The sequence below is a fragment of the Sesamum indicum genome, linkage group LG10 (assembly GCF_026168435.1).
Source record: "Sesamum indicum cultivar Baizhima isolate 11 linkage group LG10, ASM2616843v1, whole genome shotgun sequence".
Classification (NCBI taxonomy): Eukaryota; Viridiplantae; Streptophyta; class Magnoliopsida; order Lamiales; family Pedaliaceae; genus Sesamum; species Sesamum indicum.
Window position 1 is genome coordinate 15,587,275 of NC_142666.1, and position 63,161 is coordinate 15,650,435.

The 63,161-nt window shown below is 31.7% G+C and overlaps 7 protein-coding genes, 2 long non-coding RNA genes and 1 pseudogene across 10 annotated transcripts; 1 reads left to right on the top strand and 9 right to left on the bottom strand.

Moving 5' to 3' along the window:
• Positions 1 to 4,870: 4,870 nt before the first annotated feature.
• On the bottom strand, positions 4,871 to 5,613 carry LOC105171989 (non-specific lipid-transfer protein 2-like). The gene is made up of 2 exons (XM_011093293.3): positions 5,170 to 5,613; positions 4,871 to 5,055 (listed from the first exon to the last, which is right to left on the bottom strand). Exons 1-2 carry the CDS (start codon positions 5,514 to 5,516, stop codon positions 5,046 to 5,048), a joined length of 357 nt encoding a protein of 118 aa, XP_011091595.1. The 5' UTR covers positions 5,517 to 5,613; the 3' UTR covers positions 4,871 to 5,045.
• A 4,765-nt stretch (positions 5,614 to 10,378) lies between these two features.
• LOC105171988 (non-specific lipid-transfer protein 2-like) lies at positions 10,379 to 11,127 on the bottom strand. The gene is made up of 2 exons (XM_011093292.3): positions 10,682 to 11,127; positions 10,379 to 10,567 (listed from the first exon to the last, which is right to left on the bottom strand). Exons 1-2 carry the CDS (start codon positions 11,026 to 11,028, stop codon positions 10,558 to 10,560), a joined length of 357 nt encoding a protein of 118 aa, XP_011091594.1. The 5' UTR covers positions 11,029 to 11,127; the 3' UTR covers positions 10,379 to 10,557.
• A 5,279-nt stretch (positions 11,128 to 16,406) lies between these two features.
• Positions 16,407 to 17,156, bottom strand: LOC105171987 (non-specific lipid-transfer protein 2). The gene is made up of 2 exons (XM_011093290.3): positions 16,721 to 17,156; positions 16,407 to 16,596 (listed from the first exon to the last, which is right to left on the bottom strand). Exons 1-2 carry the CDS (start codon positions 17,065 to 17,067, stop codon positions 16,587 to 16,589), a joined length of 357 nt encoding a protein of 118 aa, XP_011091592.1. The 5' UTR covers positions 17,068 to 17,156; the 3' UTR covers positions 16,407 to 16,586.
• A 5,130-nt stretch (positions 17,157 to 22,286) lies between these two features.
• On the bottom strand, positions 22,287 to 22,768 carry LOC105172107 (non-specific lipid-transfer protein 1 pseudogene; annotated as a pseudogene).
• Positions 22,769 to 26,206: 3,438 nt separating this feature from the next.
• Positions 26,207 to 26,956, bottom strand: LOC105171986 (non-specific lipid-transfer protein 2). The gene is made up of 2 exons (XM_011093289.3): positions 26,509 to 26,956; positions 26,207 to 26,389 (listed from the first exon to the last, which is right to left on the bottom strand). Exons 1-2 carry the CDS (start codon positions 26,853 to 26,855, stop codon positions 26,380 to 26,382), a joined length of 357 nt encoding a protein of 118 aa, XP_011091591.1. The 5' UTR covers positions 26,856 to 26,956; the 3' UTR covers positions 26,207 to 26,379.
• Positions 26,957 to 28,056: 1,100 nt separating this feature from the next.
• Positions 28,057 to 29,713, top strand: LOC110012740 (uncharacterized). 2 transcript variants are annotated; one of them, XR_002287950.2, is made up of 3 exons: positions 28,057 to 28,174; positions 29,102 to 29,221; positions 29,296 to 29,713. It is a non-coding gene; the product is annotated as an uncharacterized LOC110012740 (long non-coding RNA). The 2 variants fall into 2 exon arrangements; XR_002287951.2 differs by having other exon boundaries at positions 29,102 to 29,215.
• Positions 29,714 to 32,179: 2,466 nt separating this feature from the next.
• On the bottom strand, positions 32,180 to 33,812 carry LOC148786727 (uncharacterized). Its single transcript, XR_016068029.1, has 3 exons — positions 33,743 to 33,812; positions 33,164 to 33,230; positions 32,180 to 32,391 (listed from the first exon to the last, which is right to left on the bottom strand). It is a non-coding gene; the product is annotated as an uncharacterized LOC148786727 (long non-coding RNA).
• A 2,146-nt stretch (positions 33,813 to 35,958) lies between these two features.
• On the bottom strand, positions 35,959 to 37,185 carry LOC105172106 (polygalacturonase-1 non-catalytic subunit beta-like). The gene has a single exon (XM_011093443.2). It carries the CDS (start codon positions 37,144 to 37,146, stop codon positions 36,136 to 36,138), a length of 1,011 nt encoding a protein of 336 aa, XP_011091745.1. The 5' UTR covers positions 37,147 to 37,185; the 3' UTR covers positions 35,959 to 36,135.
• A 7,234-nt stretch (positions 37,186 to 44,419) lies between these two features.
• LOC105171985 (non-specific lipid-transfer protein 2) lies at positions 44,420 to 45,168 on the bottom strand. The gene is made up of 2 exons (XM_011093288.3): positions 44,729 to 45,168; positions 44,420 to 44,603 (listed from the first exon to the last, which is right to left on the bottom strand). Exons 1-2 carry the CDS (start codon positions 45,073 to 45,075, stop codon positions 44,594 to 44,596), a joined length of 357 nt encoding a protein of 118 aa, XP_011091590.1. The 5' UTR covers positions 45,076 to 45,168; the 3' UTR covers positions 44,420 to 44,593.
• Positions 45,169 to 53,017: 7,849 nt separating this feature from the next.
• Positions 53,018 to 56,924, bottom strand: LOC105171983 (WAT1-related protein At4g30420). The gene is made up of 7 exons (XM_011093287.3): positions 56,611 to 56,924; positions 56,428 to 56,496; positions 55,618 to 55,734; positions 55,086 to 55,317; positions 54,603 to 54,761; positions 54,191 to 54,339; positions 53,018 to 53,299 (listed from the first exon to the last, which is right to left on the bottom strand). Exons 1-7 carry the CDS (start codon positions 56,790 to 56,792, stop codon positions 53,125 to 53,127), a joined length of 1,083 nt encoding a protein of 360 aa, XP_011091589.1. The 5' UTR covers positions 56,793 to 56,924; the 3' UTR covers positions 53,018 to 53,124.
• Positions 56,925 to 63,161: the final 6,237 nt, after the last annotated feature.

Genomic DNA, 63,161 nt, shown 5'->3' on the forward strand with positions numbered 1-63,161 from the left:
TAAAAAAGATGGATTGAGCTTACTTTTATTAAAAGAACTAGCTTAACTGCTTGATACATTTGTTATTTCTAACAATGCACGGATATTCTAAAAAATTACAGGTCGAATATGGACACGACTCAGATACGCATTGGACACATGTCGGACATGGCATCTGCATGTATAAAAATATTAAATTAAAAAAGAAAAAAAAACCACTGCGTTACATACGCCGTGAACATGCCTGTTGACGTGTCTGACACATTTTAGACACATTTTATTTTTTTAAATAATTTAAAAAAGTTTTGGGTTGTCTTAAAAAAAAAAGAGTTTTGGCCTTAATAAGAAAGAAAAATAATTAATTCACTTCTCTCAAACTAAAAATTTTGGGATAAAATTATTAAAAACTCGAGAGATGATCGTGATGATTTAATTAATTTAAATTATTAAAAAAATTTTGCGTACTTTTTAAAATAAAATAGTTATGTATATATATTTCTGAAGCCACAGCTGGTTAAAAATTTAGATGTAAGACATACTTATTTTATGTTTTATTTTTATATTTTTCATATTGCATATTTTGGTTTATGAGAAATTGAGAACATATATAACAAAAAATATATTATCCATAGTCGTATCAGTATCGTCTCCAATCCTAATTTTTTTTATATGGCTGTGTCAATGCCGTGTTACGTCCTAGTTTTTTTATATTTCCGTGTATTCATGTCCGTGTCATGTCGTGTTCGTATCGCCATGTCCTTGTCCATGCAGCATGACTATTAAATTGTCCTTATAGAATTTATTCTTTTATGACTATGATTTTTATTACAAAAATTACTTAAGTAAGGGTATGAGTATCTTTTCATAATGAGGAACAAACACTTAGAAGATTCAGGTGAATATATCACTTATTAGTTACAAAAAATATTAAAGTTCATAATTTTACTTATATTTCTATCATTGAAATATTAGTATACACAATTATATTTCAGAAAATGATAGTAATTATTTTAAAACCATTTAATTCTGTTATTGTAATTCTCTTCTAAATTTACTTGATACTATTAAACAAGAAATTTGATCCCCAAAGCTAAAATTTTTTATTTTGGATTTACTAATTATTATATTTCATGATCTTGTAGTGAAATATAACATACAAAAATAATTCAATATTAAATTAAAATTAATCAGTCAAAGTCCCTTATTTTTGGAATTTTAATGAGAAATTCTAATTTTTAATAGAATTGAACATGTTTTAATTATATAATTTTTCTTGGTGATTTTCTATGTGTTTAGCTTTATTTATTTTTGTTATGGGCAAAATCGTGTTTTGGTACCATTAAAAAAGGTCAGTTTTGTTTTTGGTACCACAAATTTTGTAAGTTCGGATTTTGATACCATTAAACTAAAAAATAAGCATTTTTAGTACCAACTTAACGGCAGAGCCCCATGTGCCGCCTTAACGGCTGTCAACCCTAGAATTTTGGCGGGAAAAGTCACATGAGTCTGAGAAGAGGGGGAAAAATTGGTCTTCCAATATTCCATAGTATTTTGGTACCATTAAATATAAAAATAAGCATTTTTGGTCCTATAAAGTCATGTGTAGCGCAAAATAATTAATACAACACATTCCAAAATAAAAAATAGAATCCATAAACATGAAGCAAAATATATTACACGATTTGAGCTAATTGAAACCTGGTTTGAATAAAATTTGACAAAACCTACTTGACAAAATATATGCATTGCAGTGCACAATTTTTTGCTAATTGAAACCCGCCAAAAGACTTCAACCTATACAATTTTTTTATAAAGTTTTATTACATGATATATATATATAATACATGTTAATTTTCAGATGTTTTGGAAATTTGGATAAATTTATAAAGTTCCTTGAATTATGCTATACGGTAGTGCCCTTCTCTGCAGAACCGTACTCTTTTTAAAATTATATGATAATTTTAAATAGTTCTATAATGATTTATTATTTTCTATATTAACTAATATGAGTCTTGAGTAACATATAAATTTTATAAGATTTTTCTATGGATGGCGAATTTTAAAACTCCATCCAAGTAAATTGTGAATCTGTAGTGGAGTTATTCTTCAACTCGATTTTGCAAATTCTTATACCTATTTGTTCAACTAAATTTTATCTTATATATTTTTATATATGTTATCAATACCTTTATCACTTTATTTAAAATTTTCAAAGTCATATACTAAATATATAGGTTGAAGTCTTTTGCAGGTTTCAATTAGCAAAAAATTGTGAATTACAATGCATATATATAGTTAAGTGGGTTTTGTCAAATTTTTGTCAAATTAGGTTTCAATTAGCTCAAATCGTGTATTTGTAACCACTATATTTTACGTCATATTTATGGATTCTATTTTTTATTTGAAATGTGTTGTATTACTTATTTTGCATCGCACATGACTATGGGACCAAAAAGGCTTATTTTTAGGTTTAATGCTACCAAAATACTATGGAATGTTGGAAGACCAATTTTTCCCCCTTTTTCTCAAACTCACTTGACTTTTCCCGCAAAAACTAAGGGGTTGACGGCAGTTAAGGTCCATGTGCACGGCACATGGGCTCTACTGTTAATTTGGTACCAAAAATGCTTATTTTTTTATTTAATGGTACCAATATCCGAACTTGCAAAATTTATATAACCAAAAACAAAACTGATATTTCTTAATGGTAACAAAAACAAAATTTTGCCCTTTTTGTTGTATTATTCTGCGTGATATAATGTTTTCTTTTACAATCGTGTTGTCTTTTAATTTTACATTATTGATGTCATATTTTAGAGTAATTTTTCTATGTCTCTAGTTTTAATTTTAGAGTAATTATTTGTTAATTATTATTAATAAATTTTTTTAATCTAATTAGAAATTTATAGTGGCAGTATTTGTATTGCAAGATCCTATAATTATGCTAATTTTGTCAACTTATTATTTGCATTCTACATTAACTTCCAAATTTTGAAATATCATTGCATAAAATGTTATTTTTCTTTTTTTGCCTTTATTTGCAATTTTTAACTTCATATTTTTTAGTGTGATTTCTAGATCTTATTCATATAAATCTAATTGGTTTTACATAGATTTAGAAAGTGTTGGCTAAACTTATTTGAAACATTTCTTATTCAATAATATTATTATATTTTTATAAACTTAGAAAGTGTTGGCTAAACTTATTTGAAACATCTTATATGCTCCTAATTTTTATAAGCTATTTTAGGAGTTGAAATATGTTAAATCCTATTTTCAGAAATAAACTCTTAAAGTATCTTGATAAATAAATGACCATAACATATAAGATGTGATAAGAGTGTTCTCTATATATATAAAAAAAAAAATCTTCATATATATTGTAATAATATCTAAAAACAAAGTCATTGGGGAAGAGAATTCTAATTAAAGAAGGATAAAGGTGAAATACTAATAAAATCGTAAATGTGATTTTGGCTATTAAATGTTAAGATTAAATACTTTAAAAACTCTTATGAAAAAGATGGATTGAGCGTACCTTTTTAAAATAGCTTATGAGTGAGATAAAATAAATTCTATGACTACAAAAAGAATTGCAATTGAAATCTGGAGTTGGTTTAGGAACGATTTTTTTTTTTAGAATAAAAAATTACTAGTTTGGACACTATTTGATCAGACTTTGGGACGACCATGGAATGGGAGTCCTTCCGTTGTAATAGATAGTGTTCATAATTATTTGGATCGGATGGACCATGGCCATTCCTAATTAGTAATGATTTTTGTACCACTTATTCATATACCGTTCCAAAATACCTCTGACTATCTAAAAATATAAATTACTTTTTTGAAACACTTTTTTTCTATCTAATTAATAGCGAGTTTTCTACCATTCATTCGTACACCGTTCCTAATATTTTACCCCCTGTAAATTGCTTCATTTTAAAAAAACACAAGCGGGTAATTACTATTTTTTTTTTCATAAAATAATAATTTGCTTATTTGCAATAACATAGGGAATAAATTACATGAAATCCTTTTTACTGGTAGTAGTTAAAACTGTGCAGGAATTGAGGCTGCTAAGAAGAAAAACAAGTTAACAAAATGTCAAAGAAAGATTCATATCTTAATTCATACCATATAACATCCACAAAATATTTAATGTTTTATATATTCTCATTTTGTTGGTTGAGATAAATAATTATATGATTAATCTATTAACTTTTTTAATTGTAAAACGGTGAACCTACTATTAATTTGCTACTTAAGTATTGCTATTAAATTAATTTTTTAGAAATAGCGAAATTATTCGGAATTTAGAATCACAAAATAAATTGATTGGTCGATAACACAAAGTACTTTTGGCATTCATTTGTGGATGAGAAATATACTCTTAATTATATTGCTCCTTTTCTTGTTGCAGCCATACGATTTAATTTGGGGCTGTATCTCATATTGTTTTATTTGAAAAAAAAATTGAAATCCATCCAAATTAATTAAAATATAATCCAGAATTAGAACGAAAGAATTTAAAATCCTTTAAATTTAGAATTATCAAAATATATACAAAGAGTTCATTATTAAGGATTTGAATTAGAGCAAATGATCATATCCAAATTCGGCTCTGAACATCCAAATTAAAAGCATTTGAAATGAACTCAAAATCTCCTAAACTATAACAATTACTATTTTGTTCTTCTATGGAATGGTTCTTTAATTTGACAAAAAACAGATTAGAGTAATTATATAACTTTATAGATATCTTACTAAACTAACAATGCATCCATTCTATCAATATTTCAATATAAATAATGAAATTTAGTTGTAAATTTAATCGTAATTATGAAGCAATTTTAGAAAAAAATAACACAAAAGCAAATTAAATACGAGCATATAAAATGTAGTGTTTGCTTCATTCATTGACTCAATTGATTGGGCAATAGTATATCATGGGAGAATAAAACACTATATTCACTTTGGGTGGGCCTACTCAAAGGACCCAACCTTTATTTTATATATATACCTAACGACTTGTACATATAGACGGCATTTTTTTCGAACATAACTCGTCAATTCACCCTGCAAAACAAAAAATTATGAATACATCAGCCTTCTTACATACAATAATTGAAATAAATTAATAATTGTTACAGAAAATATAAAAGAAAAAATAGAAATAAGAGATGTACATACTTTGAGCAATCAGTGGAAGGACTAATCTTGTAGGGAATGTTGACGCCACATTGTCCAGGGAGTCCAGCGGCCTTGTTCAGGTCGACATCTTTGTATGAGCCAGCGAGAGACTTCAAGCAGCTGCACACGCTTTGACGATCTTGTGCAGTCTGGGCTGCGCCATACAGACCCTTAACTCCACCGCAACAACTGCCTAGAGGGCCTTTGTTGGTTACATATGGCAGGCATGGATTCAGGTATGAAACCACCGTGCCGCAGCCTATTGCTGCCTCACCGCGAGGGGCAACTGCCATGGCCAGGACGGCGGCAATGAGGAGAATGCACATTGGCCTGATAATTCCAGCCATTGTAGTTAAAAGATCTCAAATGACAGGAGAACAAAGAGCTTAGTGTTGTTTTCTAGCAATAGGTAACTAGGCAAGTTTTGGTGTGGAGAAAACCTGTAAGGTGGTGGTGGTTATATAGAGAAAATTGAGCAAAGTATTGATAGATCCAACAGTGGCGTACGTGTACATGTAGTTGGTAGTTGTGGCGGAATATTAATTGTGCAATCATAGTGCAGATGATGGGCAATTAGGAGTTGCTATCAAATAGGACAAACACAATCAAGAAAGTCCAACAGGCCGCAGTAATTCATGCCACGTACTATATCAGCATTAATTCACAGCATATGGTTCATATGATTGTGGGGTCTATATATATTTTCAAATTCTCCAGATGACTTAGCAGTTTTTGTTCGATGGCTCTGCTAAATTAAGGAGCCTTAGAAAACAGGATAAACTCATGGGCTCTAAACCTGTAATATTTTGAGCATTGTACAATTAGGACATTCGGCGCAAGAATTGCTTTCAAACTCATCACGTGCAATATGAATTTCGATTATAAATAACTTGTCGAGGAGGGATATTCAATAGATACACTTGAATTTTTTTACTAAGACTTATATGTTACTTATTATTTTTTAATATATGTAGAATGTGGTATTACAAAAAATCATTTTTTAATTTATGAATTAATTATTTGATTTATGTTTTCTACTTGTGACAGTGAATATGGGAGTTGGGTAAACACAGTCTACGTACATAAAAGAGAAAATAGAGATTCAAAATTTGGAAGGATAATATTTACTAGGGAGGATCTCCCTCGTACCATATCGGGGGATGAAGAGGTGGTAAGAATACTAATTAGAAACAAGCCTGTCTGGTTGAAGAAATACTTACCCCAAGGTTGAAGGAACAATGAAACAACTGAATGAAACTGCTTTATTATATTTCTACCAGCTGTATTTATAATAAATCAGTACTTTCGTTGTTTAATGTACTAGAAAAAAGAAACGATTTGCTTTTGATTAATAAAAATGTTGTTTTGTTTTGTTGTTTCTATTTATTTTATGTTGTCCTTTTGTTTGTTTTATAATTTATTTGCTTTCAAGTTTCATATTCCTATATAAGAAGTTTTTTTTAAAAAAAAAAACAAAATTCTATTGTTGTTTTGTTTCTGAAGTAGGTGTGCATGAATCTTGCACGTGCACATAACGTGTGTATCCACAAATAATATGATACTTGCACTATCTGCACATTAGATTGTATGCTCAATTTTTAAAATTTGAAATTATAAGCATTTATTAAGATTTGTTAAGAATTAATATTTTTTTAAGGATAAATAAATAAAATACAATAATTGAAATAAAAAATATATTAGAGATGGAAGTAATAAAACTTAGATAAGAAAAATGGTACGAGAGATAAGGGACGACGGAATTTAATAAATAAGAGATTAAAAATGGAAAGGTGGAAAAAGAAACTGATTCGAAATATACTAATGTGTATAGTATGTAGAAATGTGCTTATAAAATATAAATCTGAAAAATAAGTTCTTTATTTTTTAAATTTAATTTACTTTCTTTCTATTTTAATTAATATTAAATAATATTTTCAAAAATGACACTAAAACTGGTTATTTTGACACAAGTATTGAAGATAAGTATCTAAGCACTTTTCTGAGCTTAGCCCATTTAAACATAAATTGGTGCATTAAACAAGAGAGAATATGGAAACTGCGTGGTTATGTCTACGTACACGAAAGAGACAATGGAGATTCAGAGTTTGGAAAAATAATGTTTGTGTAGGAGGATTTCCTTCGCATTATACTAGGGGATGAAGAGGTGGTGCGAATATTAATTCAAGACAAGTTTGTTTTGTTGAAAAAGTACTTGTCCCAAGGTCACAGGAACAACGAATCTGCTGCATGAAACTGTTTTATATATATTTCAACAGGGTTTAATGGAATTTATCCTTATGTGAAATTGAAAATAAGTAAATTGCCCCACTATGAAAAATAAATAATAATTTACCCCCTCCTGTATTTTAAAAAATGAAGTAATTTACTTCTTGCATAATATATGTCAATTATATGAAGGATAAAAGAGAAATACTAATAAAATCATAAAGTGATTTTTCTAGTAAATGTTAAGATTAAATAGCTTAAAAGATCTTATAAAAAAGATGGATTGAGCTTACTTTTATTAAAAGAACTAGCTTAACTACTTAGATACATTTGTTATTTCTAACAATGCACGGATATTCTAAAATGTTATAGTGCCGAATACGGACACAGATCAGATATGCCTCGAACACATGTCGGACATGGCATCTGCATGTATAAAAATATTAAATTAAAAAGAAAAAAAGAACACTGCGTTAGACACGCCATGAAAATGCCTATTGACGTGTCTGACACGTTTTAGACACATTTTATTTTTTTAAATAATTTTAAAAAAATTTGGGTTATCTTAAAAAAAAAAGAGTTTTGGCCTTAATAATAAAGAAAAATAATTATTTCACTCCTCTCAAACTAAAAATTTTGATAAAATTATTAAAAACTCGAGAGATGATCGTGATGATTTAATTAATTTGAATTATTAAAAATTTTTCATTGCGTACTTTTTGATATAAAATAGTTATGTACATATATTTAGGAAGCCACAGCTGGTTAAAAATTTAGATGTAAGACATGCTTATCTTATGTTTTATTTTTGTATTTTTCATATTGCATATTTTAGTTTATGAGAAATTGAGAACATATATAACAAAAAATATATTATCCATAGTCGTGTCAATATTGTCTCCTATCCTAATTTTTTTTATATAGCTGTGTCAGTGCCGTATTATGTTCTAATTTTTTTATATTTACATGCATTCATGTCCATGTTATGTCGTGTCCATATCGCCGTGTCCGTGTTCATGTAGCATGACTATTAAATTGTCCTTATAGAATTTATTCTTCTATAACTATGATTTTTATTACAAAAATTACCTAAGTAAGGGTTTGAGTATCTTTTCATAACGAGGAACAAACACTTAGAAGATTCAGGTGAATATATCACTTATTAGTTACAAAAAGTATTAAAGTTCATAGTTTTATTTATATTTCTATGATTGAAACATTAGTATATACAATTATATTTCAGAAACTGATAATAATTATTTTAAAACAATTTAATTCTTTTGTTGTAATTCTCTTCTAAATTTAATTGATACTATTAAACAAAAAATTTAATCCCAAAAACAATTTTTTTTTTATTTTGGATTTACTCATAATATTATATTTCATGATCTTGAAGCGAAATAAATTAGTATGAAAGTGAAATATAACATATAAAAATAATTCAGTATTAAAATAAAATTAATCTGTCGAAGTCCCTTATTTTTGGAATTTTTATGAGAAATTCTAATTTTTAATAAAATTAAACATGTTTCATTTTTATATTTTTTCTTGGTGATTTTCTATATGTTTAGTTTTATTTATTTTTGTTAATTATATTATTTCTGAGTGATATATTTTTTCTTTTACAACCATGTTGTCTTTTAATTCTACATTATTGATGTGATATGAAATGATTTTAAAGTATTATTTGTTAATTATTATTAATAAAATTTTAATCTAATTAGACATTTATAGTGGCAGTATTTGTATTGCAAGATCCTATAATTATGCTAATTTTGTCAAATTATTATTTGCATTTCTACATTAACTTCCAAATGTTGATATATTATTGCATAAAATGTAATTCTTTTGCCTTTATTTGCAATTTTTAACTTTATATTTTTAGTGTGATTTCTTGATCTTATTCATATAAATCGAATTGGTTTTACCTATTTTGTGTTCAATAATATATTATATTTTTATAAACTTAGAAAGTGTCGGGCTAAACTTATTTAAAACATCTTATATGCTTCTGAATCTTATAAGATGTTTTTGAAATTGAAAAGTGTTAACTTCTATTTTCATAAATAAGCTCTTAAAGTAGTATCTTGATAAATAAATGACCATAGCGTATAAGATGTGATGGGAGTGTTCTATATAAAAACAAAAAAAAAGAAAAACTCTTCATATATATTGTAATAATATCTAAAAGAAAGTCATTGGGGGAGAAAATTGTAATTATACGAAGGATAAAAGTAAAAACTAATAAAATCGTAAATGTGATTTTGGCTATTAAATGTTAAGATTAAATAGCTTAAAAACTCTTATGAAAAAGAGGGATTGAGCTTACCTTTTTAAAAGAACTTATGAGTGAGATAAGATAAACTCTGACTATAAAAAAAATATGCAATCGAAATCTGGAGTTTGTTTAGGAATGATTTTTTTTTAAATTACTAGTTAGACACTATTGGATCAGACTTTAGGACAATCATGGAATGTGAGCCCTTTTGATAACTACGCAAATTGTCACGATTTTATAGTAGTTTAATTCTTCTTTTTGAGCCAAAATACTCCTAATCTTATGAATTTATTGCTTATTCAGCTAAAAGTGATAATATGAGATGAAGATGGCAAAAATTAAGGCAAAAAAGGATATTGAGGACATCAAAAAGAGAAAATGAGATTTCAAGACAATTTTGCAGAATTAACTAAACGTGCCCACGCTTAGTGATTTGGTCAAAATTGAACATCCAAAGTAAAAGCATTTGAAATGAACTCAAAATCTCTTAAACATAAACAATTACTATTTTGTTCTTCTATGGAGTGGTTCTTTAATTTTACAAAAAACAGATAGAGTAATTATATAACTTTATTGATATCTTACTAAACTAACAAGTGTCGATTTTATCAATACATCAATATAAATAATGAAATATATTTGTAAATTTATTTGTAATTATAGAGCTATTTTAGAAAAAAATAACATGAATGCAAATGAAATACAAGCATATAAAACTAGTGTTTGCTTCATTGATTGATTCAACTGATTTGACAATTGTATATCATGAGAGAATAAAACACTACATTCACTCTGGGTGGGCCTACCAAAGGACTCAACCTTTATTTTATATAGAAGCCTAACGACTTATACATGGAGATCGCATTTTTTTCGAACATAACTCGTCAGTTCACCCTGCAAAACAAAAAATTATGAATACATCAGCCTTCTTACATACAATAATTGAAATAAAATAATAATTGTTACAGAAAATATAAAAGAAAAAATAGAAATAAGAGATGCACATACTTTGAGCAATCAGTGGAAGGGCTAATTTTGTAGGGAATGTTGACGCCACATTGTCCAGGGAGTCCAGCGGCCTTGTTCAGGTCGACATCTTTGTATGAGCCAGCGAGAGACTTCAAGCAGCTGCACACGCTTTGACGATCTTGTGCAGTCTGGGCTGCGCCATACAGACCCTTAACTCCACCGCAACAACTGCCTAGAGGGCCTTTGTTGGTTACATATGGCAGGCATGGATTCAGGTATGAAACCACCGTGCCGCAGCCTATTGCTGCCTCACCGCGAGGGGCAACTGCCATGGCCAGGACGGCGGCAATGAGGAGAATGCACATTGGCCTGATAATTCCAGCCATTGTAGTTAAAAGATCTCAAATGACAGGAGAACAAAGAGCTTAGTGTTGTTTTCTAGCAATAGGTAACTAGGCAAGTTTTGGTGTGGAGAAAACCTGTAAGGTGGTGGTGGTTATATAGAGAAAATTGAGCAAAGTATTGATAGATCCAACAGTGGCGTACGTGTACATGTAGTTGGTAGTTGTGGCGGAATATTAATTGTGCAATCATAGTGCAGATGATGGGCAATTAGGAGTTGCTATCAAATAGGACAAACACAATCAAGAAAGTCCAACAGGCCGCAGTAATTCATGCCACGTACTATATCAGCATTAATTCACAGCATATGGTTCATATGATTGTGGGGTCTATATATATTTTCAAATTCTCCAGATGACTTAGCAGTTTTTGTTCGATGGCTCTGCTAAATTAAGGAGCCTTAGAAAACAGGATAAACTCATGGGCTCTAAACCTGTAATATTTTGAGCATTGTACAATTAGGACATTCGGCGCAAGAATTGCTTTCAAACTCATCACGTGCAATATGAATTTCGATTATAAATAACTTGTCGACGAGGGATATTCAATAAATACATTTGAATTTTTTTTACTAAGACTTATATGTTACTTATCATTTTTTAATATATGTAGGATGTGGTATTACAAAAAATCATTTTTAATTTATGAATTGATTATTTGATTTTTGTTTTATTACTTGTGATACTGAATATGGAAGTTGCGTAGACTATGTCTACGTACATAAAAGATAAAATAGAGGTCCGAAATTTAGGAGGATAATGTTTACCAGGGAGGATCTCCCTCGTACTATATTGTGGGATGAAGAGGTGGTAAGAATACTAATTAGAAACAAGCCTGTCTAGATGAAGAAATACTTATCCCAAGGTCGAAGGAATAACGAAACAGCTGAATGAAACTGCTTTATTATGTTTCTACCAGCTATATTTGTAATAAATAATAAAAAAAACTAACTTTCGTTGTTTAATGTACTAGAAAAAAGAATCGATTTGCTTTTGATTCATAAAAATGTTGTTTTGTTTTGTTGTTTCTATTTTTTTTTTTTTTGTCCTTTTGTTTGTTTTATGAATTTATTTGCTTTTAAGTTTCATATTTCTGATATAAGTTATAAAAAAAAAAATGAAAGTCTATTGTTGTTTTGTTTCTCAAGTAGGTGTGCATGAATCTTGCACGTGCACATAACGTGTGTATCCTCAAATATTATGATACTTGCACTATCTGCACATTAGATTGTATGCTCAATTTTAAGGATAAATAAATAAAATACAATAATTGAAATAAAAAAATATATTAGAAATGGAAATAATAAAACTTAGATAAGAAAAATGGTATGAGAGATAAGGGACGACGAAATTTAATAAATAAGAGATTAAAAATGAAAAGGTGGAAAAAGAAACTGATTCGATATATACTAATGTGTATAGTATGTAGAAATGTGCTTATAAAAAATTAATCTAAAAAACAAGTTCTTTATTTTTAAAATTTAATTTACTTTCTTTCTATTTTAATTAATATTAAAAAATATTTTTGAAAATGATATTAAAACCGGTTATTTTGACACAAGTATTGAAGATAAGTATCTAAGCATTTTTCTGAGCCTAGCCCATTTAAACATAAATTGGTGCCTGAAACAAGAGAGAATATGGAAACTGCATGGTTATGTCTACGTAGACAAAAGAGACAATAGAGATTCAGAGTTTGAAAAAATAATGTTTGTGTAGGAGGATTTCCTTCGCATTATACTAGGGGATGAAGAGTTGGTGCGAATATTAATTCATAACAAGTTTGTTTTGTTGAAAAAGTACTTGCCCTAAGGTCGCAGGAACAACAAATCAGCCGCGTGAAACTATTTTATATATATTTCAACAAGGTTTAGTGCAATTTACCCTTATATGATATTGAAATAAGTAATTACCCCACTATAAAAAATAAATAATAATTTACCCCCTTCTGTGTTTTAAAAAATGAAGCAATTTATCTCTTGCATAATATATGTCAATTATATGAAGGATATAAGAGAAATAATAACAAAATCATAAAAGTGATTTTTCTAGTAAATGTTAAGATTAAATAGCTTAAAAGATCTTATAAAAAAGATGGATTGGGCTTACTTTTATTAAAAGAACTAGCTTAACTGCTTGATACATTTGTTATTTCTAACAATGCACGGATATTCTAAAAAGTTACAGTGTCGAACATGGACACGGCTCAGATACGCCTTGGACACATGTCGGACATGGCATTTGCACGTATAAAAATATTAAATTAAAAAGAAAAAAAAAACACCGCGTTAGACACGCCACGAACATGCCTATTGACGTGTCTGACACATTTTAGACACATTTTATTTTTTTAAATAATTTAAAAGAATTTGGGTTGTCTTAAAAAAAAAAAAAAAAGAGTTTTGGCCTTAATAAGAAAGAAAATTAATTAATTCACTTCTCTCAAACTAAAAATTTTGGGATAAAATTATTAAAAACTCGAGAGATGATCGTGATGATTTAATTAATTGAAATTATTAAAAAAAATTTGCGTACTTTTTAAAATAAAATAGTTATGTATATATATTTCTGAAGCCAAAGCTGGTTAAAAATTTAGATGTAAGACATGCTTATTTTATGTTTTATTTTTATATTTTTCATATTGCATATTTTGTTTATGAGAAATTGAGAACATATATAACAAAAACTATATTATCCATAGTCGTGTCAGTGTCGTTTCCTATCCTAATTTTGTTTATATAGCTGTGTCAGTGCCGTATTGTGTCCTAATTTTTTTATATTTTCGTGTATTCATGTCCGTGTCATGTTGTGTTCGTATCGCCGTGTCCGTATCCCTGTAGCATGGCTATTAAATTGTCCTTATAGAATTTATTCTTTTATGACTATGATTTTTATTATAAAAATTACTTAAGAGTCTGAGTATCTTTTCATAATGAGGAACAAACACTTAGAAGATTCAGGCGAATATATCACTTATTAGTTACAAAAAATATAAAAGTTCATAGTTTTATTTATATTTCTATCATTGAAACATTAGTATATACAATTATATTTCAGAAAATGATAATAATTATTTTAAAACAATTTAATTCTTTTGTTGTAATTTTCTTATGAATTTAATTGATACTATTAAACAAAAAATTTAATCCCAAAAACTAAAATTTTTTATTTTGGATTTACTAATTATTATATTTCATGATCTTGAAGTAAAATAAATTAGTATGAAAGTGAAATATAACATATAAAAATAATTCAATATTAAAATAAAATTAATCAGTCGAAGTCCCTTATTTTTGGAATTTTTATGAGAAATTCTAATTTTTAATAAAACTGAACATGTTTTATGTTTATATTTTTTCTTGGTGATTTTCTATATCTTTAGTTTTATTTATTTTTGTTATATTATTTCTGTGTGATTTTTTTTTTCTTTTACAACCATGTTGTCTTTTAATTCTACATTATTGATGTGATATGAAATGATTTTAAAGTATTATTTGTTAATTATTATTAATAAAATTTTAATCTAATTAGACATTTGTAGTGGCAGTATTTGTATTGCAAGATACTATAATTATGCTAATTTTGTCAAATTATTATTTGCATTCTACATTAACTTCCAAATGTTGATATATTATTGCATAAAATGTAATTTTTTGCCTTTATTTGCAATTTTTAACTTTATATTTTTAGTGTGATTTCTTGATCTTATTCATATAAATCTAATTGGTTTTACCTATTTCATATTCAATAATATATTATATTTTTATAAACTTAGAAAGTATTTGGCTAAACTTATTTAAAATATTTTTATGCTTATAAATCTTATAAGATGTTTTAAAAATTGAAAAATGTTAACTCCTATTTTCAGAAATAAGCTCTTAAAGTAGTATCTTGATAAATAAATGACCATATCGTATAAGATGTGATGGGAGTGTTCTATATAAAAACCAAAAAAAGAAAAACTCTTCATATATATTGTAATAATATCTAAAAAAAAAGTCACTGAGGGAGAAAATTCTAGTTATACGAAGGATAAAAGTAAATACTAATAAAATCGTAAATGTGATTTTTGCTATTGAATGTTAAGATTAAATAGCTTAAAAACTCTTATGAAAAAGATGGATGGGGCGTACCTTTTTAAAAGAGCTTATAAGTGAGATAAGATAAACTCTATGACTACAAAAAAAAAAAAAATGCAATTGAAATTTGAAGTTGGTTTATGAACGATTTTTTTTTTTAGAATAAAAAATTATTAGTTTGGACACTATTGGATCAGACTTTGGGACGATCATGGAATGCGAGTCCCTCCATCGTAATAGACAGTGTTCGTAATTATTTATATACCATTCCAAAATACGTCTGAATATCTAAAAATATAAATTACTTTTTTGAAACACTTTTTTTCTATCTAACTAATAACGAGTTTTCTACCATTCATTCATTCGTAATTAATAACACAGGCAGGTAATTGCTGTTTTTTTTTTCCGTAAAAATAATTTGCTTATTTGTAAAATCCTTTTTACTGGTAGTAGTTAAAACTGTGCAGGAATTGAAGCTGCTAAAAAAAAAACAAGTTAACAAAATGTCAAAGAAAGATTCATATCTTAATTCATACCATATAACATCCACAAAATATTTAATGTTCTATATATTCTCATTTTGTTGGTTGAGATAAATAATTATATGATTAATCTATTAACTGTTTTAATTGTAAAACGGTGAACCTACTATTAATTTGCTACTTAAGTATTGCTATTAAATAGATCTTTTAGAAATATTGAAATTATTCGGAATTAGAATCACAAAAAAAATTGATTGGTCGATAACACAAACTACTTTTGGCATTCATTTGTGGATGAGAAATATACTCTTAATTATATTGCTCCTTTTCTTGTTGTAGCCATACGATTTAATTTGGGGTGTATTTAGAGAGAGTATTTCAAATTGCTCTATTTGAAAAAAAAAAAAAATTAAAATCCATCCAAATTAATAAAAACATAGTCCAAAATTAGAAAGAACAGATTTGAAATCCTTTAAATTTAGAATTATCGGAACATATAAAAAAAAAATTCATTATTAAGGATTTGAATTAGAGCAAATGATTATATATATCCAAATTCGTCTCTGCACATCCAAATTAAAAGCATTTGAAACGAACTCAAAATCTCTTAAACAATAACAATTAGTTCTTCTATAGAATGGTTCTTTAATTTGACAAAAAACAGATAGATAATTATATAACTTTATTGATATCTTAAAAAATTAATTGTCGATTTTATCAATATGTTAATATAAATAATGAAATATATTTGTAATTTTTGAGCAACTTTAAAAAAATAACACGAATGCAAATTAAATACGAGTACATTAAAAGGTAGTGTTTGCTTCATTGATTGATTCAACTGATTCAACAATAGTATATCACGGGGAAGAAAACACTACATTCACTATGGATGGGTCTACTCGAAGGACCCAACCTTTATTTTTATATATATGCCTAACGACTTGTACATGTAGACGGCAATTTTTTCGAACATAACTGGTCAGTTCACCCTGCAAAACAAAAAATAACAAAAGTTTATGAATACAACGGCCTTCTTACAAACAAGAAGTGAAACAAATTTATAATTGTTACAGAAAATATAAAAAAATAGATGGAAACGAAACATATACATACTTTGAGCAATCAGTGGAAGGGCTAATCTTGTAGGGAATGTTGACACCACATTGTCCAGGGAGTCCAGCAGCCTTGTTCAGGTCGACATCTTTGTATGAGCTAGAGAGAGATTTCAAGCAGCTACACACGCTTTGACGATCTTGTGTAGTTTGAGCTGCGCCATACAGACCCTTAACCCCACCGCAACAACTGCCTAGAGGGCCTTTGTTGGTTACATATGGCAGGCATGGATTCAGGTATGAAACTACCGTGCCGCAGCCTATTGCTGCCTCACCGCGAGGGGCAACTGCCACGGCCAAGACGGCGGCAATGAGGACAATGCACATTGGCCTGATAATTCCAGCCATTGTAGTTAAAAGATCTCAAATGACGGGAGAACAAAGAGCTTAGTGTTCTTTTCGAGCAATAGGTCACTAGGCAAGTTTTGGTGTGGAGAAAACCTGTAAGGTGGTAGTGTTTATATACAGAAAATTGAGCAAAGTATTGATAGATCCAACAGTGGCATTTACATGTAGTTGGTGGTTGTGGCGGAATATTAATTATGCAATCATAGTGCAGATGATGGGCAATTAGGAGTTGCAATCAAATAGGACAAACACGATCATAAAAGTCCAACAGGTGGGAGTAATTCATGCCACGTACTATAAAAGCATTAATTCACAGCATATGGATTATATTATTGTGGGGTCTATCTAGATGTAATTTATTAGTTACTAAAGATATTAAATTCATAATTTCATTTATATTTCTATTGGTGTTCATTAGTATATAAATTGATGCGCCCAAAATATGCATGTATGGAATAAATGATGGGAAACAAAAAAATGAGGGGTTTGGCCCATTTGAAGTGGGAAGTGGTGAACTAAGTGCTAGAAAATAAAAACGGTTAAACGAGTGAAAAAGAGAGTATTATTGCTTGATTTTGTATACAATTGGATATTGATATAGAATCAAAACTCTAAATACGAAATTAAAATGTTCCTTTAACTAACATGGTAATAAAAAATGGTAAAAAATTTATGAATGCGTGTGTGTCCCCTTGATCGGGTCCTTTTGATCGTGTAAATTATGGGAATGTCAACATGTGAATCTATGATTGTCCTTTGCTCGCTGGGGGAGCAGTCTATATATTGGCAACCACAAAGTTGTTGGAGAAGTATGAATTTGGGGGAGCATGTTGAATCTCCCTAAGATTTGGTGTCAGTCCTCGGCGGTTGGCTGATTCCCTTTGATTTGATGGATAACTAGAGGATTCGCCCCTAGGTTTGGGAGATTTTGGAGTATGTTGTGTATCTGGTGGGGGATAAAGATGTTGTCATGTCTGATTTTCAAGAAGGTAGTTGAGAAGATTTCTCCCAGTTTGAGTCCAATCTTTTTAGGATTTTAGTACTTCTCTTTAGGTGCGTCATGTGTCCTTGAGGGGGCCGATGGTCCTTATCCAATTCCGTGAGGGGGACCTTTGGATGTCCTGTGTGGCTGCCACTTGGTCCTCTGTGGGCACCATGTGGAGAACCTTTAAATTTGGCTCGGAGACTTCAAGTCCCTAAGCCTTCTTGTGGGTCTGTGAGGCCTCTTGGAATTAGGGCCATCTCTAACTTGGGTCGTCTGGACTTCTACTTTTTAACTTTTTAGGTTGTTTGGGCCTTTTTGAGCCAGCATATTTATACACACATTATAAATATTTTTTAAAAAAATTAATAATAATTATTAATTGATGAGGAAATCATTTAATCTGTTATTTGTACTCACTACTGAATTTCATTGATAATATTAAATAAAAGATTTACACCTTCAAATTGAATTTTTATACTTCGTATTTAATAATTATTATGTTTAATGATTTTGTATTAAAAAATACAAAAGTAAAATATAATTAATAAAAGATTCAATATTAAAATAAGGCAAAATTGCAAAATTAGTCCTGTATATTAGGGGGGGTCGCAAAATTGGTCCCCTAGCTATGAGACTGGCAATGTTAGTCCTTTATGTTTAAAATTTGTAGCAATTTTGGTCCTTCTGGCCAAAAGTGATCGGAAATTGACAAATCAAATTGGGGATTAGGGTTTCGGCGACAAATGGACATTACTACACAAGTAGCATTCTACGTGGATGCTGACGTGATAAAAAAAAGGTTAACCATCACCCACCACCACCAAGCCGGTCGCCGGAATTTTTTTTCCGGCGTGTCTCCGGCCACGCGTACCACCACTAAACTCGCCATCCTACGCTGATTCCAACCCTATAGCATGTGTTTCAATCAGAGTTCAAACATGCCCCCAATTGTTGATTATAGTCTTATCCTAAAACCTAGATTTATTTTCTTTCTCTTCTCGATTCACCGCCGTCCGACCTACCCACTGTTCGAGACCACCACCAATCAACTCCCCATCCTCCGGCGAGTTGATTGCACCCAAGCCCATCCATTTTCATCAACTATTCGGTCGGTTCTCTTCATTTTTATTTTCGTCACTTTTTCTCCGCGCCCACCATTGATTTTTCCGTCATATCTCTGTCACCAGCGATTATCTGGTTGGCGGACCAACACCTTTGTGTTCGCTCCCCATGGCGCACACATCCCTCCGATCAGTTTCCGTCAACGTTACATCCACGACTTCTCCTTAATGTTTTATTTTAGTGGCAATTTTAGTCCTATATATTTTAATTTAGTAGCAATTTTGGTCCTTCCGACCAGAATTACCAGTCAGCAGCCATGTAAGATGTCACGTGTTTAAGTAGAGACCAGTTGGCAACCGAAACCCTAAACCCCAATTTTTTCGGCTAATTTTTGGGTAATTTTGGCCGGAAGGACCAAAATTACCACTAAATGAAAACATATAGGACTAAAATTGCCAGTTCAATAGTTGCAGGATTAATTTTGCCACCCCCCTATACTTACAGGACTAATTTTGCAATTTTGCCTTAAAATAAACTAGTGAAGCTCCGTATTTTTGGATTTTTTTTATAAGAAATTTCAATTTAATAAAATTGATAATGTTTTTATTTTTAATTTATGTTTTCTTTTTTTTTTTAATTTTGTTTTGTGTTTGTTATATTATTCAATTCTTTAAGTAATTCAGACAAATAAGGAATACCAAACACTTTTATGCTTTTAGCTCATTTCTTACTGGGAATGGTGACTACAATCATGTTGATCAGGAGTCGTATCTCGCACCGGCTATTTGCCGGTGGTTTGTCCAACATTGTTGTTGAATGAATTCCAAGTTTTCATTAAAAAAAAAAATAGAATTTAGTTCTTATAATTAATTTTTATTTAGAGATAATTATATTTATATCCTGTAACATCTGGCTTGTTTATACTGATCATCCATGTCTTTTTGATAATTACACACATACACCACCTGGAACGTCAAAATTATTTATACAATATATACCCCCTGAAAATATCAATAACATTACAGAACTACCCTTATTTTTTGGCTATTGGGAGTGGTTAATGTAATTATACAAAAGACATGGGTAATTTGTGAAACACACCATAAATCAAGGGGTGTAAATGTAATTAGTCATCTAATTTATTATTGAAAAAAGTACACAATAAGGATGCACGTGTCTTCTCATATGTTTGATACTAAGTTGCACTTAGTAGTATTATTTTATCTCCAGTATATTATGGTAAAAATTAAAAAGTACTAGAAAGTATAATCTCAAAACAATTTTCTACTACTAATATTATGATAAAATCAATTCGTAAGAAGTCCAGCATGTTATTTGGAAAGCATTTTTAATTTAATAAAAATTTATAATTTTTATTAAAATTTCATGATATTTGTTCTTTCATATATATAGTTTTTAAAGTTTATTATTTTATATGTATTATTCTGATAATATTCATTTTAAGTTATATGTTGTCCTAGTAAAATAATATTTTTAAATCATTCAAAAATATCTTCTAACTAATTAATTGTGTAGACATATGATTAGTTTATCTTTTTAGTAGGATATGTTTATTATTGTTTAAGTAGTTTAGAGGTATAAGAACACTTAAACAGTCTTCTATTAATAGAATTTTACACTTTTATAACTAATTTTTAAGTAAAATATGAATGTCTTTTCACAATGGAGAATAAATTCAGGAAAAATTCACACTTCTATGTATAGTATAGGGGCAAAATCCTATTTTGGTACCATTAAAAAGGGTCAGTTTTATTTTTGGTACCACAATTTTTGCGAGTTCGAATTTTAGTACCATTAAACCAAAAAATAAGTATTTTTTATTCCAATTTAACGACAAAGCCCATGTGCCATTCACATGGCCCTTAACGACCGTCAAATCTCGTTACATCACGTGCGTAGTGGCTGTTGACCTCTAAAGACTAAAAAAATGGGCTGAACACCCTTTCACACCTCCAACGAAGGAATTTCCTCATTTGAAAACCCTAACCTCAAAATTAGAAGTTGAATTCGAAAATTAAGCCAAATGTCTGATTGAGAATCTGAATCCGAGAGCGGGGAGACTTGTTTTCGTGGTTGATTTTGAAGAAATGGCGTTGATGCCCATTCTTCGATTCGCTTCATTGGTGTCGGGCGGTGTGCCTGATTACGGTGAGTTTTTCTTTTTTTTTCTTTTAAACTTTTGTAAGTTGTCGGGTTCTTGATGTTGGTGTATTTTGTATGGTTTTGAAGTAGGTGTTGGTAATGTGGATTTAGGGTGTTTACTTGTTAATTGGATATTAAGTTGTTAAAATTGTGTTTTCTGCAAGTTGTTACCGATGGTGTTTTGTAAAAATTTCGCCTTCAAAAAGTATAAATGAATATCAGAAAATTTGGGGGTTAAATTAATTTTGATCCGCTCTGATATATAAAAATATCAACAACCTCCTATAAAATTTTTAATATAAAAAATACCCCCATGTTACGAGTAAATAATCACACCATTCCCTGGTCAATTTGAGCCTATTTTTTCAGAAACAATGATTAAAATAGCCCTTTTAGTCAAATGGTCAAACTAGGCCTATTAATATATAATTATTTTAATTTATAATATATATAATTTAATAATATAAAATATATATAATATATAATTATAATTTATAAATAAAATAATATTATAAACCCCACCCCCGGCCCTCCCCCCACCCCATCTTCTTCCCCACGTTTCCCCCCGCCCCCTTCTTCACCCCCCACCCCCACCCCTCTCGCCTCCAACCCTCTCCCCCCTCCCCCCTCCCCTTCCCTCCCCCACCATTCTTCTGGGCGACGCTGATCTCCCACGTCGCCTTTGAAGATATCGGCGACGACCGCGGTGAGGAGGGCGCGACACCCTCCTTTTATTTGCAAATTAACTAAACACTGATACTAGCATCAAATTTGTTAGTTGTTATTGAGTCATTAGTGTAAGAAAAATAACACAAATGCACATTAAATAAGAGCATATAAAAAGGTAGTATTAATTTGCTACATTGATTGATTCATCTGATTGAACAATAGTATATCATGGGAAGAAACACTACATTCACTCTGGGTGGGCCTACTCGTAGGGCCCAATCTTTATATATATGCCTAACAACTTGTACATGTCGACGATAATTTTTTTGAACATAACTTGTCAGGTCACCCTGCAAAATAAAAAATTAACAAAAATTTATGAACACAACGACCTTCTTACAAACAAGAAGTAAAATAAATTAATAATTGTTACAGAAAATAAAACAAAATTGATGGAAACAAAACATGTACATACTTCGAGCAATCAGTGGAAGGGCTAATCTTGTAAGGAATATTGACGCCACATTGTCTAGGGAGTCCAGCGGCCTTGTTCAGGTGGATACCTTTGTATGAGCCAACGAGATATTTCAAGGTGCCGCACACGCTTTGACGATCTTGTGTAGTCTTGGCTATGCGATACAGACCCTTAACTCCATTGCAACAATTGCCTAGAGAGCCTTTGTTGGTCAAATATGGCCGGCATGTAGTCAGGTATGTAACCACCGTGTAGTAGCCTATCGTCGCCTCGCCCAGAGGGGAAATTGCCGCAGCCAAGATAGCGGCGATGAGGACAATGCACATTGGCCTGATAATTCCAGCCATTGTAGTTAATGTTAGGAATGACTAATAAGAGACCAAGTCACTTTCCTTGTTTTTAGCTTATTAACAAACAAATCCACTTTTGTTCTATTATATCCTTTGGATTATAAGGATTGGATAGAGTCCAATTTATTTCACCAACTTAGTCTTGACTCTATAAATAGGCATGAGTTCTCCTTCATTTATATACTAAAAAATATTGAGAGCCTCTTCTTCCCTTCTAGCGCCTTTCTCTCATTTCATTTCTAAGTGTTATTTTTGTTCGTTGTTCCGCGATAATGTTCCAAGTGCTAGTAATGGCCATGCGCTTACACCTTGGGTTCTAATGAGTGCTCCAGAAAGAATTTTCATCTTTCTTTCATGGAAGGCGGCCCACCTCCACACTCATCCAGATAGCTTCATCAAGTCTATAGACCACTCAACAACTGAGCTATGAGACTATATTCCTAAACAAAGTCAGAGTTATTCATTAAGTCCTTATTAGAACCACCCAAACACAGGGCTATGGATTTATATGGTCAATACCATATTTCATCAATTAAGGGATTTTAACTCCATTGCTCTCGAAGACTCAAAGATAATTCTCCTGGTTAGTCCTTTGGTGAGAGGATCTGCTAAGTTCCTTTCGGACCTCACATAATCCAAGGAGATTATCCCATTCTTTAGGAGTTATTTTACTGCTTCATGTCTGATACGAATATGTCTCCTTTTGCCATTGTAAGCATAGTTCTTGGCAATTCCAATAGCAACTTGGGAATCACAGTGCAGAGACAGTGACACAGTTGACCCCCACAAGGGCACATCTCCCAATAAGTTTCTCAGCCACTCTGCTTCTTGACCCAAGACTCCGGCGGTTGTAGAGTTTCCCATGAAGGCACACTCGCCGTCCATTGCGTCGCTAAGTTCATGGAATAGTGCTTTGTTGGAGGAAAAATGTCTGGACGTGCCAGTGTCTAGTATCCAGTCTTCTTTGTTCTCTATCAAGTTGGCTTCTACAACTACCGCAGCGATGATCTCATCATTTTCAGCTAGGTTAACTTGTGGAGTAGATTTAGTAGTTGGTTTTTGGTTTGTCTTTTGTTGATCCTTTCTTTGGTAGCACTAATACGCTTTGTGTCCTAGTTTCCCACAGCAGTAGCACGATATTTTGTGCTTTTGGATTTTCCCGTCAGGTCCTTTAAACGTCTTGTGTTGATTGTTCTTTTGAAAGCCTTTTCCTTTATTCTGGGGAAACCTATTTTTAAATCCAATAGACTCCACAAGGTTAGTTTTGACTGAAACAGAAGAGAGAGAAGTTTCCTTATCTTTTAGGCGATTTGCTTCCTCCGTTCTCATATGGCTGATTAGTTCTTGAAGTGTTAGATCCTTTTTCTTGTGCTTCAAGTGGTTGCGATATTCACTCCAAGTAGGAGGGAATTTCTTCAGTAGTACGTTGGCTTGTAAAATTTCACACATTTTCATACCCTCGCTCAGCACTTCAGTTACTAGGTTCTCGTACTCATGGATTTGGTCCATTATAAGCTTCTCATCGACCATTTGAAATTGAAGCATTTGCCGACGACGTACTTTTTTCTTCCAGCGTCATCACCTCCGTATCTGGCCTCCATTGTAGTCCAGATTTCTTTGGCACTCTTATAATTGACGAATAAATCTAACAGAGAATTATTCATATGATTAAGCAGATGACCTCTCACCGTTTTATTGTCTCTATCGTATTTCAATTTTGTCTCATGCTCAGATTTTGTAGTCGTCCCTTCTGCGGGAATTGCCGTTGCAGTAATGGCAAGAGTGGAGATTTCTACTGGAGTTTTCGGTGGATTCTGGAACAACAGATAATCCACGTCTAATTGTTCAAAAAATATGAGCAACTTTTGTGACCATCGTTTATAGTTGGTCCCGTCAAGTGGTCCCGTCAAGTGGCTATAATTTTCAACCGAGTCAGAATAATTTTGCAACTACTCAAAAATTCTTCCCAAAATTCATTTGTGTGATGAAACCAGATATTCATTTTGCAACGGTCATTTTGTAACGAATAACTGTAAAAATTCTGAAATTAATTGTGTGCCGAATTTTGTAATGAACACTTAATTATCCGTTGCAAGTTCGTCATGATATTTATAATGAATGTTTGTGATGACTTTGTGACGACTGTCTTACCACAACTCAAGTCTGTCTCAAATGGGTCAACAAAAGTATAACGGATTTTCGGACGAATTTGCGATGACTATTTTACGAGCACTGCAAATTCCTCACAAAAGTTTTTGACTTATTTTTGGACGAATATGTGAAGAATTTCCTTGTGCATTTTTTCTTCATGATTAGTTTATAAATTGAGATAATTAAGTAATAAATTTTAAGAATCTTTTAATCAATTATAGATCGCAATAAATCAAAATTTAATACGAATACAATAAATTAAAAACTAGTTAATACAACTAATTAATGAATACGAATAACAAACTAGTTTAATTAATAATATACCCATTGCAAAATAAATTAACTATTTAAGTCATCTTATTAGTTAAATTTTCTAATTATTTAGATCCATTGCCTCATATCATCAAGAGGCTCTGTTTTAGTCTTTTATGTTTTATATAGCAATATTGGTTTTTCCCCTAAGAAATAGTCGAAAATTAACAAATTAAATTAGGACTTACAATTTCGCTATTCAAATGAACTTCACTTACACAGTCAACATTCTATGTGGATGCTAATGTGGCAAACAAAAAGGAAACAGGGGAAATCAACCGATGAAATTGTTACATGAAAATTAATTTCGTTAAATTTTATGTGTCTTTTTATTTTGATTTAATTAGAAACACTTTTCATTCTAAAATTATGATATATTGGTAGTTTTGAGGAATTAAGACTACTACATAGTTCCCTTCATGGATAGAATTATGTTCTTTTTTATATAACAAAATCTTAGTCTTATTTATTATGAAAAATATTATTTAAATTAGGATATGAACGTCTTTAGGCAATAGGAACAAACACTTATGGGTTCATACTTATAAATATGGTATAGATATAGTTTTATTTGCATAACAATGATATGGGAGTTACGTAGTTTCTAAAACAATACAATTTCGGTCTTAGAATTATAGGGATGACACTTTTGGTCCTCTTCAATTTTAAATTTGAAATGAGGAACCGTAATTAAAAAAATAAGAAAAATAAAAAATAGCATATTTAGTTTAGATGTCATCGAAAAATGTTATATTCTCCAAAACTTAGCGCAGGCTTGGCATGTGTGAGTTCTTTAATTTTGAAGATTATTAATATTTCGTTCAGTTTTATTATGTGGCCACCACCTTATACTTATAGAATTAAAATTATACATTTTTTTCTTTTTTATTTGTCAACTTTAAATCATCAAATGTTGCAGAGTTATGAACAATTGGAAAAAAAATACATGAATAAATAACACAAGTACAAATGTGAGCATATAGAAAAGTTGGTATTATTCATCATTTGCTATTGATTTCACATCAGTCCATCATGGGAAGAAAACTCTGGAGTACCCTGGGTGGGTCAGCTCATAGGACCCAACCTTTATTTTATACTGCTACAAACTTATATATGTAGAAGGCCATTTTTCTGAACATACCTCCTCAATTCACCCTGCAAAACAAAAACAAAACACCAAAAATTATAAATTCATTGCCTTTTCTTATATGCAATAATTCAAATAAATTAAAAATTATTTAAAAAAAAAAGATGAAAACAAGAGATGTACATACTTTGAGCAATCAGTGGAAGGGCTAATCTTGTAGGGAATGTTGACGCCACATTGTCCAGGGAGTCCAGCGGCCTTGTTCAGGTCGACATCTTTGTATGAGCCAGCGAGAGATTTCAAGCAGCTGCACACGCTTTGACGATCTTGTGCAGTCTGGGCTGCTCCATACAGACCCTTAACTCCACCGCAACAACTGCCTAGAGGGCCTTTGTTGGTTACATATGGCAGGCATGGATTCAGGTATGAAACCACCGTGCCGCAGCCTATTGCTGCCTCACCGCGAGGGGCAACTGCCATGGCCAAGACGGCGGCAATGAGGAGAATGCACATTGGCCTGATAATTCCAGCCATTGTAGTTAAAAGATCTCAAATGACAGGAGAACAAAGAGCTCAGTGTTCTTTTCTAGCAATAGGTCACTAGGCAAGTTTTGGTGTGGAGAAAACCTGTAAGGTGGTAGTGTTTATATAGAGAAAAATGAGTGAAGTATTGATATACATGTAGTTGGTAGTTGTGGCGGAATATTAATTGTGCGATCATAGTTGGAACATATGATTAGGGGTTGATGAAATAGGAAACACAAAAGTCCAACAGGTGGCATCAGATTCATGCCCCGTTCAAGAAAACCATTAATTCACAGCATTGTGTTGGTATTGTTTGTGGGGTCAGTTCTCTATTTTTCTAGAATCTCCCTCTCCATACTTTGTGTTTTTCATTCCTACTTTAAAGATCAAACAATATTATTTCAAATACCGTAGATAATTTGTTTATGATTGAATAAAAAAAAATATATTTCAAATATAAAAGTCCGGGACAAAATGTATCTAAAAAATTTAATTTGCGATCATTTTAAATTTTGTATAAAGTGAAGAACTAAAAGTGTAGACATTGTATATATTTTGCAAGACGAAAAATACAATTTTGCCAATAAATTTCATATCATGGTCTGTGAATAACTACTTTCTGGGGGTAATAATTGTTTTCTTCCTTACAATCTCTAAGTTACTTTTATTTCTTTCTCATTTTTTCTTTTTGAAATATTATGTATTATGGAATCATCTAAAAATATTTATTTTCTTTCTATACTATTTATTTTAAATAATTTATACTCATGTATTTATTTGTCTTCTTTCATTAAAAATTAATAATTTATGCACACATAATGAATGCGTCACATACGCCTAGTATATATAGAATCTAGGTGGTTGTGGCCACTGCCCTATATTATAAATTAGTATGGCTTAAAAATTATGATATATTTGAAACCGGATGGTCCGATAGAATAATACACTAGTAAAATAGAGAATCACAGTTACATCAGTACAATACTTACAACTATGAATATACATTTACGAGATATTGTAAACATATAAAACTTACTACAGTTCTTTTTTATACAATGTGTTGTTTCACAAATTGATCACCTTTTATGTCTATTTATGTATTTAGAATGGATGTTTTATTTATTTTTAATTTTTAATAAGTCACTATCTTTGGGACGATAATTGGAACTACTAATGTCGTCCAAAAATACTAATATATATTTGGGACTTAGTTTCAAATCCGTAATCTCATCTCCATTTCACCACATCTCTGTCTCTCTCTCTCTCATCGCGGTTGTGTTACCACCGATGGTCGCTCATCGCTTCTCGCGCTTTCTCTCCTCTTCAAGGTATGTCGCTCTCTCTCTCCCTCTTCAATCTATTTGAGGACTGATACTTTTATTTGATTTCTACTGTTTTCATTTTCTTTTGGATTTTTTTTTTGTGTAAATGTGTGATTAAATGTCTTACTGGAAATTATTTGTTTGCTCATTTTCTCCTTCCTTTAGTTCAAGCATTTCTATATTTTGTTTTCCTCATTTTCAATACATGTATATTGCTTAATGAAATGTCTTAATGGTATACTGTATATTGCTTGCGATGACGGAAGTTTCAATTTATTAACTTTGAGAATAAAAGTAGAAAGCATTTAGATGAGGAGGACTGGTATATAGCAGCCTCTCAATCCTATCAAATTCGAGATGGCTATCAATTCTTCAAATTACTCCCTGTCAGTTTAGCTGCTTGCTTGATCGTCTTGCCAGTTTTCACATGTATTACTACTATACTGAGTTCGAACATTTGGTTTCAAGCATTTCTTAATTTCTTTGGTTTAAAACAATAAGTTAATCACTGCACTTCATGAAATTTGGTTTCATATAATTGTTTGTTTGCTATTATCTTGTAATGATTCTTCAGTCCACAGGGGCTCTTATTCTCTTACATTTACTAGATTCTTGGCCTACAAATTCTTGGAAATCCTCTATAATCTGATTCTCTCTGCATTTACTAAAGATGATGAAACTGTGTTATCATAGTGTGGATGGCATACGTTTTCACTTATATTATCTGCTTAACTTGTTTCTGTTACCACTATCCATCTTGGGGTCTAATTGTATATAATATATATATATATATGATATTTGATTATATATATAAATATGCAGGGCTTGAATTAACTTGTGGTGTATATTTACTTTGTTTTTTTTATTGACGTAATTGTTTGAATTTATTTGGTGAATATATATTACTTGAATATATTTGTTGTGGGCTTTTAGCTTCCAGATGCCTTGAGGCTCTGCTAGGCTAGCCACCTCAGCGAATGGAGGTATTTGTTGCCTGCTACAAGAAGAAAGCCAACGACGACTGAAGTAGTTCGCGGGGCAGAAGAGGTAGTGGTAAGCTACACTTCTTGTTTTTCCTTAAAAAAAATTAATATTTTACTAACGTATTATATCTTACTCATTCTCAGGAGACACATTAGAAGATGCTCGAGGAGCATGCCTCACAGTCGAAGCCACCGGAGGAGGGTAGCTCATCTGCTGCCAGTGTCACACCCTTAGAGGAAGAAAAACTTTGGGCCGAGGCATTAACATCAGATCCCGCTCCCCCGTTTACCAAAGACCACAGAGCATCAACATCTAATGCCACCTCGCAGCCAGAACCTCTTGTCTCAATACTGCTTTAAAAAATCAAACTTATGTTGGGCATGCTCTTCAACAAAATGGGGATCCAAATGTTGTTCCCCAACCAGCTACCAATTGTTAATGCCCCAGTTGAGCAGTCCATGCAATAATAGGACGAAAAAGTTGTAGAGCCTCATCCAAGCATTCGCCCTACTTGTTACTTTAGGATTTAAATTTTAATATTTTTGTTTTAAAATTAGAATTCTGAACTAGACACTATATTTAAATTATTTTATCTAATTTTAATTTCTTTCATATGAAAAATATTGTCTTCAATCCTATATTATACAGTAAAATTTTGCCCTATAAAAAATATAAAAATGGAAAAAGAAAATTATTATTTTAAAAAATTTAACTAAAAATAGGGACGAAATTTGGAACGACATTTTGTCCCAAATAAGAAAAAATACATCACAAATGCCGTCCCAAAAATCATTCAAAACATACTACGTTCAGTTTAAAAATTACATCCCAAATCGTCCGTAAATCTATCCCAAACTTATATTTTAATTAGTCGTCCCAAATGGATCCATCTCAAATAAAAAAAGAAAAAACGTCCCAAAGGTTGTCTCAAACCATCCGTAAGGCCATCTCAAACTTATATTTCAATTATTCGTCCTTTGGATGAAATTTCGGATGGCTTTGTAGGCTGTCCCAAATTCCATTCCAAATTGTAGGACGGCTTCATCAAACCATCCGAAATATTCTTCGACGAGGTGTTTTCAGACAGACATCATTTCATCCTAAAATCATCCCAAACGCCATCCCAAAAATAAAATAGGACTCAATCCATACCAAGCGCCTATCCCAATTGCTTTGTGTTTTCTTTTTGTTGTTAGTTTTGTCACAAGTGTGTGTTTGGTTCTTATGAAAAAATTGCAAAATTAGTCCTGTATGTATAGAGGGGTAGCAGAATTGGTCCAATACCTATGAGACTAGCAATTTTAGTCCTTTATGTTTAAAATTGTAGCAATTTTGGTCCTCCCGGCCAAAAGTGATCGAAAATTAACAAATCAAATTGGGGGATTAGAGTTTCGGCGACAAATGGACATTACATGGATGCTGACGTGATAAAAAATGGTTAACCACCACCACTAAGTCGGTCGCTGAAACTTTTTTCCCGACGCATCTACGGCCACGCATACCACCACTACACTCGCCGTCCTACGCTGATTCCAACCCTATAGCATGTGTTCAATCGGAGTTCAAACGTGCCCCCAATTGTTGATTATAGTCTTATCGTAAAACCTAGAATTATTTTATTTCTCTTCTCAATTCACCACCGTCCAACCTACCCACTATTCAAGACCACCACCAATCAACTCCCCATCCTCCGGCGAGTTGATTGCCCCCAAGCCCATCCATTTTTTTCAACTATTCGGTTGGTTCTCTTTGTTTTTATTTTCGCCACTTTTTCTCCACGTCCACCATTGGTTTTTCTGTCTCCCTCACCAGCGATCATCTCGCCAGCACACCAACACCCTTGTATTCGCTCCCCATGGCGCACACATCCCTCTGATGAGTTTCTGTAATGGTACATCCACGTCATGGCCTCATCATCGGTTGACTTCTCCTTTATGTTTTAATTTAGTGGCAATTTTAGTCCTATATATTTTAATTTAGTGGCAATTTTGATCCTTCCGACCAGAATTACCAATTAGCAAACACGTAAGATACCACGTGTTTAAGTTGGGACCAGTTGGCAATCGGAACCCTAAGCCCCAATTTGTCCGGCTAATTTTTGGATAATTTTGGGAGGAATGACCAAAATTTCCACTAAATGAAAACATATATGACTAAAATTACCAGTTCAATAGTTACAGGACTAATTTTGCCACCCCCTATACTTACAGGATTAATTTTGCAATTTTGTCAGTTCTTATTATGGAATTGAAATAAAAAATTAAATTTATGTATGTTATTATGAATAAACTATGATGGGATGTGAGCTGCATTTATGTTGATTTTCAGTGTATTTCTTGAAACACTTAATGTTCTTGATTTGTCATAGAGGTGTGTTCATTAATTATTCTTTATACTGATTCAAGTGGAAATGGAAAAAAAAAATTAAAGAAGTATGATGTTATATGATAAACAAGCTTTAATTTTGGTACCAACGGCACATACTTTTAAATAAATATATGCTCTGTTAAGGCCAATTGTATGGTATTGAAAGGATGAATTGATGAATAAAGTAATATAGAAAACAAAAAATTGAATTTTGGAAATTTGGAATATTTTGTATGTGCAGCTAGAGAGACATCATGTAAGTAGCTCACATCAAAATATCAACACTCATAAAAGACAAAATATATAAAGCACTATGTTCCATCAACAATACTGCAACATAAGCAAACCATGATTTAAATTAAGAAAAATATAAGAATCTACGATTTTCTAGACATTTTATCTAATTTTTATCAAAATCACTATATAGAGGTAGTTTTATTATATAAGTATTTTTTGTTCATTGTAAGAAAATGTTTGTTAAGATATTTCTCATTTAAGGAACATATTTGTAATTTTTTTAAAGGAGGTATTGTAATGTAGCACCCCCTTCGCTATAAGGGTTATATCTACCCTAAACGTCATACTTATAGCAATCCCTGTGTTTATAAATATAAATGCACATAATAATTTAATCCATATGAATACGTAATTCCAATGTCATAACAACATAATCAACCCACAACATCATATATATAAATCAAACACCACGAGTAGTCCACCACAGTTAATCTCCGCTCCTACGTTCTCTTTATACAAACAAAATAAGATTTGTACTCTAGCTGACAAAAAGGAGAAACAGCATACTGGCCTAACCTGACTGAGTATAGTGCGTAGACCTATTATTCAACAGTCAGATACCTCAAAGTCTACTCCTGAAAGAAAATGTCAACAGAGGGATGAGCCTGCCACTCAGTAAGTAAATAATTAGCCCTATCTATATATGTATATCAAACACAGCCCAAACATGACAAGTAGGCAACATGCATGGATTACAGTCAATTTAACTCCAATATAATCAATTGTAGTACACCACATAGCTATCTCACAATAAAATAATCAATTGAACTTTCTTTTTCCCTAGTTTGTTTACCAGAAGGTGATATCGTGTTTTTCCCGTCAACTCAATCTCACCGTCATATAAATTTAAGTGAATCCCCTTGAGAGCCGGCTCATCAATCTCATTTCGCATCATAACTCTTTTATTTCGCATCATAGCTCTTTTCACATCACATCTTTTTCATATCGCATCAAAGCTCTTTTCATTTCATTTCTTTCTCATATCGCATCAAAGCTCTTTTCATTTCGCCTTATAGGCTTTTCAACACGTCAAGGGTTATTCACGCCACAATATATATTCAATTTCCACCACTCCTTTATTTTCACGTATCACCATTCTTGTATGCAACTAGTAGCGTAAAACAGTATATCCATATTCTCATTTAGACATCCACAACACATCAAACAACAAACATAATATTTTAACGTATTTTCTCATTCCTCGTACACAATACCATCAATCAAATCAAATCATCCATCATTCATATACTTTCAAATAAATCCATATCAGCATGAGCCACAAATTCAGATAACAGTAAAACCACAAATAATGGAGACATATATAGATAATACTAATTATTTACTTACCTCAATCTTACAACTTTTCTTTCTACTCAACCGCTAATTGTCAGTCATTTCACCTCACCTCCGTATCCTATAATGAGTTATACCACACACAATTAATATATCAAGAATATCGTAATTTCTTTTAAATATAATATTAAATCTTATTCGTACAATTTCTACTAATTCTTTAATATTTCATTACTATCGAAATACAAATCTTCATTTTTCCTCTTTATTAAGCTACCATTTATTAAATATAATTTTCGAAATATTTCTACGGATTTCTTATCAATTTCTCGCTATTATATAATTTAATTAAATAACAATACGTAGAATCGGGTATTTAGTTAACAACTCCGATGGAATTATATAAATTAGCTATAGCAATACTCAAATCTAATAAATTTAACAATCTAATCGACCAACGATATCATTTTTATATCCAATTTGATATTTAATTCGACACTATTTTAAATAGTCAAACTCGTAAAATATTTCGATTAAATAATATATCGCGCAATATAATCAACATTTAATAAACAAACTAAATAAAGAATATAATTATATGAATTAATAAAATTTAAAATTGAAATCTCGTACCTCTGGTTATTTTCCGCAAGAAACTTTCAATTCGCGCGCGTGTGTGTGTGCCGTGCATGTATGTATGTTTATGTTTGTGTGTGTTTGCAATTAACATATATATATATATATATATATATATATATATATATATGTTTAGTGGTTGGTGAGGCGGTGGCAGCACATGCCACTGCCCACCATCCTTTTTTTTTTTCTGTTTTGTTTTTAATTTTTTTTAATAATTACTATTACGTTCTTTCTAATTTTCTTAATTAATATAATTTGCTTCCAAATATTATAATGAACTCCAATTTAATCCGTTTGAGTTTTATTATATCTCAAATTCAATTTATAATTTATTTACTAATTAAATCTAAATTTCTAATAATTACCAATTAGTCTCCCAATTTCGTAAAAAATTCTACGGGATGTCACATGTAAGGAGGAGGGGGTGCGGTGATCGGGCTCAGGAAGGTGGAGAAAGCTTTCTTCTCGGTTTGACTGCTAATTAGACCCCCTGTGATATAAAATAAAGTTAAAAAAAATTCTTCTGTACAGAAATTGGGCCACACACACTTTGACTGGGAATTGACTATAAAAGTACCTTTGTTTTTTATATTTTTGCCCTTTTCTCACATCTAATATATTATATACATTTATTAATAATAAAATATTATTTTATAGAATAACTATTTAATTATTTATGTAATAAAATATTATTTTAATTAAAAATTAATTTATATATTAAAAGAAAAAGAAGCAATGGCGGCGGCTACTGTAGAGGACGGCGCGCCACGCTTCCTCACACCTGGCCATCGCTCAACGCAGTGAGGGCGACGACGACGACCTCATTGCCCTCCACTTCTGGGCAACGCCGGGCGCCCAGATCTGGGCGACCGGCATCGCCCAAGCCTAGAGTGTGCGGGTGGGGGGTGGGGGGTGGGAAGGAGAGAGGGAGGAGGTCGGGATTGGGTGGGGGTGGTGGGGTAGGAGGTTGGACGTGGTGGGGTGGCGGGGGTTACCCGAGCCCTTGTAAGCCTTAACTGGAGGCTCTCTTTCAAACACTCCATTGAAGACTTTTGGGTGCCCTTACATCTGAAGGTGGCGGGCTTATTCGTGAATAATGACCCTCATCTATGGATAATCCTAATCTGTTGGGGATGGCCTTATCCGCAAGGAGTAGGTGCTACCCTGAATGTAGGGGATTCGAGCAAAAGTCCAAGAAGGAATAGCCACCTCCCAATGGTTGGGGGAGGTTGTTTATAAATACTGAAGTCCTCTCATTTTGAGGGTAACTTTAAATTACACTTGCATATGAAAAATTCCAATACACATTGGTCAGCTATTATTCCACAGTTTAATCATTGCTTTTAATCTCTTTCAATTATATTTTCCTGATTCATGTGCGTACTCACGTGGGCCTCGGACCTCTCCCCAAGAATCTTAAGTTGACTTTAACCAACAAATATTTTTTACTCACATCAATAATTTTTCGATACTTTTCTTTTGTAATTTGTTAGGATATTAAAATGATCCTTGACCTTTTATAATTTCACAATTTGGGAACAAACTGACCGGAGAAGTATCATGTCCCATTTAAAATTTGGGAAAATACATCTTTTTGCTGATTTTTTTGCTGATGTGGCAACTCATGCCACATCGCTTTTTTTTGTTCTTTTACATGAGTCACCAGTTGCCACCTCTACAAAAATTAGCCAATAAAATATGTTTTTCTAATTTTTAATTGGCACATAACTAATGTATACCACTTTTCGACCAACTTTTAAAATTTTTGTTAAGTTTATTCTAAAATCGTGAAATTAAAAAAAGTGATTAATAAGTTTTCAGCTCTGCTAAGTTACAAAATTAAAATAAAAAATAAAAAATAAAAAAAGAATATATTTACAAGACTAAAAGTTCATTTAAGCCCAAAATATATAATCATGTCGGAGCAAATAGAGGAAGCACCCTTACTCCAAAACAAAAATGAGAAAAGCATGTGGGATCTATTGGAAAGTGTAATTTGCAATTCCTAAAGTATTGTGCATATATTTGACTTTTCAAAGTTATCAAGTCAAAAAAAATTATCCATAGGAAATTGATATTTTATTCATAAAAAATTGTTGGTGAAATATTTAATGCATTGTAACATGTAATTGATTTAATGTTTGTAATTTTGAAGTTGTGGGATGGAAAAATGAATGAAAAATATTTGTAGTGCAAAATCTTCCTCCAAATTCCCAACAGGACCAAAGCTTAGATAACATATCCATATCTGCTCCAAATCCCCAACAGAACCAAAGCTTAGATAACATATCCATATCTGCTCAGTTATTTAATATAATGAGAGATTCCCTTAATGAATCTCCGGCATTACATAATTCGAAAACAAACCAGAACCTCGCAATCCCAGTTCACATGTTCTCTCCACCAGCAATCCATGCAAGATCAATCTCATTCGACCAGTGGCACGCCTCGCCTTGTCCAGGCCCGAACTTCAATATCTGAAACGCGACATGATCTGCAGGCCATGGCGACGTATCCATGTGACACATCGCAAGAACAGTATTAACCGGAGCTCCCGACTTTGGCTCGACAAAGTCTACAGAATATATTCGCGACGAGGGCAGTGAATGGCAGAAGTAAGTTGCAAAGGGCAAGTACATCTCATGGCATGCAACGATCTTTTCAACATCAAACTGTTTAATCTTTTCGATCTTGAGCTCTTCGCCTGAGCCTCTCGTGCTTTTTGAAGTCAATGCAAGCAACTTGTTCTTACCTAAGGCAGATTTGGAGAAGTTGATCATCTCTTCAAGTGATTTTGGGCAGACTTTGAGCTCTCCCTTTATTGCTGCAGCATTGCAGTAAGAAAGGGTAGTGCCGACAGCTTCTTTAGAAGACTCGGGGAATATTTTTGCGATGCCTTTTGAGGTCAAAGTAATTTTTGATGCAATTTGAGGCGGAAGAAACGCGCGATAAGGAAGGGATGCTTTCAAATCCGAGAGATGGATTGTGTTTCCTTCTTTGAGAATCGATAGCCTAAAGAAAGAAAACGGATCGACTTTTTCCAGTGGGATCGCTTTGTTGTCCATGTAAACGTTTCTCGTCGTGTATGATTGCTTTACTACCTTTATATCATCCAAGACTGCGGAACAGGCTAATTTAGCAAGTGAGCAGAATTTGAGATCGGCTTCGAAGTTATCTTTCGATATCGTTTCTGCATAGTACTCGGATTCGTGTTTGGTTAGTGGGGATAGCTTCTTTGAGATGGCTTCTGGCATTTTATTGAGCACATTTGCAGACCAGAAGTTGATCTCAGTTGAAGCAAAAGATGATGAAAGAGGGTGTGGAAATGCTGAAGAAGTGAAGGTAAGAATGAGAAAGATGGGAAAGGAGAGGAGGAAATTAGCAAAGGGCTGTGCCATTTTCCTTTCAAGTGATCACTTGTTAAATTTGCTAGGAAAAGTGATGAGTATGAGTCATATTTATAGATGAAGTTTGGTAAATGAAATTGAACTATATGGACAACAAATACGCGACTAAAGCGTATAAATGATCCGAGCAGAGTCGAACATATTATTATTTAAGTTTGTTTGAATTATGATCGAGCATGAAAAATTGCATTTGAAATTTGATTTGCTTATTAATCTAATTGAGTTTAAACGAGCTTTAATTTTATCAAAAATGAATCCAGCTCGAGTAATTTAATTTTTTAAAATACAATTTATTATTTTTGCGCTGATCTTGAGCTCATTTGAGCTCAAAATGCTTATTGAATACAAAAAATTATTCAAGTTCAATTTGTTAGTTTTAACCAATCGAATTCAGACCAATTTGTATTGATTGATTTCAAATTGAGTTGTTTGATATGCTTTTCAGTCCTACGGGTGATCCAAAATATTTGATACCAGTTTGTGGTTTTGGATAAGAGAGAGAAAACGTACTCTGTGATAAAAAAGAGTCCAAGGGTAGAAGCTTTTTGCAAAATGTCATTTAATGCTGTAACTTGTCGGTTTTTGTCTAAATTAATTTGAAATATCTTACCATATGTTAAGATTTATAAAATATTGAATCTTATTTTTTAAAATATATTTAAAGAGAATAGGATTATGTATAATAATAATTTACAATTAATATATTAATTAATAAAATAATGAAACTTATAATAAGATCTTAGGGATAAGAAATATGCTATAATTACACCGTTCCTTGGTCAACTTGAGCCTCTTTTTTAGAAATAATGACTAAAATACTTCTTATAGTCAATCGATCAAACTAGACCTATTAATATATAATTATGACATATATAATTTATAACTATTAAATATATTATAATATATATAATTATAATTCATAAAAAATCAAAAAAATAATTATAACCCCCCCCCACCCCCACCTGCTTTGCCCTACCCCACCCCCCACCTATCTTCTTCCCCCACCCCCACCTGCTTCGCCCCCACCGTCTGCCCATCTTCTCCCCCAGCCTTCCCCTCCGTTCCCCACCACCCTTATTGGAGATGTCGGTCGTCCTCGCTGGATGGGCAATCGCGTCCCCCTCACTAGAGATGGATGATGGTCGTCGCTCTCGCTATGTTGGGAGATGGTCGTTGCCCAGGGGTGAGGAGGAAGCGCCATGCCCTCCTCTTCAGCAGCGGCGGCGTCACTGTATCTTTTTTTTAATATAGAAATTAATTTTTAATTAATTAAATTAAAATAATATTTTATTATCAATAAATATATATAATATTATATATATTAGATGTGAGAGAAGGACAAAAATGTCAAAAAAAAGGTACTTTCGTAGCAAATTCGCAGTCAAACCGCGTGTGGACCAATTTTCGTACAGAGGTTTTTTTTTAACTTTATTTTGTGTCACATGAGGGGTATTTGGTACTTTAATTTTAATAGGGTTTTTTGAACATTCTTATTATCACAAGAGGGGTTTTTGGATTTTTTACACTAAAAATGCTTGATTATGAGCTTTGTAAGACTAAAAGTAACACATACCATAATTATAGTACCAAAACAAATTGTACCTTATTTTATAGGACTAAAAAATTATTTTGCCCCTTATAAGTTCTCAGATATCTGATAAGATGTTTTCTAAAAACTTGTAATTCATTGTGACGCCTCTCAGCCCATTAGCCTGTTGGATGCGAATATTAATTACGACAAATTCTACGTAAATATTGATTTGAAAACTCATCAAATAATGATCCTAATTAAAACTGCAATGGCAAAGAAATATCTACACATAGAAGAGTTGGGCCCCTTTAAAGAACAAGAATCCAAGAAACGCCGATATGTCTGAATTTTTCAGTACTACGAAATTGAGAGTATAGCAAGTGGAGAGAAAAGTGAGTTTCCAAGTTGGTCGATGAAAATGATTCAGACAATTATTTCATAGTAATAGAGATGATTACAAAACCCAACTGTTTGTCTATGTAGATATGTAGTCGGCATGGGACAATTGTATAGTGACGACGAAGATGATACTGAAAAATAACAATAATGTATAGTAGCAAAAGTCAGACGATTTCGGGAGTTTGGAAATGTTGAAAATAAATACTTATTAATTTATTAGGTTGAAAATATGATTACAAAATAAATTTCTATTTTTACAACCTTTTGGCTTTTGAACCGTATAAATAAAAATTATAAGCGGTTATCCACCAAAGTAAAAAGATTAAATACACTTTACCCCTCTCAATTATACCATGAGTTGTATTTACCCCTTGTAATAAAATATAGGGTAAATTACAACGACTTTTCCTGAGGTTTGGCATAACTACGAACATTCCCTCATTGTTTGAAAAAATACCAATACCCCCCTGATTTTAATGACCGTCTAATAATAAGCCCAATCCGTTAGGTTTCCATCCATTTTTTATGGTAAACTGATCAAAATGCCCCTATGAATTAAAAATTATAATTTTATTTATTTTTAAAAAAAATTATTTTTTTATAGACTAAGTGAATAATTTTTTTCATAATTTTTAAAATTTTTTCATCCATCCCATTTGATTTTTTTATAATTTTTTTTATTTTTTTAAAAAAAATAAAAAAAAATATAGTAAGAGAAAAGTTACAATTTCATACCACAATCCAAAGATTATATAATTTTATCAAACATTAGGAGGTATTTGTAATTTTTCAAACAATAAGAAAATATTCATAATTTTGTCAAATTTCAGGAGAAGTCATTGTAACTTACCCCCTTTAAATTAATTTGTTGGACAAACTTGTCCTCGTGTCAATATATATTTATAATATTGCTCCTGATGTATTTTTTAGTATTTTCTATACTAAATCAACATCAAATTATTTTTTGAATAGAAGAAAAAATTATATCTTAATTATATAACAAAAAAAGTAGTTAACAATCTAATTAGGTTCGAATTAAATTAAAGTAAAAGAATAGTATAATAGATATATACTTAAAACTATCTCAAAAAGACAGTTTAATTATAGAATAGATATATTAAAACTATCTCAAAAAGAAGATAGTAATTAACCAACATAAGGAGTTCATCATTAAAATAATTAACCCCATTAACTTAGATAAATATACTTTTTTTTTAAAAATAAATATTGACAAAGACATATATATTTACAAAATCTTGGCTACTTTGTTTTGGAAAATTAATGAATATATATAAATATATACATTTATTTAATTTTTTTAGAAATATTTATCTAAGATACAGAGATGTTATTCACACTACAAAAAAATTGGAACGAGAGGTCGGAATTTGGATCGGGACAGTGCCCGTCACCGCTAGTAAAGTCGAAAAAAAATTGTCATACTAGGTGACTCCCTAGCCTTTCATGTTGTATAGTACCGATGTACTACCATTTACTTAATGAAATTTACATTTATCGAAAAAAAAAATTGCCATAGTATCAATATATCCGCTACAAGTTTGAGATGGACTCCAACGATTTCGTTAGCCTATTGCAAAACTTGTCCAATTTATAGGTATGAATATTGTTAAATTTGCACCAGCTTTTGTGTCAAAATTTGGAACCACTTCTGCTTATAGTTTTCTGCCAAAGTTTATGAAGAGTTCCCGTCATAAAATTGTTAGAACATTTTTTATGGGTTTTAATACCTAACAGCCAAAAGGAGGGATAAATGCAAGATGTATTTTGTGGTGGCATATTTTGAAACAGGTTTTTGGATAATATTTTTGTGTCGGCATATTGTGGAACGGGTGTTGGATCATTTTTTTTATGTAGTATATCTAGTCGCAGTTTTTGGTTCGACTTCCGACATTTTTTATGATTTTTTTCTTTATATGTGGTTTTAAGAAATTGGCTACAAAGTTTATTTTTTTTAGAAAAGAATTATGTTTATTCTCTTTTATATTACAATACATTATTCTAATTTATTTAGTTTTTTAATTGATTTAATTTGAAATTAGTTGATTTCTATATTTAAATTTCAATAATTAAAATTAATACTTCTTATTACAATAATTTGAATATTAATTTTTTTAACATTCTATAAATGAAAGAATTAACTAAATTTTACTACAATTAATTATTAGAAGCACAATTGATAACATACTATATATATTACTTAGAAAGTGTATGAAGATACAGACATTTTTTTTAAAAAAAAAAAGCCTTATTTAAATCGGCCTCCTCGTCTTGGTTTTTGTCATCCCCTGGGGCCGAGTTATGGGTAAATGTGTCATCGTGTGCATTATCATCTCCTCCATCCTCGAGATACAGTCCTTCGGTATGATGGCGTCTGGATCTGGGATCTGTGCTGGTGCTCGTGGCATTGGTGCGGTCCTCTGTGATGGCTGTGCAGCCAACTTGTGGGCCTCTAAGCCTAAATCGAATACACAGCCCTTATTTTAGCCACCAAGATCAGCAGCTGCTTCTGAATCTAGGCCACGGAGCTTGCTAAAGAAGTAGAAAGCTCTTGCCCATCAGCGGGTGCTTGGACCTGCTGGGCCTTCTGCAACTTATGAAAAATCTCCTGAAATAAGAAACAATGAATTAGTAGATGAAAAAATATATGATAAACTTGTTATTTATTGATATACTTATCGCTACTTGCTCTATCCTCGGGGCACTCCAGCAACTGTCGTCCTTCTTCTTATAGCATTTGGAGAAGAGCTCCACCTGCTTTAGCAACCCACCTAATTGTGTCTCCTGTGCAAAAAATGCATCTTAAGACTATAATTTTTAAATTATTTCTAGATTTATAATTAAAACAAACTGAACCTACCAACTTCGTATTGTGGATCCGAACGGAAGATGACCGCCCGTGGTGCACAGTGCCACAGGTGGCGCGTTGGTCGCTCGGTTAGCCTTATTATTCACAGCCTCCTCTTGAAAATTATAGGAAGCCCAATACTCATGCAACTGACGCCAGATCTCGTTGGCCAACTACAATGATTGCACTAATTTCTGACTGACTTCACCAAACATTGGACGAATGTACTTCCCGATAAACATTTTGAACACTTTGAACATGACGTCATCAGTGCAGTCCCAATAGTAAGTAAGCTCAAAGACAGAGAGAAAAAAAAATTACAGATGAGCAGTAAAATTTTTTTGAAGATGTAAATAAAAGAAATAATTATTATTTACCTTCAATTGGTCGTTGAGCCAGAAATACTGGTGTTTCTATGCGATATCTCTCATACAGGCCCACGGATGAGGAAAGTGGTTGCATATCAAACTCACATGCATCATTAATGCCTGGTTCGTGGCATTGTCATGCGTCCACACACCCGCATGCCATAATTGCAGTAGCTCCTCGATCAACAGCTCCAAGTACACATCGATCAAATACTTCGAATTAAACAGAACAGGGATCACCATCGCTAAGATCATGTACTCAGACTTCATACAGATCCCCAGCGGGAGATTGTAAGGTTTAAGTATAACTAGCCAACACATCCCCCATTGCTGTTGAAGCATACAACCTCTACAGTCGAGGAGTAAAAGATAAGTACCTAAGAAAGACATACGAGCACTTCTTACGGCAGGGTTTCGGTCCCTGGTCGATTTATACATAGCGTCACCACAGTAGTTGCAGTACTCCAAATCAATGTTGTTCTTCCAGTATAGCATACAACCATTTTTACACGCATCAATCTTCTCGATAGATAAACCAAATTCCTTATCAACTTCCTCGTGCTATAATAATCGAGGGGCAGGATGTGATTGTGTGGTAATAGAAGACTAGTCCACTGGAACACTTGATCCTAATATCTCTTCGACATGTTTTCGCCTTGATGTTCACCGGTCCAACAATGCAGATAGGTGAAATTCATTACACTCATTATACAACGACTGGTTGGACGCCCGCATATCAATACAACGGTGTGACTATGACTTTTACTCTATCATAATTTATTCAATCTTTTTTCTCTCTCAAAAAATTCTTTTCATTATTAGTACTGCTAGTCAATAACTTTGGCTCTAGTACAATGTATTATTATACATATATATCAATAGGTTTACGTTGTTAGGTACAGTACTCTTTAGTTTTTATTATGTCTTAGAGTATGTTTGGTTGGGTGAAAAGTGGGAGTATAAGAGAAGTGAAAGTTGAAATTTATAAAAGATAGTTTGGTGTTTAGTTAGGGAGAAGAGATTGAGGAGAAATAAAACTCAATGTATATGAATCCCTCCTGAGTTTAATTTTATTTCAGTCTAAAATTGGGCAGACAAGTAAAAGTTTAAGGCCAAAAAGACAAAAAAAATATATATTATTTTTATTTACTCTATTGCCCATATATATATAATTTCCATCCAATTGTTCTCTTCTTCAATTGATAATAAAGTACATAATCGCCATAGAAAAGAAGTAAAGATCTCGTTGAATAACTATTGTATTGAAGTGAACGATGAATATTTTTATTAATAAAAAATATTTTTGTTCTTGTTTGATAAAATTTTTTGATATACTAAAATTATATTTGTATAGTATTAATTTTTTTATTTTCTAATACAAAACGAAGAGAAGGGTTATTCAGTAAAATTAAAAAGATAATGTTTTCTCCTTAGTGTGTTTTCCTCGTACCAAACAAGTGAAAATATTTTATATTTGCTCCCCTTCCAATCATACCAAATAACTTGAAGCAAGCTATTATTCTTTTTCTCTTGCTCTCCCTTTCACTTGTGCTCCCCCTTTCACTTCTCTTTTCCTAAAACTGAAATCAAATGACCCCTTATGTTCTAAAATCTGCACTGAGTTGTTAGTTGGATCCTTGAAATGGAATTATATAGCACGTACATTATTTTATAATTCACTTATTATATTTGATCCTCTATAATTTTGAATTTGTTCGCAATAGGGACTATAATAAAAAGAAAAGTTACCACATTAAGTTCAAGTGTCGCTGAAAAAAATGCTAAAATTCCTAAGAAATTGATTCATACTTGACATGTGAACCCTTTAATTTGAGATTTTTAATCATGATCTGATTTGTTGGTGGCCAAAATTCCTAGGAAATTGACTCATACTTGACATGTAAACCCTTTAATTTGAGATTTTTAATCATGATATGATTTGTTGATGTAGCCACCGTCTTATACTTATAGAATCAAAATTATATTTTCTCTTAAATTTCTTTTTCGTTTTTATTTAATTATATTTCTTACTTAAATTTCTTTTTTGTTCATGCATACAGTTATGAACAACTAGGAAAACAAGTAAAATAAGTAAATAAATAACACATGAAAAGTTGGTATTATTCATAATTTGCTACATATATTGGTTCAACAGATTCAACAATAGTCCATTATGGGAAGAAAACTCTAGATTCACTGTTCGAACGACTCACCCTTTATTTTATATGGCTAATAACTATATATGTAGACATCTATTTTTCCGAACATAACTCATCAGTGCACCCTGCAAAACAAAAAATTCACCAAAAATTATAAATTCATCTGCTTTTTCACATGTAATAATTCAAATAAATCAATAATGCTTACAAAAGAAATAATGAAACAGATGGAAACAAGACATGTACATACGTTGAGCAGTCAGTGGAAGGACTAATCTTGTATGGAATGTTCACGCCACATTGTCCAGGGAGTCCAGCGGCCTTGCTCAGGTCGACATCAGTGTATGAGTCAGCAAGAGATTTCAAGCAGTTACACACGCTTTGGCGATCTTGTGTAGTCTTTGCTGCGCCATACAGACCCTTAACTCCACTGCAACAACTGCCTAGAGGGCCTTTGTTGGTCAGATAAGACAGGCATGAATCCAAGTCTGAGACCACCGTGCCACAGGTAATTGCCGCCTCGCTGCGAGGGGCAACTGCCATGGCCAAGACGGCGGCGATGAGGAAAATGCTCAATGGCTTGATAATTCCGGCCATTGTAACTAGAAGATCTCAAATGACAGGCGAACAAAGGGCTTAGTGTTGTTTTCTAGCAATAGGTGAGTAGGGAAGTTTTGGTGTGTGGAGAAAACATGTACTGTGGTGGTGTTTATATAGAGAAAATTAAGCCAAGGAGAAAATTGCAATTTTGGTTTCAAAATATAAAGTGGTTTGTAATATTAGTCTCATATTTTTTGAAATAGTTAATATTAGTCCCATACTTTAGAAAAATACCGCAAAGATCATAAAAAAAATTGCAATTTTTGTGACTAACTTTACAATATTTTCCTAAAATGTGGGACAAACTCCGCAACGTTTTCCTTAAGTACGTGCCTAGTATTACGACAATAAAACTAACTCTGTAACGTTCTCCTAAAGTGTGGGACTAACTTTGCAATATTTCTCTTAAATTTATGACTAATATTGCAACGATAAAACTAACTTTCTAATATTTTTCTAAATAAGACAAATATTATCTATTTCAAAAAGGGAAAAATGCAAGCAACCCCCTTGTGATATCACAAATGAGCAAATTACCCCCTTATGAAAAAATAAATAGTGATTTACCTCCCTGTATTTTTTAAAATACAACAATTTACTCCCCTATGATTTTTAAAATGAAGCAATTTACCTCCCTGTATAAGGAGGTAAATTGCTTCATTTTAAAAAGTATAAGGGGGTAAATTGCTATATTTTTTTCATAGAGGAGTAATGTGCTCTTTTTTAATATCACAGGGGGATAAATTGCTATTAACCCATTTCAAAAAGCATGAAATTAATATTGCAAACCGCCCTATATTTTAAAATCGAAATTAAAGTTTCAAAGAAGTATTGATGGGTCCAACAATGGCATGCAGATGTAGTTGGTAGTAGCTGAGGAATATTGATTGTGCAAGCATAGCATAGGCGATGGGCAAGGGGCTGCTCCGATAGGACAAACATCAAGAAGAAAGGCCAACAGGCTAGAGTACGCAATTCAAGCCACGTACTCGAAAAGCATTAAATGTACGGTTGTGGGGCCTGTTCTCGATTTCTCTAGATGACTTAGCAGTTTTTATTCAATGTCTGTGTTGAATTAAGGAGCCTTAGAAAACATGTTATTACGTACACCCCGTGATTATCAACTCATGAGCTCTAAATATGTAATATTTTTAGTGTTGTTCGATTATCGATCTTTTCTCATGGCCCACACCTATTAATTCATGGATTTAATGTAATTTACTCCTATTATATATTGTAAACGAACAAATTATCTTTTTATAGAAAAATAATAAAAATTTATCTTTCTATATTTTTTGAAATGAAACAATTTATTTATTGTCTAACGAGATAAATTGTTTTATTTTGACAAACACAGGGGGTAAATTACTGTGTTTTTAAAAGTACTAGGAGATAAATTGCTATTATTTTTTTCACATAGAGATAATTTATATTATTACAAGAGAGTCGCTTGGATTTAAAATTGGATCAATATTACTTTGAGTAAGAAATACTTCATACATGCTATAGGGGTTACTTGCATTTTAGCGGGGGTGAGGTGGAATTACAATTTTGGTTCTCAAATTCAATCATTTTTGTAGTTTTGGTCGTCAAACTATAGGGACGATAATTTTTAGTTTTTAAATACTGTTTTTTTGTTTTTTTTTTTTACATTTTTGATATTTTAGTCCACAAACTATCCATTAGCCAACAGTTAGAATTCACGAAATCAATCAGCTGGGAAGGGAAAAAAAATCATTTGATGACACAATTAATTTCTTCAATCAAATTAAAAGCCTACCGTGAGGGGGTTAAATGCAATTTATCCCTTTGTGATATGTGAAATGAGTAAAAAATTTTCTGTAAAAAAGAATTAGAAAATTATGCTCTATATATTAAAAAATGAAGCAAATTACTCCCTTATCTAAAACACAGAAGATAATTTACTAATTCATTTTCTATAGAAGCTTTTTTACTCATTTACCATATCACATAAGGTAAATTGAATTTTTTCTAATGTTAGGTGTTGAAAATACTCCTAAGTTAAGAAAGTTGCAATTGCCTTTTGCAAAAACATTTAGCTGAAAAATGTCGATTTCTTTGTGCATTTTTTTCAAACATTTAGCTTCCCAAACACTTAAAAGTATTTTTCAAGAACCAAAAATTGAAAAACATTTTTCCAGAACGTTCGCAAACACTCCCTAAATAACTTGGAACTTGCCCTTCTTCTCATAGAAGCTCAGTCTCCATAAACCATCCGCAACTGGGAAAAAATGGAGCAAAATGGGTGGTTTCAACCAAATCGGGTAGAAGAGCAAAAATCAGGTGGAAATTATATGGGTTTTTTCCCTTCCCGGGCTGCATCACGTGGCGTGCACGTGATTGATTCCGTCCATTCTAACCGGCTTGCTTGCCAAAGTCTAGAAGCAAGAAATGGAAATGGAGTTTAGATGATAATGAGTAATTGTGTGGAAAAATTAAATCCTGAATTATGAAAGAACGATTAATTACAAGAGCTACCTTAGCTGTTTAAACGGGAATTAATTGTAACTGCTGCTAACTTAGAACCTAATCTAACTAATTGCCTGCTATAATTTCATGATTTATATACCATTATGGCGTTGTCGAAAATATAATCCAGTTACGTTATATTAGGGGAAACAACGTTGTGTTATTTGATTGTGGAACTTAATCCAATTTACTGTCTCTGATATTCCAAAAGCAAATTACCCTCCCATCATAAAAAAAAAATAATTAGCAATTTACCTTTTATATTTTTTTAAATAACGTAATTTATCTAATGAAGTAAGGAGGTAAATTGTTTCATTTTTAAAAATACAAGGGAATAAATTACTGAGTTTTAAAAAATACACAAAGGTAAATTGTTATATTTTTTATTTTTTTTATAGGAAGATAATTTACTTATTTAAAATATCTTTGAGAAATTGATTGCATTTTTCCCTTTAATTATGATTAGGTTCATCTTAACAAACTTCAGTAATGTGATACAACCAAATTGACAAGTTGTGTTGAAATTAACTGGAAGAGATCAACATGACACGAGAGAAGAGCGTCAGAGTGATAAGGAAATTTGAATGAGGCACAAGTTAGTAATCTTATGGAATGAGGTGTCTTATGGAGTAAAGTTGATGGGGTAATGTCACATAGTCGGTGTGATACAATTACTTTATAATTAGTTCGGTTCGACTAATTCTGATCTGGACAAGAATTCTCCCTATATTTCATTATAACAAATTTCCTTGGTGTTTGAACTCTGGCATTTTATTTTCTTTAGGGATAATTACACTTCCCTCTTTTGAGATTCGGTGTAATTATATGTAGATTTGATGTGGTCTAGAAAATTACATTTAACACCCCTGAGGTTTGCTTCTATCTGATCTATAAGTCTTTTCGTTAGTTAAAATTCACCAAATTTGCTAATATTAACAAAAAAAAAATAAAAAAATCTATATTTACCTTTGATTGATTTATTACTAATTTATTGCAAGTTAAATAAGTGTTTTTGTAATCAAATAACCCTCATACGTTTTCAAGCGTTAATGCATGAGAGGAGGTATATCTTCATATTACAAGGGTAGTTTAGTCGGAAAAAAATTATTTCACATGCAATATGTCAGTAATAAGTCAATCGAGGGTAAATATCATATCAATAAATTTGGTGAATTTTGACTAACGGAAGGACTTACTTATTAGACAGAAGCAAACTTCATAGATGCTAAATATAATTACTCAAACCACAAAGAATTTACATGTAATTATATCGAATTTTAGAAAATGAAAGTGTAATGATTCCTTTTTTTTCTTTTTGTTTATTGTTGTATGATCTAATACCTAATCCTTTGGCTAGAATTTGTTACTTTACAATGCTTTTTGAAAATCATTGCCCACTTTAAAGTGCCGCAAATAATGTGCCTCAAAAGCCACCATTTTGTCGTAGTGATTTGCTTAATGGTCCTTCATATTTTGAACTTTTTTTTCTTTTCTTTCTAATTATTGTTTTACATCTTTCTCTAAGGGTATGATGATTAACATATTATTTAGTATTTCTATTTAATTATTTGTGCATTTTTTATGTGAAAATATATTAATGTATGAAATATATAATTTATTTTTGTACATGCATGTGTGTCGAGTTTTAAAAATATGCGCGCCATGCCATGAGCCGCGCGCATGGCTCCAAGGAACGCTTGCATCATGGCATTTGACAGAGACATAACGGTTGGCACCACGTATGTTCAAAATAGGTAAGTTCAATGACCAAACGTGCAACTTGCTGAATAGGGGGAACAAAATCACTTTACTGATATTGTCGAGAGACCAGAAATATAATCTTCCCACATTTTATTTCATGCACTCCTTTCTTATTGGATGTTAATAATTATAACTCTACAAATTGTGAAATTCATTACTATATATTTTACTAAAAATAATAAATTTATTTTTGTGCATCGCGATTCAATGTACTCCCAACAAATAATAGATCAAATATAAAAAAGTAAAAATGAATTAAATTTCTTAATATTCGGTTTCTTCCCATAAGAAATTAAATAAACTCAAGACTATGAAAAAAGTGAACTATACAAATCTTTATCTATTTACGATAGAATTTAATAAAAAAGTGAATTATTAAAAAAATATGAAATATAGAAAAAAAAAAAATTTTTTATCATTGTGTTATGAGTCAAGGAAGAGAATATAAATATGGCTTACAGCGACTAGAAGGATTAAAGGCAACCTTCGTCTACAATTATTTTTCATTTTATTCTTTTAACTATCTACGATTGCAAAAATATTCTTCAATTATTTAATTTGCTCGATTTTGAGAAATCAGCCGCTAGAACATTTTTCACGTTAGGTACATGCGACTTTTTTCGACAAGTTTAAAAAATTTCGGTGGCTACATCCCAAAATTGAACAAATTAAATAATTAAAGGACGTTTTTACAATTCTAAATAATTAAAGGACTAAAATAGAAAATAATTATAGTTAATAGACGAAGAATTACCTTTAATCCAAATTTATTTATACAACTATATTGGACATATGGCATTTTATTTGATATTGATTGGACGTTGGGAGTGAGTTGAAATGTTGAAGAGCTATATTTTATATATGAAGTTTATTGGTCAAGTTTGTGTTTTAGTGGTTATGCAGTGCATTGATAATGGATTTTATTGTGTAATATTCTTATGAAAAATGGACGTAATGATTAAAATTGAGAATATTTTTAATTTATGGGATGTAATATTAGAAAATCATAACGAATCGGACTAAATTAAAAAAGTCTGACACTTTTTCCATAATTGGTAATTGGGGTTAAGATTGTGTTGCAATGATATAATAGTGAATTTATTTACGCAGAGAGTTAAAAGATTTAGGTGATTTAACAATACGGGGTTTAAAAGTTTAGAAAAAATTATTTTCGATAAGTTTAAAGTGTAGGAAAGACAAATCTTGTCACACATTGAATGCATTTAAAGTGTAGGGCTTGATATATGGTGCCACAGTTCAGAGTGTATTTATGTAACTATAATTTTATTTTATTTTTTGAGATTTTATTACACTATCGATTACCACAATTTAAAATCGTGATTGTTGGAAGTTAATTCCATCAGTAATGAGCCCAAATCTCACAAGTCCTAAGCAAATTATTACAGAATAATGGTGGGTATAAAATCCTTAAATTACAAATTGAATATACAAAAGAATAAAACAATGATACAAATAATAGATTTTACAGATTTATAATATGACAATAAACAAAATAAATGATTTTGGCTCAGAGAGCCAGATTCGGAAAAAAGAAACCCACGGCAACCTCTCACGGTTGCTCGAAAAATAGCCAAACACTACCAGATACACACGGCCATGAAGACTCACTCAAAAATCCAATAAGGTTTATGAGAGAGAGAGAGAGAGGCGGCTGAGAAGGGATTTCGAGACCATCAGAATCAATGGGGGAGAAATCAGAGAAAAAGAGAGATGAGGGAGAAAACAGCGAAAGGGAAGAGAAATAATAGGGTTAGAGTTTCAGCCTTTAGGTATAAATAGAAGCGTTAATAGGTTGGATAGATGGGTTAAGCAAATTGGGTGGATTAAGCAAATCCAGTGGACCGTCAAGTGGGTTGTGGCAATTGGATCGAGCCATCCAGGTAAGAGAGTGGGCTTGGGCTTGGGCTTACCAAAACAGGTCATGTGCAACGTGTTTCAACAATGGTAATCAATACGATTAATCAATATTCGCCTTGTTTTTTAGCTATAGTCAAAATATTTGTCATGATTTTGGCCACACCTACAAAAACAATGGAGGTCATTGCAAAATCGTAACTAATTTATATCTGCTACCATTCACCTTTTAACTATGATAATTATTGGTAAGGAAAAATCATATTCTTTTTTAATGTGTGCAATATATATTATTATTATCTTTGGGTTATATTTACTACGCTGAATTGGATTGGATAAATTGTATTTATCCAACATGTATGCAATGTTAATTCACTGTTTTAGCTATGGAAAGTATACGGGTAGTAACTTAAAAAATTTACAAGAATTAAATTATAATTTTAGTCATGTAATTTAATAGGGTGGCATTTTTAATCCTATATAAATTGATTTTTTAATTTAGTCTTGTAACTTTATAATTTTGATAATTTTAGTCATTTTTCAGCCAATTTGACCGTCCTGTAAATAAATTCATTAATGACCCAAAAAATGCCAACTATTTTAATTTAAAATTATAGAATTAAATTGCGAAAATCAATTTGTGTAGGACCAAAATCACCACCCATAAATTAGAGAATTAGAATATTATTTTTCCCAAAATCCACATAATGTAGTGCATAATCCAATATTTTCCAGACCCCCTGCAATCATATGCTGTTTAGAGAACATCGTCTGAAGGTATATTGTCATTTTCATCCTTTCTCTTTCTTGATCATGAGCTTGAGGGATTTTATAAAAATACTAACTGTTAACTTGGCTCTGAATCTGGACCACTTCTTTTTATTTAATGTTGGGATCGCAGCTGATTGTGGTATTTAATTATGGAGAATAAAAAATCTGTGATATCATAAAAATTCATGATCACGTTGAAGATCTGAACAATGGACAAACAAGGTAGGCTGGAGATAAAATCCTAATTTATTGCGAACTTGTTCCATGTATAATTAATTAATCTATACGTACTAAATCATGAGATAATCAATTAATATTTTTGGGTTCACATGGTTAGTGTATGAACACATGCATTTGACGACGGATTAGTATTGAATAATGTACATAATGTTCGTCACAGTTATTTATTATAATTAAAAAAAATAATGGTAAGGATCAATTACATTTTATCATTCGAATTATAATTATTTTTATGTTTTGGTATCTAAATTCTTTTTTTATGTCAACTTACCATCTCAACTTTATGAAATTTTGCACCCGTCATTTATAATTATTTTTCAATCAAGTTTTTAATCGGAAAAAACATCACGTACAGTGCACATGTGATATTTAAGAATTATGTGATGTGATATTTTTCACATACACCAACATGTAATGTTTTTCGAAAAATCAATAAGAAAAAAATGATCATATGTGGTAAAGTGCAAATTTCGTAAAGTTGAGATGGTAAGTTGACAATAAAAAAAAAATAATAGATCGCAAAGTGAACGAATATAGTTCGGATGACAAAATAATATTTACCCTACATATTAACCACAGCTCCACTGTCATTAGCCGTCGAAGGCTACAAGTGAGGCTATATCATTAATCATAGTCAAAATCATGAAAAATATTTTAATTGATTAAAGTTATGGTAAATATTAACTAATCATAACACAAATTTAAATTTTTGCAATAATTTTATTTGAAAATAATTAATAAAATTAATTTATCATGATTTTCAATTTTTTTAGAGTCTCACTTTAACTACAAAAGACAAAAGCAGTCTGTAAAAGTAATTAAATATATAATCCGATACAGTAAAAAGTTCACGTAATTTCTATGTCTCGTAGGATTGATTTTAAACCCTAATTGACGTCCAAAGTTCAGCTATTTTCCAGGCAAAAGTGGCTCTTTCAAATCAATCGTGCAGCTTTCGTTGTCCGAAACTTCAGCAGACAAAGTTGTTTCATGACCTGTCTCTCCACTCACATCTTCGTGGTCTTTGGCTTTGCCCCACAGCACAATGTACAGCCCCGTGATTACAGCTAATGTACCTATAAAGCTGTTATCAATCACAAAACATAAAATATTAGAAAATAAGATACGATAATTAATGGCATAAAATATATAAGAGAAAAGGATCATTTTAGTCCACTAAGTATGTCAAATTTTAATTTTAGTCCGATAACTACGCCTATATTTGTTTAGATCCAACAACTTACGAAATTGCTTACTTTTAGTCATCTGACAGATTTTCGGACAATTTTACTCCTATGCAACTTTTGAAAGGCAGTTTTAGTTCATATGCACCATAGGGGTAAAATTGTCCGAAAATCTACCAAATGACTAAAAGCAAGCAATTTCGTAAGTTACTGGACCTAAACAAGAATAGACATAGTTATCGGACTAAAATTAAAATTAGCATACTTAAGGGACTAAAATAATACTTTTCCCAATATATAATTAAAAATTTTTAGGAAAAAAAAAATATTTGTCGGTCATATTCATATAAAATAAAGCGGATGTAATGCAATTTAACCCCATGTAATATTGCAAATAAGCAAATCACCCCATATACAAAAACAAAAAGAATCAATTTATCCCATGTGTTTATTAAAATAAAATAATTTACTTCCCTGCCTAACAAAGTAATTGTTTCATTTTAAAAAACACATGAGGATAAAATGATGCATTTTAAAAAATATAGAGAAATAAACTGTTATTTTTTTTCATAGAGGATAATTTGCTTATTTACAATACCATGGGGTTGCTCGCGTTTTTCCCAAAATACAACACATGCACTTCCAGCTAATTTATGAATTTTTAGTGAATCGTAAGTTTTTTAATTATAGAATAAAATTACTACAATTTGTTTCAATATAACAAATTATTACATTTATGCTTGTAGAACTAAGATTACAATTTTTCCCATATTATAATGCAGTATACATACCTTCCCATGTACATCTCTTCGTGCTGAAATAGGCAAGCAAAGAGCGTAACGATGACAGTGGAGAGAGGCTGAAACATAGCAGAGAAGAGCGGCCCTCTCCTTTCAATGCACCACGATTGTCCAAGGAAAGTTACTGCTGCTCCCAGACCCTATATTCCATGTTTTTTTTTTTTTAAAATTCTTCTGTGAATTTTAATTATACATTACGATGCCCAAAAAAAATAATAAAGCAATTAATTAAGGATAATTACAAGTGGTTCTTCTCAGGATTTTGTCTTAATTACAAATACCTCTCATTATTTGAAAAATTACAAATACCCTTGCCGTGATTTGTCAAAAGAAGTATTTATATTATTCTAGACAAATTTTAAGAAAGACCGTCGTGATTTAGCTTAAGTAATGAATTACTCACACCAAAGAAGCAGCAAAATAGTTGAAATGGGGAATTGAGATTCCAAGTTTTCATATTGGGTTCGACGATCAACGTCACCACTCCAGATTGCACTCCTCCCATCAGACACATCCATGCTGTTAATGAAAGATAATCAGGGTAGCTCTTTGATACAGGGACCTGTAAATTATCCAAAACATATATATGTCATTTTTCAGTGTTCGAGGCACTGAGATCTTCTACAAATGAATAATTATTCCTTACATTACAATTGTCACAGTTAAAATTATACCAAATCGATACTATTCACCACGTTCTAACAAAATCAATGCAAGTACGGCAGTTTTGGGTACTGTAAACATTTGTTATAATCTTTAATTGTGGCTAATATTTTGTCCTCGCTCCGAAAACCAGCGAGTACGATTTGTCATAATTTTTCACTTTCGACCACGATAATTAGTCACTACAAAAAGTTATATTTCTTCTATTGTGTTAATGAAATACCTGGAGAATTAGCCAAAGCGACCAGGAACAAGAGCTGCCGAAGACCAATAAACAACCTAGCAACCATTGGTTGTGATCTCCATGTAAAAATGCAGGTCTAATTGGTAGAAATTCATCGTTCAATAACTTAGGGCCTTTTAATAGCGCAATGGCGACAGCGCCACAGACACATACTATGGTTCCGATGATCTTCGCCACACTTCTTGCGCTTGGGAGATGGAGCTTTTCTAACCTAATTTACACAGAGAAAAGTGAAACTCATCAAAGTATAAAAACCTGCATAGATGGTACATATGTGACTCCTCACGCGAGCCCCAAATAACCGCCCGATTTGCAATTTCAGTGAATATTTTTTTAATGTGCTAATAATTTTAAATTGTAAGATTTAATAGTCGAATTGAATTCCAACAGAGTGAAGAATGTCAATCTTAATTAATTACGAGATCAAAATTATAATTTCTGATGTAATTGATCGACCATTTAGATGTTAGCTTCAAAACGTTCACCGTATAAGTAGTTAATGTAAATTTACCCTATGGTATAGGCCATAATGAAGGTGATGGCGGGCAGCAAATTGCCCAATGCACTTGTTGCCGACGCTGAGGCTAGACTCAACCCTCCAAAATACAAGTTCATATTAAGTGTGATACTGCCAAGAGGAAATAAAAATCTTAGTAACATACAAATTGCAAGTTTGCCAAAAATTAGTCATTATTGAAAGAAATGGATTGGGGCGAAGGATAGGGAGTTCAACACTTTTGGTATTTTATTTTACAAAAATTTTAAAATGATATTAAAATTGAAAAAACTCATACATCTAGTCCTATAGTTTATAAGATTTTCAAAATAGTTCCAAAATTGGAAAAACTCGACACTTTTAGTTCCATAAATTTCTAAAAATAAATAACTAAATGTGTTAAGTTTTCTCAATTTGGGACCACTAAGGACTAAATGTGTTAAGTTTTCTCAAATTTAGGATCATTTTGAAAATCTTGTAAAACAAAAGACTAAATAGGTTGAACTCTCTATCCTATGGGATTAAAAGTATAATTTTGCCAAATGGATTGTAATCTACCAATAAAATTGCATTTTACCTCCCATAGATAAGCTTTTTTGCAATATTGGTTTCATTATTTCTTAACTCACTAGATTGCATACGGTAACTCCGAAAGATTTGCATAATTTCTACAATTAGTTCGTCAGAAACTTAACAGATCAAGGGATAGGGATTAAAATTGCGAATCTTTTAGAGTTACCATGTGCAACATATTAAGTTCAAAATAATGAGACCAAAATCACAACAAACTTTTGAGGTGTAAAATGCAATTTTTTCCGAACTTACCCAACTAAAGATAGCAAACATATCAACCAGAAGTTCTTCCATCCCATAGAACTGGCGTTCGGCCCCCGCCTGCACCCCAAAACAAAAGATCCCAAGAAAAAAAAAATAAAAAAAAACTGCAAGATGAGTCGATCTGGCTCCGCAAACATAAGTAAACCAGCTTCTCAAGTAATCAAAGAATACCTTGTGAAAAAGGCGAGAGGAGCAAGAAGGAAGAAGGCTATAAACTGCCGGTACACAACAAAGGCCAGAGAGCTCAGGCCTTCCGAAAGAGCCTTTCTAGTGACGAGAATCATTGCCGCATACATGAATTGACATGCAATCATCACCAGCGGCTCAAACGGGATGTAATCCTTCCAACCCATTCTTCTCTTTGTTTCCTCCAATGCCGAAAACTTGTCTGTCTGTTCTTTTGTCAAAGAATATGTGCGTGATGGTGCTACAGATTGGCGTGCTCACTATTATAAGTGTCGATCTGGCCCAGAACACATCACGTTTACCTTTCCTTTTCTTCTTCTTTATTTAAATAATGGGCATGCATATTTGTGAAGAAAGTTTGGTCAATTGCAAGGTGGTTTTGTATAAACTTTCTCTCTCCCTTATAAAATTATTATTAATTAAAATAAATTAATTATAATTATTTTTATCGAATATCAATATCTAATTAAAATTATTATAATAATTAACTTTAATCAATAATATTAAATAAACTGAATATAACCAACACTTATTATTACAATAGAAACAACACATACTATGCAGTAGAAACAACTTCCCACGCATATGACAGGGTTCAAACCCGTTCGCTTTGGATGTTTTTCTCTTAAAGGTATATGTTGAGAAGTAAGTACACGTAAAAGAAAATTTGGGCGGGGAGGGGGGGGGGGGGGAGGAATGCAATTTAGCCCATATGTATTGGAGAATAAAGCAAAAATTATCCTCTATTTAAACCATTGAAGGAGGTAATTTGCTTCACTTTAATAATTTACTAATATATTTTTTTTAACATAAGGTTTTTGCATATTTCTTTTTTCTTTTTTTTTTAAAGGGATATGTTTTATTTCATAAATTAATCTGGTCACATGTTTAGTGGAGGTAAATTGCATTTAACCTAGGAAAATAATTTTTAATCTTTAAGTGCGGATATAGCAATTTTAGTTTTGTATGAATTTCAGCATGACAATTTTATCATGTAATTTTAAAATTTTTATACATTCAGAACAAAGATACACATAAAATAAGATGAAAATACAAGCAATCACAAGACTAAAATACAAACAAAAATAACAATACATTTATATGCCATAAATTCCATAATTCGTTTTTATACTGTGAAATTACATCCAAGCTTGTCGAGTTTTTTTGAAACTTGAATAAAAAACTTACTAAATACAATAATTAATGAACTACTAATTTAAAATTTTGAATATGAACTATTATTTTTAAGATTTTAAATAATATTTTTTTATAAAGAAAAGGATGAAATGTCTTAGCAATTTTGGAAGAACAACAGCAAAGAAAACATCTTGAATGGATGTCAAGAGAAATTATAAGTTTGTTAAAATCGTGACCAAGAACACAAGAAAATTAAGCTCTGTAAGAGGAAGAAGAAGTTTACAGTTTTTCAGTTCACAGAATTTCTGAAGCCTATTAAATAAACCACCAAAAATAACTAACTAATAACTGGAGAACACGAACAACTAATGAAAACGCAAAGGAAGAAAAAAGAAAAGTAGAATGCCACTATTTGTGCCAATAAGTAAGAACACGCTTTTACAGAGTCGTTGAATAATCTTTCTTCTTGCTGCTGCTCTGTTCAAAAGACTGCATCAGCATGGTGAGTTCACCAATCTTAACATTCCCCCGCAAGTTGAACTTGGGGAAGGGAGAACAAGTTCAACTTGGACCTCATGAGGGAAAAGGCTGGTCCGCCACCTGGTTTTTGTCACTGGTGTGCGTGGGCAGAACAAGGCCCTGTTTGAATTTCTCCCTAACTATATGACAATCAATCTCGATGTGTTTTGTTCTTTCGTAAAAATTGGATTAGCTGTGATGTGAATGGATGCCTTATTGTCACAAAGTAGGGGAATTGGTTTTGGAAGAAGGACCTTAAAATCTTGCAACAGATAATCAATCCAAATAATTTCACAGATAGTCGATGCAAGGCTGTGATATTCTGCTTTTGCTGTAGATTTAGAAACTGTGGCCTGCTTTTTTGTTTTCTAGGAAACAGGAGCATTATTCAAGAAGATACAAAATCCTGTCAATGATCTTCGTGTCTCTGGACACCCTGCCCAATCTGCATCAAAAAATGCAGTTAGCCTTGAAACATTGTTAAAAGAGAAGAATAAACGTGTAGAATGGCAGCTCTTGAGGTATTTTACTAGATGGACTGCTGCATCCCAATGAGCCTGACACGGCCATTGCAGAAACAGGCTTAAGTGCTGGACTGCATAGGATGCATCCAGCCTAGTAAAGAAGCCTCCCACTAAGCGGCGACATCTGGAGGGGTCTGTTAGCGGGTCTCCAGTGTCTGAAGAAAGCTTCAGTGTTGGCAAAGGAGTGTTCTTAGCCTTGGCTTGCACAAGTCCCATGTCTTGTACACTGTCTGAAATATATTTGCTCTGAGTGACCAACATTCCTTCTGGTGATCTAGCTAGTTTAATTCCCAGGAAATATTTTGCAGCTCCAAGGTCCTTTATGGTGAAAAGGCCATGTAAATATTGCTTCACTTCCTGCACATATGATTCTAAAGGTGCAGAAACTAGGATGTCATCCACAATGGGAAGGGGCTGCTAATTTTTGGCTTTCATTATTGATTTCTCGCGCTTTTATCCTCCGAAAAGATCTCTTGGTTAGTTTACATGGTCATTAACGGACATGAGTACTTTTTATCATTTAAAAAAAAAAATCGAGGACCAAAATTGATGAGGTCGAAACATAAAGTATCAAAAGTGATTTATTGACTATAAGGAACAACAAGTGACATTATTCCTAAATTGGCTAGAAATGCATAAGGACTAAAATAAAATTTCAATATGTTTTGGGACTGAAAACAAATTAGTAGCAATATTTAAGGACCAAAATTGTAATTATTGCTTGAATATCCCTTTCTGATGAATTATTTATAGTCGAATTTCAAGATGCAATCGATAGGGTCGGAGGCAATTCTTGCATCCAATGGGCTTGCGGGCCAAGGGTAACAAATGATATAAGAGCCAACAACAAAATAGAGTCGAGAACTAAGTGTTATGCCGGATAAAGTACTACTTGTGCAGGAGCTACCTTTTGAACCTGCCACCTCTAGAGTCCCAATACTTGGCGACCGATCATGGGTTATGTCATGCCACGACTAGAATGTCGCATTCTAAAGGAGGGGTGATTGTGATGTTCCATCCTATATAAATTATGAACTAATAAAATAAGCAATATAAAATTATTGGTCAAGGAAGTCAAGTGCCTCCATTAGATATCCTTTTTTTGTGAGTTGTTTATAGTCGAATTTTATGATGCAATTCGTGGGGTTGAAGGCAATTTTGGCATCCATGGGCTTGCGAGCCTAGGGGTGACAAATGGTATAACAGCCGACTGCTTAGTAAAGTCAATTGGAAACTAAGTGCTATGCGGAAGTCATTCCTTGAACCCATGGGACAAAGTGCTATAAGTGCGGGAACCACCTGTTGAACTTGCCACCTCTACAGTCTCAATACTTGGCGACCGATAATGAGTTATGTCACTCCGTGACGAGGATGCCGCGTTCTAAAGGAGGGTGATTGTGTATCACGTCCTACATAAATTATTAACTAATAAGATAAGCAATATAAATTATTAGCTAAAGAACTCTACTATATTTATTGGATATTGCTTATTCATAGACGAATTTCATGATAAAATTGGAGGGATAAGAGATAATTCTTGCGTCCAACGGGCTCATGGGGCCTGAGTGTGACAAAATTATATATTCATATTAAAAATAAATGTGAACAAGTATTTCAATTTTAAAAGAAAGAAATCAAATGAATCTCTTTTTATTTTTCTTTACAATAAAAAACATTAATCTTAAGCGCAAGTTCTATTCCTCTTGAAAAGTAATTAAGCAATGTCGCTAGCAATTTAGTCAACATGGTAGGTTTAAATGAGTACAAAAATATGACTAACATATTATCATAGAAAAATAAGTTTTTACTTCTATTAGATAAATATAAATAAAGGAAAATACTTTAAATATGATGTATTTTGGAAAGAAAATATTAAAAAAGACACGTATCAAAAACTTAGTGAAGAACATAAATGGACACTTGTAACATGCATCAAAAAATAAAAAGATAGATATCAATATTAAAAACTTATCACTGACTTTAAGGGTCCGTTTGGTTTAGTGATTAAGTATGATAAAATTGCTAATCATGCATAGTTATATACTTGATTCAGAATATTCGGTATTAATATCGAACCCGATTTTTTGACAATCCTACTTTATGGGATAATGTATGCATCAATCGATTAGAAAATAAGTTGAAAACCGCTTTTTCATTTTGACTTTCTCCTTACTTGTGAATACATGCATGCTTAAAAAAATCTACTCTAATGGTTTAATGATATATATAATAAAAAATAATAATTTATTATTTTCAGACTTTTGAAAAGTATTTTAATTTTGATTAGTTATTATTCGAAAAGTAAAATTTTTGGCATACTTTTATAACTTTTTTAAAAAAATTAACCCTTCGTTCTCTTCTTTAATTAAATATCTATTTTCAACTCCCGATTTATATGACTGCAGAAAAAAAAAAAAAAACATTCCACAAGAATTACTATTTCACAAATTATATTTTAATAAATATTGTATTTATAAATATTCACAAGCTACAATATCAAAATAAAAAAAAACAATAACATCAATAATTTTTTTTATATTTAATCATATTTTATAATCACTTCAACTAAATATTATATTATATTACCATATAGAATGTCACACATAATATCTCAAACAAAACACTATATAATAAATAAGGAGATTAATTATAATTTCATTTCCCATCCCTTCTAATATCATCACAAAGACCAAATGAGCCTTGGTCGGATAAAGGGGATATCCAGTTCAATCCCCTATTAATTAGCAGTGTAGGCGCCCTCTATTGGTGAGACTAAATGTGGTGAGGCCCAACGGAGTTGCGGCTGACAAGAATCACAGGCCCAAAATAAAATCCCACAAGTCCAAAATGTTTCACTAATATGTGGAAAATTTTAATTCGAACCCGATTTGATTAAATTTAAATCAATTATATAGTAAAAATAATATACTTATTGTGTGATTGATGTATAGTTTAGGAAGGTAATTGGGAATGATGTAAAGGAAAACAAAATTTGCAGAGATATTTTCAGCTTTCTTCCTCTTATTCTGGAGCCATTTTCCCTGCACGAATCGGGATACAAATTTCACAAATATGTCTGTACGTATCAGATAAACAGGGATCACTTACCCACCTGTATCGGGGAGAGTGAGTTTGGGTAAATACTCGTTTGTTTTGTATTAGGTTATTTATATTTTTTATTGTTTCTTTTAATGTGTGTTTTACGTTTCCTACGGCGCATTTGTACGTACATATATGGGAAAAAATGCAAACAACGCTCAAGGATGTTATATAAATAAGCAAATTATTTTCTTATGGAAAAAAATATCAATTTACTTCCCTATATTTTTAAAATGCAGCAATTTACTCTATGTATTTTTTAAAATGAAACAATTTACCTCTTTAGATACAAAAGAATATTGATTCATTTTAAAAATTATAGGACGATAAATTACTACTTTTTTTTATGTAGAAATATAATTTATTTATTTACAATATTACAAGAGATAAATTACATTAAGCACACATACGTGTGTTTGCACATTGTGTGGGGTTGATGGAATAATATTCGGGTTATTGGTTGAAATGGTTAATTATTTTTCCAAATGGGTCATCTTTTAACACCCTCAGATATTATATGTAATGTAAAAAACAAGTGAGCATAAAAGAATCTTTAACGACCATAATTTATTAAGTAATCTTTGAGGATTTTCTTAATGTATTTTTTACTATAGTTAATTATTATAGTTAAACATAAAAAAATTATTACGATATTAATTAATCATGATTACACAACGACTATTAACCGTTCCACAATTAAGGTCAAAATATTTGCTATAATTAAAAATTGTGATAAATATTTTGGCCAGAAGAAAAATTATTGCGAGTCTTGGTTAATAGTGGTGAAATTAGAAGTTTTCGCATCGATTTTGTTTGACCATGGTAAATAGTGTTGATTAATTTATTACGATTTTTAAATCGTGGTCATTTACAATCTAGCGAAGAATCAATTGTTTTGGAGTGTAATGAGGTTCTTGTTTTGATCCAAGCTTTCACTTTTGGAACAATGAATGTTTTAGGAATAATTATAATTTTGGTCCCTATACTTAACACTTATATATACTGTTTTAGTCCCCAAACTATTGATCTTGATAATATTGGTTCTTAGGCTAACATTTTTTTATTACTTTGGCCCCTACCATTACTTCTAGTATTAGAGTTAATGGAGGCCATCACGTGATGTGCACGTGGAGCTGAAATTAGATGGAAAGAACTAGGGTTCTCAGTTGAAACCCTCATTCTGAAAAAATTGAAATTTAAATTTCATAACTTACCTTTTTTTTTTTACGTCTCAACAGATTTTCTATTCAAAAAAAT

What these genes read in the sequence shown, in the direction of transcription:
- LOC105171989 (XM_011093293.3), bottom strand. Translation starts at nt 5,516, where the DNA reads ATGGCTGGAATTATCAGGCCAATGTGCATTCTCCTCATTGCCGCCGTC.
- LOC105171988 (XM_011093292.3), bottom strand. Translation starts at nt 11,028, where the DNA reads ATGGCTGGAATTATCAGGCCAATGTGCATTCTCCTCATTGCCGCCGTC.
- LOC105171987 (XM_011093290.3), bottom strand. Translation starts at nt 17,067, where the DNA reads ATGGCTGGAATTATCAGGCCAATGTGCATTGTCCTCATTGCCGCCGTC.
- LOC105171986 (XM_011093289.3), bottom strand. Translation starts at nt 26,855, where the DNA reads ATGGCTGGAATTATCAGGCCAATGTGCATTCTCCTCATTGCCGCCGTC.
- LOC105172106 (XM_011093443.2), bottom strand. Translation starts at nt 37,146, where the DNA reads ATGGCACAGCCCTTTGCTAATTTCCTCCTCTCCTTTCCCATCTTTCTC.
- LOC105171985 (XM_011093288.3), bottom strand. Translation starts at nt 45,075, where the DNA reads ATGGCCGGAATTATCAAGCCATTGAGCATTTTCCTCATCGCCGCCGTC.
- LOC105171983 (XM_011093287.3), bottom strand. Translation starts at nt 56,792, where the DNA reads ATGGGTTGGAAGGATTACATCCCGTTTGAGCCGCTGGTGATGATTGCA. An exon ending in TGTTTGCTATCTTTAGTTGG is followed by an intron (nt 55,735 to 56,427) that starts GTAAGTTCGGAA and finishes TCCTCTTGGCAG; the next exon opens with TATCACACTTAATATGAACT. An exon ending in TATTTTGCTGCTTCTTTGGT is followed by an intron (nt 54,340 to 54,602) that starts GTGAGTAATTCA and finishes CATGGAATATAG; the next exon opens with GGTCTGGGAGCAGCAGTAAC.